Below are 72089 nucleotides of genomic sequence, written 5' to 3' on the forward strand. Positions count from 1 at the left end.
GCGCAAAGGTCAGTGTTTTCGCTTCACACACAGCAGCTCTTCGTTGTGGTCTTCGCAAAGGTCAGTGTGTTTACCCTCACACACAGTCGTGTGTTTCAAAGCTTTCGGGTCTGCGCCCCCCCTTCCACACAGATTGAACGATTCCTTCGCAGCCATTTAACGCAGAAAAAAAAACAAACGAAAATTGCTTTGCTTACCTACGATGCTGCTTGCTGTGTGTGACGGGGAGAGAGAGTGAGAGAGAGAGAGAGAGAGAGAGAGAGAGAGAGAGAGAGAGAGAGAGAGAGAAAGAGTTCTTCCCTTCAAAATCTTGGCCGCCTCCCTCCACACACTCCCTTGTGGAGATAAGGGTGAGAAGATTGTGGATGAAAACCATCGAGTGGGCTCCGGTCCCCCGTTCACGCGCGGACTCTCACGATCCCCTCGAACCACGCTCTGATACCAGTGTTAGATATCCGTAACGCCGCTACGGGCGTTACCACAAGAGGGGACGGCCTCTGGCTCACCACCCAGCCATAGAGGAAGAATGAGGATTGCCCCTCATCCCCCAGGCTATATAGTGTGTGGTCTGCCGTCCACACTAGCCTGGCCACCCATGACTCCGCATGGGCGTCCTCTCCCACTGAACCCCGGACATGGCCATCCGGTCTGCCGTCGGTCACAGGCGTTACAGCCTACGTGACAGGTAGTTATAACTTAATATGCATTGATAGTTGTAAATTAGTTGCAATGTGTATAGTGCTCTTACGCATCTATAAGTGAGTGGAGTGTTCATAACGTGGGGCCTCTAGTTGTTGGGAGATTTCATAGGAGATAAGGACCTTCTTAGGCCTAGGTCCAATGCTAGCCCGAATACATAGATGTTGGGCTACGATGGTAAGCGACACCAGGGTTTTCAGCATCACACAACCATCTATTTATTGACAGATGAGTCTAGCCTTGTGCTTAGGGTTGCTCTAAAGTGAGCTATATCTAGGTGGTGAGATAGCTCTACTGACCTTGGGTCTTGCTTGATGGAAGCTACTTTTGTATGTAAGCAAGACTCGAAGTTGTGAGTGCCTGTTTTTAAAACCCACCAATGGGGAGATGTGCTTTTAAATAGAGAGCTCCACGGTTAGATTAGATAGCAAAAAGAGCAAAGCAAGTAGAGAAGTAGAGGAGGATATATAATGAGAATTAGAATTCATGGATTGGATACGATCCACCTTGCCAAGCGAAGCTCTACTTTAGTGTTAAAAAGTAAAGGGAGAAACAAATAGGGCCTTGTCAAAACACCACTATAATAGTTCCCCGTGTATGTTAATAGTGTTCTTTACCCCCATGAAAGACATTTGTGTACGTGTGACAATCATGTTAACAACCCCTTGCTTGCCTCGTAACACTGGCAATAACATCAATACTACTAGTGATCTACTTTGGGGAGTACCATAAAGTCCATGTAAGAAACAAGACTCAAATAGTAAGACATCCACAACATTAGTAGATACTCGAATCAATGGGAAAGAGAGGAAGATAGATATTCACATAGCATCCAACCTCGATCCTTTTAGACTTAGCTTTTCCCACACTATGAATTTTCCATCAACCAATATGGGAAAGTAATAGACTCCATAGCAAGCCTTAATCCTATCAAGCCTTGAGACTTCTTGCAAATAGTCACCTTGAAAAAACTAATAATAATAGTCACTTTTGATTTTGCAAATCATGCTTGGACTTCCCATTGAGTTGGTCAAATTAGGTCAACATTGTATAAGACCATTGTAATATAATCAAATATTTAGGAGAAAAGTGTCTTTGATTGCTAAAGCTCTCTTATATGAATCATGTAGCATAGTGTCAACAATGATGCTTTATGTGCTTGATCTTGTCCTTCAAAGTGCATGGAATGCCTCATACCTAGTTATCTCATAGCCCACACAAGCTTATCCACAACGAGTACATTTTAAGCAACTTGAAGGAAACTTTTCAGCTATTTCTTCCCCATAATAAGTTCAACAATTGACAAAATAGTTTAAGACTAGGTGCCAATTTTAAGGGTTTAAAACATGGGAAGGAGTAACCTTCTAGAGAAAAAAGCTTGAGATATAATAACTTTGCATTTGGATTTTTGGTGATAATGCACTCTCTTAAGGCACCATTATCACCAAAACACAAAGATAAAGTAAAATTTCTTATGTGGTTGAGCCCACATGCATATGTAACTTAGTGGAACGACTCGTACACAAGTCATGTGATGCCCTTAAGAATTGAAAATTTTTGAGGTTTTCTTTTTTGGATGAGATGTTCCATCACATTTTATTACTGTAGATGGTGTGAGAGATCCTCGGTCAAGAAAAAACCTACTTTAAAATTATGAGGTGGTTTTAAAGCAATAAATTGGTCTTGGTGATCTTTATGTGTGTCATCCACCAAGTGAAGTGGAAGCACATTTTTTTGGCTCTCAAAGATCAAGAATACAAAGGTTATAATTGCCAAGTTGCTTGTGCAATCAACTAGTGGCTTTATTAAGCTCATCTCTAAATCATATCAAATCAAGTCACTGTTATAATATCAACTTTAACCAATAACATATTAAATCAAGTCAATGTTTCGATAGATTCAATTGTCCTTCTATTGTTTAATTGCACCAGCAGTTCAAAACCAATTTAGTGCAACATGATTTTATATGAAGTCTACGTGTCAATATCATTTCGTATCAATACAATGATAAATGGAATAATTCCATGAGTAAAATAAAGAAATACAAAACCATTATAAGGGAGAACACTTGCCATCTCATTAGAAATTTTTATACTACATAAATCTATTTTTCAAAGTTTTCTCATTCAATGAAGATAAACAACACTTCTTTCTAAAATCATTGATTTAAATCAAATAAACTATTATTTATATTCCCTTTGGTGTTGAAAATCCAACTTTGATAAAAGTCGATCAATTGACACGTGCAAAACCTTTCATAAAGATATGAGAGTTGGCTTATAAGTATGCAAGAGTTTCAAATCTACAACTATTGCGTATTCAAAATCTCAAAATACACATGTAAGGGAGTTTTGAATTCTCATGTAGCACACATGCGTTTAGGGTTTCATTGCGATGAAATTTTAGTAGGCTTTTTTTAAACATCAAATGTAATGGAATAACATATAAATATCAAATATAATGTACTAACGTATAAGTATCTGATGTAATGGAATAACATACAAATTCAATTATACCCTGCAAAGTAAAATATGCTCATGTCAGTGTAAATTTATAAACGAGGACATGCATATACACATCCCTGTTGCATTCCTAGGTGATACATTAACACATGTTTGATTGTGATTTGTAGCAAGGCCAATGATTGCAATTATGAGAGTACCCTCACAGAAACTGTGCCATCGTGCAAAGAATTGATCATGTGAGATAGCATACCTCCTCGCGCCAACAAGTTCGGGATGGGCACAAGTTTATGAACAATAATATGGCCACACACACTGCCATTTAGGGAGGTCATCCCGCGTGAGGGTTTACAGGGAAGACTAAGTAGTTTTGCTTGTTAGACACGATAACACAACATGATTCTATTAATTTTATTGGAGACTTGCAATGATAATAAAAGAGTAAGTAAAGCTATCGTGAAATAGCTTAATACTGACCTTTTTCAAATATTTAGTGGGGAAATAGGGTCCCCAAGGTGAGGCAAGAAGATCTAATCATAAGCAATCCGCCCCCTCCTCCCTACTACCATAGTGAGACCTAGTGCAGTGAGCAAGTATCTCAATATATGCCCAAAGTATGAACTTCCTAGTGTATTGAGCAAGTATCTCAATATATATGCCCAAAGTATGAACTTCATATTGTCTTGAGTAGTTATCTCAACATATGCCCAAAGTACGAACTTCTTAGTGTATTGAATAGCTATCTCAACATATGCCCAAAGTATGAGCCGTCCCCATGAATATAGCTTGCCACACCTTAAAAAATGAAGGTGCTAACAATGATTTAGGGGTTTGTGTGGCTATTTGTATGAATCTCTATAGTATAGATATGGTAATAGCTTGCCCAAGGGTAATGCAGGGAGAAGGGGCAAAGAGTAGGAGGTTGCCTTGCATCAAGGAGGAATCATAAGTAAGCATTCTCGCTAGTTAGACATAACAATAGACGCAGAAGAAGCAGGTAAAGCTACGGCTCTGTAGTTTTCAAACCAACAATAACGGAGTAAGCTCCAAATACATATAGAGTATGCTGCAGTATGGGGGGTGAACTCACAAATATAGTAGCTTTGCTATCATCATCGATTTGAGATCTATTTGAATGTGAAAATGTTCAACCGGTGATTTTTACAAGGCAATTTCATGTTTTTACCAAGCAATATTTTAGGTTTTTTCACGTCGATTTTTGGTTTTATGAGACTATTATCTTGCTTTTCCTAGGAATCTTTTCTTCTTATACAAGACAACGATGATAGCTCACCTTTGGAGCTTTCTCACAAATCCATCTTTTTTTAGGGGTTGTTGAAACACTCCAGCACCACTCCTCGGAGCTCGCTCCAAGGTCTTTGTGTGAACTAAGCCTAAGGGTAAAGGGAGTAAGAAAGAAAGATGTCAAGTTTCCCTCCTACATGTCCTCTAAGGGGGGCTTCACACATGTCACATGGATATGGGTGACCCACTAGGCAATAAGCCCCCATTGAGCAAGGTAGTCTGTGACCATCTTCACACGCTAGCTGGATGGCCACCCAAAATTCCATGCTAGCATGCTGAAGATGTGAGGGACCACGGGCCATTAAAATAAGCCCCCATTGAGCAAGGCTGTCTGTGCCCATCTTCACATGCTAGCTAGATGGCGCCCAAAATTCCATGTTGTCATGTTAAATCACAGATGCGTGGGAGCCTTTTTCATCCGATTGGTTGGTTCACCCCACCACGACCCGAGGCAGACATGCTCGCTAAAAGACTTGCAGTGTGAACAACGAGATTCGAACTCTTGACCTCTCTAGAAAATTGTAATAAAGAATATGATCATAAAGAAGTGACCGTCCTCCCTTTGTGAACGGACAACTCCTTGTGGTCTCCAGACGGATGACGTGGAGCTGGCAGCTCGGGGCCTGTCGTCGGAAGCCCCCCTAAAACCTAATCGAGAATCTTCGACAACTGAGAAAATACGTTTACATGTAAGAATGAAATTGCGTGTCCATTGAATACTCCGCTGTATATTAGGGAGGTTTCCCACGCGGCACCAGGGTCAGCGTGCGAGGTAGGCAATGAGCAATTACTTCAGAAATGGCGGGGCGGCGCAGCGGCGGAGCAGCGGCTGTGCAGCACTGCATGATGATTCTCTCATTGACCAGAGGAGGAGGAGGAGCAGGAGGAGGGGGGGCATGCATTTAAGTGCAGAGTTTATGATGCGTCTGTCGCCACGCAAGAGGTGGGCCCCACAAGGGGGGGCCCGGGGGGGTCTGGCCGCAGCAGCCAATGGCCTTGAGTGTTTGAAAACAGCAGCGACAGTACACGCAAGCGACGAGTGGAGGCAGAGCAGCGGGGCCCGCCATTCGAGTGATGGTAATTATTGGAAATTTACTGGGGGGAGGAAGTAACTAGATTTCTAACCAAAAGGCTACCTTTCCGCGGCAGTGCGGCTCTCTTTCAGAAGCGACGGAGATCCACAACTTGTGCTGCTCCTCCCAACCAACAGGAGGGGCCTTCAAATCGGTGGTTGGGGGCTAATATCTTTTTTTCTTAAAAGGAAAAAACAAAAATGACGATACATAGTGACTCTCTCTTCACTGTGTAGCCAGGCTTGACCCCCTCCTCCTCTCATTTATACCCTTGCATCTTGCCCCATCGCCCCTCGGATCGGCAACGCCATCATCTTCATGCCCATAGCTTCCCCTTGTTTCAGCCCCTCCCTTGCCCTAGAGCTTTACATGTCCTGTAGCCCCTTCGCCTAATCCGTATTTCCCCCCATCTTTTAAGCTCCTTCCCAGTTAGGGTTTCCAAATCCATTTATTGCACATGGTTGCCTTTTCTTCTACCTCTCAGGCTCTTTCACTTGGACTCACGACGTTCGAACAGGAAGAGCTGCCAGAGCTAAGCTCTTTGGGGAGTCTCAGGAAGGGTCTTCACAGGTCTAGGAGCAGCACATGGCCTCTGTGAGTGCAGGGACTCTATCTGCGAGAAAAGTTATCAGCTCAAGTGTTGCAGGTGGTCGTGGTGTGGAGCATTTGCCCAAAGAGATGAACGAAATGAAGATCAGGGATGACAGGGGCGGCGACACCAGCGAAGATAAGGTGAAATATGTCTCAAATCATTGCGGTTCTACCCATTATAGCACAGGGTATTGTAGGTCACGATCATACCTAGGGCCATAGCCATAGTTAAAGAGCTCTTTGTTCTGATTATTTGTGCTAATAAAGGGGCTTGCCACCCTTGATCGTAATTAAGGGCATTCAAGTCATGATCTACCACATTTGAATCTATATATATACTTTGATTAAGAGTTCTATCTCCTGATTATCTATGCGTGTGTTTGATTACTTATGCTAATCATGGGACTTGCTACCCGTGATCTGAACTGGGCATCTCAAGCTGTGATCTTAACATAGGGTGCTGCAGGTCATGACCATAACTGATGGTATGTGAAGCTATGAACATAGTTTTATGTCCCGGTTGTCAGTGCTGTCAAGGGTCTTGCCGCTGTTTATCACATTCTTAGTCAAGAATTCTAAGTTTTGCTTCAAAATATTGTGTTAATGCTGTTGGGGACCATATTTTGGCAGCTTTTCTAGCATAATCATAGAGAATAGTGGAATTTCCAGTCTTTTTTTGGAGCAGTGTTAGTCTATCCCTTGTGTCCGGTAAGCTTACTGCGTGTATGAGTGGTGCTTTTTTAAAAATGGGTTGGGTTATGCAGGAAATCGAGGCAGCCGTGGTGGATGGTAATGGAGCTGAGACTGGTCATATCATTGTAACAACTATAGGCGGAAAGAATGGTCAGCCCAAGCAAGTAAGTCTATTGGCTCTATGCACGATCTATCTTACTGCCTGGCTTGGATGCTCCTCCCTCTCCCCCCACCCGGTTCCCCCCCTTCTTTCTCCTAATTCTGAACGCCTACATCATTCTTTTTTGGTTTCAGACGATTAGCTACATGGCGGAGCGTGTTGTGGGCACGGGCTCTTTTGGGGTTGTTTTTCAAGTGAGTGAACCTCCTGTTTGAAATGAGTATACAAATGGCATTGCAATCCTTGAAAAAATGCAGTATTGGGTTCTTATCAATTCTTGGGTTTAACTTGAATTTTTTCTCCTTGTGCCCTCGCATATCATACAGGGGAAATGCTTGGAGACAGGTGAGACTGTTGCCATCAAGAAAGTGCTTCAGGATAAAAGATACAAAAACAGGGAGTTGCAGATTATGCGGCTTCTCGAACATCCCAACATTGTGTCTTTGAAGCATTGCTTTTATTCATCCACGGAGAAAGACGAGGTTTTCCTCAATCTGGTTCTAGAATATGTTCCAGAAACTGTATATCGCATTGCCAAGCATTACAACAGGATGAGCCAAAGAATGCCTCTTATATTTGTGAAGCTTTACACTTATCAGGTGATTCTTGAGAGCCGTTAATATTTCATCATGCCTTGCTTCAAAGATGCTTGGGCTTTGTTTAACTGCACTTAATCAATTGTGCAGATCTGTAGGGCACTTGCTTATATTCATGGAGCAATGGGCGTCTGCCACCGGGACATCAAGCCACAGAACCTTTTGGTGGGTTGAAGCCAACTTTGGAATGATGTATGTGCTAATAGATGCTAGGAAATTAGGCATTTGGGCATGTGTAATTGAGGATTTATTTTTTCAGGCCAATGCAGATTTTCTTATGCATGTAAGAGTTTTGAGATCAGGTACTGATGAGTGTTTCGTGCTCCCCAGGTGAATCCACATACCCACCAGCTAAAGCTATGCGACTTTGGGAGTGCTAAGATCTTGGTAGGCAGGCTGTGTTTGATAATTGATCATCATTGAATGGCTATCCCCTTAATGATATGAACTTGTGGCACTTTTGGCAACTGCAGGTGAAAGGAGAGACAAACATTGCTTACATTTGCTCTCGTTATTACCGGGCTCCTGAGTTGATTTTTGGGGCTGTGGAGTACACTACTGCCATTGACATATGGTCCACGGGCTGTGTCATGGCCGAGCTTATGCTTGGACAGGTGTTTATACTGTTGCTGCTTGTTCTGTGAAAAGGTATCAGTTTTTTTTTTTGATTTGTTTGTTGTTTGATTGACGGCAAGCAGCCTATTTTTCCTGGAGAAAGTGGAGTGGACCAACTGGTGGAGATCATTAAGGTGGGCTTATTCCTTTTCCTTACTGTTATGTGTTGGCTATTTAAGGTTCTGAGTCAGAATCTGAATTACAATCTACTACTATGTAAAAAAAAAAAATCATGTCATGAAGATTATGTTTTTCCTTGTTAACTGCCGCTATTACGTGACAGGTTCTGGGCACTCCTACTCGAGAGGAAATTAAGTGCATGAATCCTAACTACACAGACTTCAAGTTTCCACAAATCAAGGCTCATCCATGGCACAAGGTAAATGATATTTTCGTCAGGACTCATGTGCAAAAGAGTACCATTGATTTTGTCCCCCGCCGCGTAGTTGAATTGGTAAAGAATTGAAGTCCAAAAGTCAAGGTCACAAGTTTGACCTCTGCTTGCTGCAGTTGAGGATGTGTTGTAATAAGTTGAGTTGCCGAACCACTAATGAAAGAGTGTCAATGATTCAGTGTTTCTGTGGGCCTTGCGATATGGCTTCAAAATGAAGGAGCCGCATTACAAATTAAGTGTTGAAATATAGGAAGGTGCTCTTGGCATTGTCATCTAATGCGAGAGCTATTTGGAAAATCTAATCATTGAAATAATTGTGTTTTTTAAAAGATTAGTAATCTATTATTTTCAACTAATCTCATCTAAGGTCATGGTCATGAACCTCTAGACCACTTGGTCTCTCAAGGAAGCTAGCTTTTGTTGTTCAGTTTGATGGGACCAAAACTGTACATCCAACACTTTGCAGGTGGTTGATACTAAGAAGCCAGTAAAACTGGTTGAAATTAATATTACAGGCATAATAATTTTTGGTCTTTAAACCATAGTCATGTCTGGACATAATATAACATTTTTCTATCTCAGACTTATACAGAACATAATATATATAATATAATACAGATGATTGTCATGGGCTAAGAGTAACATTATCAGCTAGTTGGTTTCCTTATATATCACATCAAGCACACATTGTCACATGTATAACAATAAACAATGTTTAGATGTAAGTGATTAAAGGAATGGGTGCTATGTAGCTATCATAGAGTATGCAAAAGAGACTGCTATATGGTAATCATTAATAGCAATAGCCACATGTTTTCAAGATGAACATAATTGGTCTTGCAAGTGGGGTGGATTTGGTGAATAGGATGAGTTCTATATGTGTCACCATTTGGCCACCCAATTGGTCTACCCGTACTTTCTCATCATGTATGTACATTGTCCATGGCAGTTGTATATGTCGGGGATTGATGCCACTCATGTGATACTATGGACTTGGCTTTCCGTTGGGACTTGTGCCTCTGTGTACATGCTCGGAAATGCTTGGTGGATTGGTGTTTCATTGGGTCTAGTACCTCGTGTACTTGCTTGGAGCATGTCTATTTTGATATAGTCTCATGAACGGGGATTGTCCATACCAATGCTGCATTGCATAGCATGTTTATGTGCTTGCAATTGCAATTGAAATTGCATGCTGTTTTCATGCTTGTTTGACCAATGTGTAGTTTCGGGTAAGGGGACGTCCGCCTGCGAACCGTGCGTGTGAAACTGTCTGCTGACATGGTTATGTGGCATGTGACAGGTGGTAAGTATTGGTCATGAACCTAGCCTTAGGAGTTTAACACTAATTTAAAAGTGAGTGTGTATACACTTCGTTAAGTTTTGCGACTAAAACTCACTTATAAATTATGACCAGTCCGGTGTTCACACACATTGATGTCCCGAGGTGGATAAAACCCTATGTCTATTGCCCAGACCTTACCCCCTTTGTACAAAGGGAGTAACCAGCCATGTGTCCACTCTAGCTTTCTCCACAAAGCATCTGCCTACCACCTACATTGGACAACTCACCACCTCACTCCTACTCTCTCTAGAGATTGACACCTCCTTCATGAGGACATTTGGGTTGTATTTTTTGTACTCTATCTTTCCCAACTCCATAAGGTGTTTCTCAAGCTTCCAAGAGTGTTTCCGGGTGCTAATCACTCTCTTACACTCCCCAATGACTGAAATTCAGCAAAATAGCTCTCTTTATTGCTGTAATTTCTTTTTGCTGAAAATCCTAATTTCAGCTCTCCTTTCTCAAGTTGAACTATAGGGGAAGCTTTCCCAGGGTTCCCTTCATCCTCTTGAAGACTTTTGTCGCGAAGAAATGCGGCAAATCGAAGATCTCATCATTCCAAGGACCTCTATCGCGAAGACTTCCGTTGTACTTGCAATTGGTAAGCTTTTATGCTTAAATATGGAAGCAAGTTGTAGGAGGGAGGAACCAGATTACAAGATCACATACCTTGTGTAGTGTTCTCTTGTCCTACGTGCTCTCTTGCAGATTGTTGCTACCATGTGTTGGTGGAACAATAGAGAGCAGATGGTAGGGAACATGGGCACTTGAGAGGGTAGTGTGAGTTGCAAGTCTACATCGACAACCACTTATTTGCAATACTGTATTCATATGCATTGGTATAGAAATTTGGTCAGAAATGCCCATGACACTATGTACTTGATTCTCCCAAGATCAATATACTTTATTTGAGAGAGGGGTCGGCCGTTCCGGCTCATTGTGTGTCTTTTGTCAATTCAACAAATTACTTCTTGTATTGAGCATGTGTCCATTAGTGTATTTAAGTGAATGGATTAGCATTGTGTTCAACCAAGGTACATTGGTATGAGAGCATACGGTTCTCTTTTACTTGTATCGTGAGAGATGATCACCGTGAACACTAGCTATTTCTACACTTAGAACATTATGGATAGCCATACAGTAAATGTTGGAGATGCTAACTCAAGAGGCAGAGACAATGAAATGCATGCCTCCAATGCTTTACAGGATGAGCAAACTCATGTGGTGCACAATAGGGAACATAAATATGTGGGACAATCGTCTCGTGGCAAAGAGAAGATACAGAAAGAAGAGTCCATAGTCTTGAGGGTTGAACTTACTCGTATGCAGACTCTTCTCCATGCACAACAAGAAGAATTGAATCTCTACCGCTGGGAGGATCCATTGGTACATGACCGTTTGAAGGCCAAGAAAGCTGAATCTTATATGGATCATGCAATGGCAATGATTGCTCAAGAGTTGCACATGCAACCGAGGGATGCAACACGTGCACACTTGGCTCGTACCAAGGATGCCTATGCAGAAAAGACAACCATCTCACATGTCTTGGAATCCTCACAGGTGCCTAAACAAGAACTTATGTCTAAGAGGATGAATCTCCATGCTATGGGAGAGGAACAATTAGTGACTTCACACCATGTAGGAATACCTTATGTAGCTTGTGAAGCACACAATGTTTATGGCAGTGGTCAAAATGTATATCAAATACCATTGCCGGCTGAAAATGTGCATGCACAATACGTGCAACATGGGTTGCAATTTTCTGTTGGTGTAGGTATTCCGCGTATCTCTCATGCCACTCATGCCTTCGAGCATGCTCGTGAGGAAGAAACTATGGCTGAAAATGTAACAATGCATGTTGAGGGGTCAGCCATGTCTCATGCTTACAGGGCACATGTATCTATGCCTTTTGCATTACCTTTTGGTCCTAAAATGATGCCAGTCATAGGGGCTGTCCCAATGGACAAACATGGGGTAAAACATGTCAAGATGCAACCACATGCATCAAAGTCTCGTGACTTTAAAGCTAGAGACAAATCTATGAAGTTTGACGCATATCATGGGGAATATGATGCATCAAAGGCACTTGCTTTTATTGCCCAGTTTGATATTGCTTTCAGTGATGAGGATTTCACTTAGAAATCCATGATCCGGCATGTAAGCATGTTCACCGAATCCTGTTCGATCATGGGAAGAGTTCAAGGAGAGGTTCTATGCTCAATTCTTGCCTCTCAATGCATTGAATGAGATAATAATGAAGTGGGGATTGGGTGAGGAGGAAAATGAGGAGAAATCAGTGAATGCATGTATACAAAAGTTTTAGAAAGTGCTTTTGAAGGTGTCTCCATTTATGCATGTCACCGAGGCGAAAAGGAAGAGAAGGTTTCAATCGGGATTGTAACCCTTGTACAAAGTGGAACTACAAATGTATCCTGGTCACACCTTATACCAATTAATCGCAGCCGCCACTGTCACCGAGCAATTGGAACTCAAATTGAGTCGATCCAATAAGGCTAAATCCTCATTTCAAGGCAAAGAGAGGGTTGTCCAAAACCTGCAAAATAATGGACAGTCACCTGAAAAAGATCAAAACCAAGATAAAAATGGTCCAAAGGTTGACGATAACATTACTAAGAAGCGTCCCTTCAAAGTGAGAGACTATGGTCTCACTCTGGAGCAGAAAAAGCAACATATGAGCGAGGGGAAATGCTTTACTTGTGGTAGTACCTTCAAAGTGAGAGACTATGGTCTCACTCTGGAGCAGAAAAAGCAACATATGAGCGAGGGGAAATGCTTTACTTGTGGTAGTACCGAGCATATTGCAAAGGCATGCCCAAACAAGAAGCGTGAAAATGCGAAAGCCTAATGTGCATATGGTTCCGGATGTGCAGGGCAACACTCCACATGATAGTGAAGGCAGGGTTGTATGTAAAGCTTGGGGACAACTTAAGGATCGCTTTGTTCATGTTTGATGATTGTGCATCTGAGAATTTCATATCTACACAGATGGCAGCTACTTTGGGTATTGATGTGGAGGACATGGGTCCTCAAATTGAAGCAGGGGTTGCCTTTGTTGGTAGGGAAGTGCATGTTATGCCTATTATTGGCAAGTTGCGCATACACATTCAAGGCTATGTGGATCATGAGGATATTCTTGTGGCGCCTTGGAATGGTTGTGATGTATTGCTTGGAAAGCCTTGGCATACACGTATTGATTAGTGCAAGGCTTACAAAACCAACAGGATCACCTTCATGCATAAAGACCGAGAGCATGTAATTGATGCTTGTGAAGAGGGTGATACCATTCTCCTTGTATCTCATGTACAAATTAAGAAAGTAATGGAAAGGAGTGTTTTTGCGCACTTGATTTTTGTACAGGATCATGTTGAAGATAATAATGTACATGTAAACACTCTTAGTAATGATAGGCTGAAATTCTTGCAAGAGCACAATGATTGTTTTGTTGATGAGTTACTAAATGAGTTGCCACCAATTAGCCCTTCTCTTATCCATCATGCCTCATGAGAAGCATGAGGCTTTTGATTTGCATTGCCTCAATGTGGAGAAGGGCACCAAGAAGTCCAACTTCCATCATTGGACATGCCGATATTGCGGCAAGTCATACACCAGTGGAACAACAAGGCTTCTCCAGCACCTTTCAAAGATTGGGGGACAAGTTGCCCCATGCAAGGAGATTCCGCAAAGCATTGCCGATGACATTTCGTGGAAGATGAGCGGCGGCTCAAATTCAAGTAGAGGAGCATCATCAACACACGCACCGGCAGCACCACCAGCACCACCATCGGCACATGATGAAGCGGCCACCGGCTCTTTCATTGGTGTATCCTCCACTGCCACTTCCACGGATGCACGGTCCGCCTCCGCACCGGGCAAAAGGCAAAGGGTGGTAGAGCGTGAAGGGGTGCAACCCTCTCTCCACCAAGTCACGGGTAGTGTGAGAGGTTCGGTTGCATTCCTTAGGGAGCGACAACGCCTTGCGGAGATAGAGATTGCTCGCACCATTATTGAATGCAATCTTGCCTTCAATGTACTCCAAAAGGAGCAATGGAAGAAGATGGTGACGGCGATTGCAAATGTGGGCCCATGCGAGGGGTGGACGGGGGTCTCTTACACGGCTATGCGCACGAGGAAGATTGATGAAGAGAAGGAGAGAATTGATCGAGCCCTTGACCCGATTCGAGCCGCATGGACGAAGTATGGATGTTCTATTCTCACAGATGGATGGAGTGATCAAAGGAAGCGTGGCATTATCAACATCCTTGTGTCTTGCCCGCTTGGCACATACTTCTTGTGTGCGGTTGACACCGGGAGAAGGGGGAGAAAGACTACCGGGAGTTTCATCTACCGCCATATTAGGCAAGCGATCATAGAGGTAAGCATTATTTTACTTAAGTGTGGCTGATTTTGTCATTTCAAAGCCCTCAACTCATATGATTTATCTACCATGTAGGTTGGGGCTCAAAACGTGGTGCAAGTCATCACCGACAATGCATCAAATTGTCGACGCATGGGCCGCTTGCTTGAGGAGGAATTCCCCACCATTGTGTGGACTGCATGTGCGAGTCATTGCATTGACTTACTCATGGAGGATGTGGCGAAGCTCGGCTGGGTGAAGAGGATTGTGCAACAAGCTACATCTATTGTCAACTTCTTCATGCTAAAGGTGAAGGTGCTTGCTATGTTTTGTGAGCATAGCAGGCTTGACTTGAAGAAGCCATCGGCCACCGGCTTTGCCTACATGTGGCTGGTTTTGGAGCGTCTATACGATGTGAGGTCCGCCCTTAGCCAGACAGTTGAGCACGTCACTGAAGAGGCCAAAGCCATGCAACGCTTTTGCCTAGAGGAGAGATTTTGGACTAGAGTCCGAGCAATTGTCATTGCTATGACTCCATTCTATAGGCTCTTGCGGATGACAGTTTGCGAGGGGTCCACCATGGGGCTTCTTGTCCACTTCTTTTGAGCTGCCCTTGTGGAGTTGGAGGCTTGCACAGACATTACATCTGAGGAGCGAGCACAAATCATGGAGATTGCACAGAAGAGATGGAGGTGGATGCACAAACCAATCCACGGGTTTGCAGCATTGGTACATCCAGCCTCCAGTAGTTTGCACCGATAGGGAGCTTCGACAAGATCGGGATGCATATATGCTTCGAGCTGTGCCAGTTGATGAGCACAATGCCTTTCTAGAGGAGTTGGGCTGCTATGTTGATCAGAGAGGTCAAACCTCCTTTTCGTCTCCCACTTGCTGGAGGAGGGAGTCACTTGTGAAGCCCCTTTTTTGGTGGGACAATTTTGGGTATAAACTAGAGCATCTCCAACCCATAGCCTTAAGGGTCCTAGCCCAGGATTGTTCTACGGGTGCATGTGAGAGGAACTGGAGTCCCTATTCTCTCATACACACGAGGATACGCAATCGACTGAGCACACGACAGTTGGAGCGGTCGGTCTACTGCCGCACTAACTTGCGCATGATGTAGGGCATTCTTAGTATGGGTAGTCCCAAGCAAGTAAGTGACAAGTCTAGACTAACTTGTCATGACTCATAACTTTTAAGTTTTGTGTACACTGTACAGACTCTAACTTTTGTGCCTTAATGTGTAGGTCAATGTTGACACTTTCACGTTGACGAGTGAAAACTTTGCAAGTGTCAATCAACAACCTGATAAGGAGGAGGAGGCAATCTTCATGGAGCTCTATAGTGAGCTTGTGGCAGCAGATACTCGCAGCACCAGGAGTCAGCATGGACGGGGCCGAGCAGTTGGAGTTCATAGGCCTCCGCCTTCGACATCGGCAAAGGGTGGCCTTCGCACATATGTGAGGCGGGGATCCTCGAGCTCCAATCCCCGCCTTCATGATGATATTCCATTGCCCCCTCATGATGATACCCCACTGCCTAGAGAGCCCTTGTTTGATGATGATGGCAACCTACTTAGTGAGAATGGTCCCCAGAGTGTCTCGTCCACCTTCGAAGAGTCCTCTTCAGAGAACTCTCTTGATGGACACTCTAGTAGTGATCATGTTGATGATCATGCAGATGTTGGTGATGATGTAGACTTTTGATATGTTATAGCTCTCTAGGCATTGGGCATCTATCTCCTTCTAGCCCATCGATGATGTATTGTAGTATGTAGTATCATGTATGTACGCATGTTGGCGGTCGCCCATGCCATGAGTTTTTGGCCTATCCTTTTGTAGCAATTTTGTACTCTAATGGCATGATGACATTATGTTCATGGTTCTACTATTTTGTAACTTCTTGTCTACAATTTTTAAGTTTAGGAAGTAATTTTTTTAAAAAACGTACTAATATCGTACCGTACCTCAAAAAATTTTAAGGTACCAATTAGTACCATATTTTATCGTACCGTACCGTATCGTACCTTTCGTACTAACTAACCATGGCTCTTCCTACCGCAAGTTCATTTGGCACTTTCCATGGATTGCTTCTTCTTTGCATGATTTGACAAAGAAGAAGGTCACATTCAAATAGACTAATGTAGAGAGGGATGCATTCCTCAAATTGAAAGATGCAACTACTCATGGGTCAGTGTTGATCATTCCGGATTTACAAAAGCCTTTTGGTGTGGAATGTGATGCATCTGGAAATTGCATAGGAGCTGTTCTAAATCAAGAGGGGTGTGTTGTGGCTTATGAGAGCTGTAGATTGCATGATGCAGAGCTATCTCTTGGCATTTATGAGAAAGAGCTCTTGGTTGTAATTCATGCACTTACTATATGGAAACATTATCTTCTTGGGACTGATTTCATTGTGAAGATAGATCACCAGAGTTTGAGGTATTTTCTTATCCAAACTAAGTTGTCAAAGAAGCATATGAGGATGGCCAATTTCCTCTCTATGTATCATTTTCAGATCTTGCACACTCCAGGAAAGAAGAATGTAGTGGCAGATGCATTGTCACAAAAGCCGTATGTAGCAGCTATCTCGGTTGCCTCTCATGGAGACTTGTCTGCCATGCATGATTTGTATTATACTGATGTTGATTTTGCCACTATTTGGGCTTATTTGATGACTGGTCATGCACATGTCTCATATGTGATCAAAGAGGGTTATCTCATGAAAGATAATTGCCTATGTGTGGTATTTGACTTGAGGCAGAAAGTTTTGGATGGGTGCCATGCTCCTCCATATGCTGGTCATAGAGGCATAATGCCTACTACGCACATGATTGAGCGGTATTTCTTTTGGCCAGATATGCGGAAGAACATAGAGGCACATGTACGTGCATGTATCACATGTCAAAAGGTAAAATTTGATAGGCAAAAGGCATCAGGTTTGCTTCAGCCATTGTCTATTCCTACGCAGCCATGGGAAAGTATTACAATGGATTTCATTATGGACTTGCCACGGACCCAACAGGGTAATGATGCAATTTGGACAATTGTGGATAGGTTTAGCAAGCAAGCTAGCTCACTTCTTGCCGGTCAAAAAGACCATCAAAGCTGAGCATATGGTTAAAATATATCTTGCACAAGTGTTCAAGCATCATGGAATGCCGAAGTCCATTGTGGGGGATAGAGATCCCAGGACAAGTCTCTTTTGGCAGGCCTTATTTGATAATATGGACACCAAATTGGACTTCTCATCAGCTTATCACCCTCAAACGGATGGGCAAAGTGAGGCTGCAAATCAGTCGTGTTGGATCTCTTGAAATGTTATGTGGTGGATCAGAAGTCTTCTTGGGAGAAGTACTTACCGCTTGTGGAATTTGCATACAACAACACGATGCATGCATCTACGGGAAAGGCCCTGTTTGAGATTGTTTATGATAAGGTGGTTTTGCCACCCATCCTTCGCACAAAGGATGAGATATTTGCAGCTGATGAGTATGTAAGAGACTTGGGTATTACATTTGCTCAGGTGCGGACAGCCATTGCAAGGTCACAAGACAAGCATAAAAAGGCTGTCGACAAGCATAGAAGGCAATTGGATGTTAAAGAGAATGATTGGGTATTGCTGAAATTTGAGAAAGCAAGACTTGCAAAGAGGCCTGGCAAAGAGGGTGCATGTCACCACTTCTTTGGCAGACGTCTGGAATGATTTCATGATTGAATAGGGCCCCATGGAAGGATTGGTATCCTGGTGTGAGTTCCTGGCATGATTTATGAACTCATGGAAGGGTGGTAACCTTGGTGAGTGACTCTGGACTCATGGAAGGGTGAGGATATGAGTTGGGGTGGAGAGTCGGAGCCGAAGAGAGAGGCGGGGAGGGATTGGAGAGGTTGAGAGGAAGAGGAGGGGGGAAGCGTGAGAGGTGGGAAGGGGGAGGGGGAGGGGCTACGAGCTAGAGTGAGGGGCACATGCAAGAGGGAGGGGGACATAGGTGGAGGTAATGCGGAGGCAATGTGAGAGGGGGGGACGCAGGCGGGGGCAGAGTGAAGGGAGGAGAGAGGGGGGAGGGGTAGAGGCGAGAGCAGAGGATAGTACGGAAGGTGGAGAGGGGGCGAAGGCGGGGGCAGCGCTGTTCTAGAGGGGGGGGGCGGGAGGGGCCTCACAGCTCTCGATTCGTTCCCTCGTTGTGTAGCCTCTTCTTTCTCTAGTTTGACCTTGAATGGTCTTGGCAAGGAACACAGTTAGTTTTCAAACCTCTGTTGGAGTCCAAGAAAACTTTCCAGATTATCAGTCTTATCCAAGAGCAGAAAATCTTCGGCGAGGTTCATCCTCCGAGAATTCACACATCATGCCTATTACTTAGATACTGGTAGAGGTAGAGGCAAATCATCATCTAGAGGATGTGGTGGTAATCCAGTAACAACAACAAGAAAATCAGTCTTATGTAGGTGGAAGAGGTCACTCTAGAGGTAGGGAGAGCCAAAGAGGTCGAGGTGGTTGACAAAGAAATCAAAACGCAAATAGCATGGAGTGCTATTATCTTGGCAAACCAAGGCACATTGTAAAGGATTGCTATAAAAAGTAGAATGATACCAAAAGTGGAAAGTTACAGTAAGGCAACTATGCATCATTAAGTAAACATGTTGATGACATAAGTGAGCAGCTGTTTGTGATGAAGCACATGCTCAGTTTCACGATAGGAGATGTGTCAAGATTAGGAGAGATTTGGTATGTGGATTCTGATGCCTCTCTAACGCGTGTTGGTAAAGTGTCATTGTTTATGTAGGATGGCAAAATAAAGTACTTGGCAGATGTACTTTATGTTTCTAATATTATTAAAAACCTTGTTTTTATTGGATAGATGGTTGAGTAGGTTTGCAAGTGATGTTCAATCGTCAATGTGTTTTGTGAAATACTTCAAAAATCATTACTGCTTGGTTGCAAAGGGTAACAAAAATGTTAGGATGTTCACTTTGGATGTTAGCATGCTTGAGGTAAAGGTAGCGATGGGACAAGTACATAGTTGCCAGGCGTTTCGTGAAACACGTTTTATAAACGTTTCAAAAACATTTCTTTCAAATCCCAGACGTTTCAAAAACGTTGCATACAAAACGGGGGGGTTATAGGTTTCAAAGTTTATATATAAGTTTATAATATGTAAAAAATATGTTGACTTCCCTGCAAAGCAGTATTAAACATATATCATTTACACATTAAAACATGTTTTCAAGTTAAAACTAAAGAATCTGGATAAAAAATGCTTAAATTGTATAGTTTCCAGGTGGACACGAATGAAACGCGTTTCATTCGTATGAAACGTTTCGAAACTGAATGAAACACGTTTCATTGCAACTATGGACAAGTGTCATTGCAAATATTGTCATATAGCACAAGCACATTGTTCATGTGAATACTAGGAAATTCTCTTTTCCCATCCAATGATGGAATTCCAAATGTAATGGGAATTCCTCTTTTAACATTTAATTACTTCTCATAGATAAATAAATTTATCTAAAAATTCATCTTTGAAAATTAAATGAATTATCCCATAATTCCAATATGATAAGAAATTATCTTTTCCCATCCAATCATGGAATTTCAATGTAATGAGAATTCCTCTTTTAACATTTAATTACTTCTCATAGATAAATAAATTTATCTAAAATTTTATTTTTGAAATTAAATGAATTATCCCATAATTCCAATCTTGATCCATCGGGTCAAGTGTTAATAGTAGCAATCTGACAGCACAATCCACTAATCTCATAGTGATTTGCTGAAGTCACTATAATCATTCCAGTTACGAATACCATCACAAGGATTCATCCTATTCATCCTCAACGATTGAAGTTTATGTAGCTTTAAGTTGATGGTATGGACAAAATATGTGAAGTGTGCCAGCCTGGTAAAGCAAGCCAAAACATGCTTTTTCGCATGAAGAACATGTCAGTGCAAGGCCATTGGATGTTATGGGGACCGACCAAGATTGCAACCTTGTATAACATTGACCCTATCTAGATTCATAACAAAAAAATCTAGGGACTGGTTATAACTCTGAATAGATATTGGCAACTGAGACACATGCATTGTGAGGGCAAAAGGATGAAAGGACAAGATGTGCGAGAGATTGGAGCAAACACAACACAACATGAAATGGGTGAGTGAGTGTATATATGATGATGAATGAAAACATGTACAAGAGGCCCTCTGATGTGAGGTGACTCTGAGTAGAAGACCAGTGCGGAAGCAAAGATGATGTAGGAGCTGAAGCACGGTCGGTGATGAAGGCTCGCGACGATGTGAGGCGAAGGCACTCCGAGAGGTGGTCGGTGTTCAAGGCTCGTGTCAGTGGATGCAGAGGAACTCCGAGGTCGTAGTGTGCAGTGGAAGGTGAAGTGATGCAGGCTCTGGTGACAAGGGTGCTGCGGTACTTGAAGGGTGATGAAGAGCAGAGAGGGCTGCCGTCCCGAGTGGTGTAGTGGTGCAAGCTCTGGTGACAAGGGTGTTGCAATACGTGAGTGAGAGAGAGGAGTAGAGAGTGTTTCTGTCCCGAGTGGTGTAGATGGTGAAGATAAGCAGAGAGGTTGCCGTCTCGATGATGTGAGATGGTGAGCAGAGAGGGGTGCCATCCTGAGGTGAACTGTAGAAGAAAAACGCTGATGTACTGTAGCAGAGATTGGGCTGCTGTCCCAAGATATGTACTGATGATAAAACGATGATCTGTTGTACTGTAGCAAAGAGTTGGCTGCTGTCCCAAGGTGTGAACTGATGTAAAATGCTGGTGCTCTCTATGTAGCAGAGAGCCGATGATGAAGCAGCTGTAGTGTAGGCCCTGGCAAAAGCAACAGCAGCAAATGTGGTACCTGATGTGGTCTATGAAGTAGTACAAAAGCTGAATGATGAAGCTATGCTATATGTAGTAGGGTGAACTGCTGGTCGGCCCAGTAGAGGTGCTGTCGGCCAGCAGCAAGACCCAAATAAAACTAGAAAAACAAATAAAATCCAGTAAAATCACCTTTTTAGGGTTGGAAAAAATGCCGTTTTCACACATGCATGTCCCAGATTTGTTCATGTCACGCCACGAGGTTCTCTCGATACATGTGAATACTTGGTCGCTTCTTCACTACCAGCTTCTGCACAAGTTTAGCATTAATGGAGTTGTTAGTGCTACTAGGGTCAAAAAGGGTATGCATAGTCTTCCCTAACACCAACCCATACATACGTATTAAGTCGTTAGGTCTGAAGTCTGCCATGTTTAAATGCATTCCATGCAAGCACTTTGACCTAAAAATATAGTATCCAATGAAGAAATTTGAGGGGTACCTGCTACTTCAATCAAATGAGCTGCCTTGCTCTTTGGCTTTGGACAATTCGTGTAGCATGCAATAGGTTGATCATCGTAACATGCAACAAAGCCTTGTTTATACCAGTGAGTTTATGCAATTCCACTTTGAGAGAGAAGAGAAGAGAGAGAAGATAGATAGTCGAAACAATATTGGGTCCCAAGTACCCACGAAAAGCCGCGCCCCCCCCCCCCCATGCGGCAAGTAGGAGTATTTGCTTATATTTTTTTGGAGAACTTTGTACAATGAATATGAATGATGACTAAGGACTGCCAAACGCAAGGACGAAGTAGACGAAACGCAGGCTGATCTAGATGCTGTCCAAGCTCGTTTGAATAGCTCTTCAATGACCACTATGCACGCCCAAAACTAAGTGATGCACATATGCTGGTTGAATGCTGAAGAATCTCTTCGCAGAGGCCTTGGGAACTGTAGCACACTGAGGTGCTGAATGCTGAAAGTATGCATAAGAAAGCTGGAGGCTTTAGGCACACAGAACTGCTTGGAAATTGCTGTAGACTGATTTGCTGTGATGATTTATGCTGAATACTAGGCAACTGCTTTTATATGGACATGTGCTGCTGGTTGGTTCACTACAGGGGCTGTCCTTTAGTTTTGTGGACAAATAAATGCTGTTTTACAGCTTTAAATGCTGTGCATTGTTTCATGAGAGTCCCACAAGCTGGCCGACTGTAGGAGCATACTTGACTACTGCTGCTGCTCTCCTTTGCTGGCCGATTGGAGCATGAAAGATCCTTTATTCTGTTGCTTGGTTCTTTCTGCGGTCGAGGGCTGTAAACAGCCCACACAGGCTGCTGACTGAGGCTTATAGCCATGGGCTGGCCTTTGGCTGGCCCATAGGCATGCCTTACATGCAACTACTCGTCTACGTGCTTGCTAATGCAAAGTCTAAGCTGAGGTTGACCTGTACATGCACCTATCTGATGATTTCTCCGAGTGGGTAAGAGGACTAACACATGTAGACTCTCTGTGGCTGTGGAGACTGACCTTCGTAGCTCATGCTTGACATGTCCCGGATTGGGGATCACAATGGGGTCACGGCATACAACAAATATTCCTAAAAAGGTAAATCCTACTCTATGAATGTTGCATTGATGTAGAGCCAGTGTGTCACATAGCACTCCAGTGTAGGGTGCATGTGACATTCCCTCTTGCTTAGCTTGGCAAGAGGTTCATCGCTTCCAAGTAGTTTGCCAAGAGTTGGTGAAGCTGCGAAAGGAAAGTTTGGGACAATGTTTGTTTGCTTGCTTCAATCTCTGCTTCATTATCCAGAGATATATCCAAGCTCCTTTTTTAAAGTTGGCATCTCATCTTGATTTGTTGCCTTGCCTAGTGTATGCTTCTTGTGCTTTGGCAAGGCGCTCCTTGACAAACTCAATGATCTCTGAAAATGTTTTGGTGGTCTTCAAGGAATGTGATACCATTCTCGTAAGTAGTGACGAGAAACGGCGACCAAATGTTGCCTCGTATGGAGTCCGACCAATGCTAGATGAATGAGTGTTGTTGAGGATGGCTTGAACCAAAGGAAGATAATGCTCCCCCTTTGACTGCCTGTCATGGCAATACGATTTGAGAACATCAAAAGCGAGCTGCTTGTAGATTTTTGTTTGGTTGTTTGTGTACAGATTGAATGCATTGGACAAATGTAACTTGGCTCCAAAGTTGTCGAATAATGCTCTCCAAAAATTTAAAGTTAACTTGGGATCCTTGTCTGATGTTAGTCCTTGGCAATCCTCCAATGGGTACCAATGGCGGATGAACAAACGAGCAATGCCTTCAGCTGTGGTGGTTTGCTTACACGGGATCAACATGCAAAATTTTACTGAATCGGTTCACAATGGTCATGCATTGTGTGTTCCGAGGTTCAAATGCAGCAAGAAGAGGTCCAACAAAGTCCATATATAACATGCACGTTACTAAAAGGTAAATTTGGACATGTTCCTAGATTCATCTAGGTTGAAGCAACCGTGTTTGTTTCGTATGAGGTACCTTCAATTTTTGGCATATTTAGCATGATTGCACATGTTGATAGACATTCCATCTCATCTTTGGTAAATAGAATGATCGCTCAAGTTCTTCCAATGTACTATTGATACCACGATGGCCTCTAAGGAGAGAGTCATGGACATCATGGAGAAGTGCGTGTTACTTTTCCCTGAGAATGCATAGTCGGTTTGTAACTATTTGACCCTCCTAGCTCTATTTCACATGATGGAATCCTTGCTCGAACACCAGATAGGTGTAAGAAGGCATGGGGATAGGGACCATAAGGTTTGCTCAAGAAAAAGCACAAGTCTTGGTCAAAGAGCAGAGAAAAGCAAAATGTCAAATTGGGTTGACCGCAAGCGAGGGGCACCTCTGGGAGACCGAGCTGAACCAAAAAGCTAAAACCCACTTTTTTCAAAAAGCAGATCCAAGGCCAAAAAGCAAGGCCCTGAAGCTGGAAAAAGCTAAGCACAAGAACTTTGAAAAAGTTGGTCAAAAGTTGAGCAATATTTCATTAAAAGTTGCCCTGTATCTCCGGAGATTTGATAGAAACTCAGTACGAAGAGCTTTGTGTGAATATATGCTCTTATGTGTGTGTGTGTGTGTGGAGTGCGTGTGTGAGAGCATATCTTGATACAGAGTTCTGCACTCACTATTGGGCACTGATGACATTAGTGGGGATGTCGTAGTATCTAGTCCGTACTATGCATAATGGAGTTGATAGTTATATGGTCTTGTGGGTTGACTACCATGAGTATATAACATGCACGTTCCTAAAAGGTGAATTTGGGCATGTTCCTGGATTCATCTAGGTATATAATATTTCATTAAAAGAATAAAATGGAAAGCAAATGGAAAAAGGCAAAAGTAAAAGCTTGGTTAAGCTTTTGGCAAAAAGCAGAGCCCTCTTTAAGTATAAAAAGGCTTGAACCTCTCTTGTAGCATCATGAAGGAGATCGTGGAGTGTGTGAAGACCATCTTCATCGGTTATCATCACCATCATTAAGCTTTTGAAAAGCACCACCTTTTTGTGCAGCTGTGCGCACTGCCGGCCTCTGCTAGAACCTTTGCCACCTTTGTGTGCCACTTGGAGCTGCTGTACCAGGTTGATCGCCGCCACCTTTTTTGCTGCTGTTGCCTCAAGAACAGCCCCTTGAGCCAGCTTTAGTCACCTACTGAACAGAGCCACTAGCGTTGTGCCTATCTCAGTCCCTGCCGCTAACCTTTGTGTTACCTGTCTTAGCCTTGGTCCTCTATGTAGCCACCTCAGTAATGCTGCTGTTGCTTGTGCCACCAACCAGCCCGCCAGCCCGCCCAGCCAGCCAGCCAACCTACATCAGTAGTGCTAACTAGCACTTGTGTTGTTACGGGCACTGCTCGCCAGCGCCAGCACTTCCGCCACCTGAGCCACCGCCTACGGACAGCACCGCTAGTCTACTGAGTTGTACCTGCCTCTTGGCTGCTCGCCAATTACTTTTTGGCCTCTTTTATCGCCTATTGGCTACCATTGTTTTCCTGTATGGCGTTCTTAAGGTTTTGTCTCCTTCTCTGTCATGTGCACTGCGTGTGTCTACCGTGTGCTACACGCACACAAGACTAGCTTCGAGGTTTGGGGAAGCTTGGAGCTAGGCAGGTTGATTGGCGAGCTGAGTTAGGGATAGACTAACGGGCGGGCGCCAGTGTGGACGCCCGATGATCGGCCAAGAGCCTATAAAAGGGTGGCCAAGGTTAGTCATTAGTCATAGAGAGTCTCGCGTGATTTGTGAGAGCTCTATGGTCTAGAGCTTGGATCTAGTGCAGACGTGCACCTGCTTCATGCAGCCGAGGCCGGCAGCGGTCTCAAGGCTCGTGAGGGTAGCTTCGTGGCGGTATGGGACATCGCGAGGTAGAGATTAGTCGGTACGTCCATCTAGTTAGCTCAGCTCGTGGCTCGGTGGGGACAGCCAAGTTTGTGGGCTTGCCCACCACGGTTGTCATGGTTGGGTGGTGAGTCAGGCCTGCATCCCCTTCTTGTTTGTTTGGTTTGTTTGCAGGTTTCGAGTCTCGTATCAGGAGCGTTCTACGAGGAGATCGTATGGGGATTTGATAGTGGTATCAGAGCGTGTCTCGTGAACGAGCAAGTCGGTAGGTAGAAAAGATGAGGTCGAAGAAAGGTATGTGTTCCAGAAGCTTGCTATTTTGTTTATGCATGCTACTGTTTTTTCAGATAGTATGTTGTTTTTTTTCATCAAAGAAACCCATGATGAGGGAGTAGGTGGTTTAGCAGGGTTGTTTTGCTTTGCAAGAAGAAGGCTGGATGAGTTAGTGCAGTCGTATGAACAGCTGTGAGAGAGAAAAAAAAAGCATGTTCGCTTTTGTTTGAACGAGAGAGAGAGAGAGAGAGAGCGAGAAGTGATCGTTGGCGGTGCTGGTCGCGGGCTACCGGCTATTGGTGGTGCAAGTGTACAGATGGCCAAGCGTAAAGGTGGCCAGGCGTACGCTGGCGGGCGGCCAGGCTTGCGTAGGCGGCCAAGCCCAGGCGTACACTGGCGTAAGCAGCCACGGTCACCTGAGCAAAGGCGACGTCGACAGAAACGCAGGCATCGGCAGTACGGTAGGTGACAGCAGCAGTGCAGGTGACGGCAGCAAGGCAAGTTCGGCAGCGCTAAATCTACGAGGGGAGAAGGAAAAAAAAACAGTAAAAGCATTCACGCCGATTTGGGTTGCTTTTGTTTTTTTTGGATTAAACTTTTTTTTAAAAAGAGTTTAAAGACTTCCCCTACGGTGTAAAGGTGTTTTTTTAAAAAGAAAACAGAATATATATATATATATATATATATATATATATATAGAAAACACGAAAGCAAAAGCTCAAGTTGCTTTTGGGGAAGATTATATAACTTAAGTGGGCTTCTTGCCACACATCTCTCAAGTTTTCAAGCTCTCAAGCTCTCAAGTTCTCTCGCACTTTTCTTGTGCAAGATCGAATTTTCTCTCCACTTACCCTCTTCACGATGTCAACCCAAGAATCCGAGTTGGAGCTCCTTATCGATCGTGAAGGCTTGCCGGCTACGGAAGATACCGATGTCGATCTTTTTGACGATTATGTGTCCAAATCAGATTTTCAAGAGTTTAAAGTGGCTCTTGAAGCTACTTCTACGGAACGTGAGGCACAAAAGCGCCGCGCACATGCAGGCTTTGCAGAACTCTATCTCTCTTTTGACCACTACCCTATCTAGTCTTTTGGGTATGGATACCTTGGTCTCTGCTTTAGGCCCCAACATTACTCCGGAACAGTTCGGAGGCGAGCAAAAGCAACTTACCAAGGAGATCGTGGACACTTGGCTACATAAGTGGCAAGTCCATTTTCAGTTTCATCCATATTATGATGGAAAAAAGATCCAGTTAGCAGCAGGTTTCCTCTCAGGCAAAGCTTTGCTTTGGTGGAAGGAACTCAACCCTAAGCCAACGACTTGGGCACAATTCGAAGACGTCTTCAAGAAGGAATTCCTCAAGAAAGAGGATGATTATGATGTTGTTGTCTGGTTTATTGCTTTGACCATGACCTTGCAGCATCTCACTTATGAGGTCTACCTCCAGAAGTTTCGGAACTTGCAGATGAAAGCTACAAAGATGAATCCCACAACTCTTTTGGGGTTCTTCGTAGCCGGTTTACCCGACTCATACCGTTTACAGGTTAAAAATAACAAATGCAAAACTTTGGACGAGGCCATTCATTCAGCTCGTATCTATGATGATACAATGGTCTCTTCCAAGTCTAAACTCGTTACCGAGCAGGGGAACAAGCATAAAAGAAAGTTCTCCGCACCAATGGCTATCACGACTGAAGGAAAGTCTTTGGACCAACCTTCGTAGAATTCAAGTTCGACACCAGCAAAGAAGAAACGACTCCTTAAGGCTTTGAAGCTCAAGAAGGAGGGACGTTGTTTCATTTGCGAAGAAAAAGGGCACATGCATAACGAGTGCCCGAAGCAAAAGAGTGCAAAGACCAACGCAGGTTTCAAGCCAAAGGCAGCTAAACAGTTATCTTTGACAGGTACGTCAGTTACTGTACTTTCTCGCCCTAGTACATGTTCTGATTGTCTGTTCAACTCTAAAGTTTTTGGCTTGCATGATCTTCTCCGAGTTTATGGAGAAGTAAACGGCTAGAGAATCCACATTCTTCTGACCCTGGCAGCTCACACAACTTTGTTAACTACAAACTTGTGCAGAAATTGAGTCTTGATACTACACTCAACGATCATACCTATGAGGTATGCCTACCTGCGGGTTGGTAAGTATGGGATTGAAAGGTGGAGATGCTACCAATCCGGATTCAGGACTACAAAGATAATTTGGAATGCTATATTATGCACCTAGAATATGTAGACTTGTTATTAGGGATTGAGTGGTTTAAGACTCTTCAAGTCCAGATAGATTGGTCTAGTCATATTTTTTCTTTTCAACATTGGAACACCGAGAATAGTATTTTAGGTGATTGTATACATCCCTCTCAGGGACTTCTTGTAAATACAGTTGATTTTGGAAATATAATGGATTCTTCTTTGTTTACTGCTTTCCATTGTGTATTGATTTCACTTTCTTCATTTCTCATAGCTTCTATGGATGTCAATGAATTAAGTGTATTTAAAAGCAAAGAATTACAGAAGATACTTGATTCGTTTCAAGATGTATTTTCTAAGGAACTGTCATCGGGTTTACCACCTGAAAGGGCAATAGATCATCATATTGGCTTGGTTCTCGATGCTCATCCTGTTAGTATTCCACCTTATAGGATGAGCCAAGATGAGAAAGATGAGTTGGCTAAACAACTCGAAGATTATTTGAGGATGGGCGAGATCCGTCCAAGTAAATCACCTTGGGGTGCACCTGTGTTGCTTAGGAGAAAGAAGGACAACACTTGGAGAATGTCTATAGATTACAAGAGATTGAACAAGCTGACAATTTAGAACTGTTATCCTCTCCCTAGATCAGATGACTTGATTGACCGGTTAACAGGAGCGAAATATTTCACGAAGATAGATTTACGTACTGGCTATCACCAGATACGTATTCATGAAAGGCATGTTGAAAGAACCGCCTTTCGGACTAGGTATGGTCATTACGAGTTTCTCGTATTATCTTTTGGGTTAATCAATGCTCATGCCACTTTCCAACAAATGATGAACGATCTTTTTCGTGAACATTTGGGGAAATTTGTGGTGGTGTTCCTGGATGATACTCTGATATATAGTCGTACTCTTGAGGATCATGTTAGACACCTCACGATTGTCTTATCTATTTTAAGACAGAATCGACTATATGCTAAGTTAAGTAAATGTGAGTTTTTAATGATAGACATCATTTACTTGGGACACAAGATTACTAGAGATGGATTGAGCATTGACTATGACCGAGTTCAGAAGGTTCTGGACTGGTCTATACCAAGAGCAGTGAAACAACTTCGTTCTTTTCTTGGTTTTGTTGTTTTTCTTCGGAAATCTGTGCGGGAGTACTCTCAGCTCACACTACCGATGACCGACTTCTTGAAAGGTCGTGGACGTAAGTCAAATCATCCTATCACTTAGAATAACGATTTGGATATGGCCTTCAGACTTTTGAAAGATAAAGTCAAGGAAGCACCTATCTTAGCATTACCCGATCCTAGTCGGCCTTATGTTCTTGAAACTGATGCCAGTGACTATGCCATCGGGGTTGCTCTATTTCAAAATGATAGATCTGTTGCTTTTGAAAGTAAAAAGCTAGACGACACTCAATTTGGTTGGCCAATCCTTGAGAAGGAGCTTAATACTGCGATTCATGCTCTCAAGGTTTGGAGACATCATTTATATGGCTCCAAGTTTGTGGTATTGACTGATCATCAGTCAATCAAGTATATGTGATGTGGATGATTTGAGAGGAAGGAAAGCTCGTTGGGCTGAGTTAATGCAAGTTTTTGATTTTGAGATTCGTTATTGGAAAGGATCCATGAATAGTGTTGCAGATGCGCTTAGTCGAATTAGAGAGGTGAATACTTTGTCGTTCATCGAGATTTCTACTGACTTATTTCAGTCATTGAGAGGGCTTTGCAGGATTGATCGTTATTTTGGTCCATTTTGGCAGAAGATCCAGGACGGGAGCTCATTGAGGATTGACCAAGACTCGATGACTGAACAGCCTACCATTCGGGCTGCAGGAGGCCAGTGGATGATTCGGAATGGTTTACTATTCCGTAATGACAAAATTTGTGTACCACAAATCCCGGACATTAGGTCCAAGATTCTTAAGGAGTGTCACGACGCCCCTTCTGCTGGACACCCTGGGGCACACAGGACATTATCGTTAGTGAAACACACTTTTTATTGGCCAAAGATGAAAGGATACGTAGAAGATTATGTTCTCAAGTGTCAAGTTTGTCAAGCAAATAAAGCTGAAGGCTTTAGACAGGCTGGATTGTTGCATCCTTTGCAAATCCCAAGTAATAAATGGGAAAGTATTTCCATGGATTTTATTATCGGATTGCCAAGAACGCATCAAGGCCACGATTCTATTTGGGTTGTGATAGATCGCTTGACAAAAATGGCTAGATTTTTACCGACCCGGAAGACTATTACAGCTACGCAATTAGCACGGCAGTTTATCGAGCAATTGTTTAGATTGTACGGGTTACCGCAGGACATAGTCAGTTTACGAGTGATTTTTGAAAACTTGTTTTTTAGAAGTTGAAAACAACTTTGAATTTGAGTTCCTTAGATTATCCTCAATCTGATGGCCAGACTGAAAGAGTGAATCAGATTTTGGAGGATATGCTTCGAGCATATGTATCCAAAAGACAGAGTTCATGGGAGGATTATGTTCCTATGTTAGAATTTGCATATAACAGTACTAAGCATACGAGTGTAGGTTTTAGTCCTTTCATGCTTATGTATGGTTTTCAACCTAGATCACATGTTACAGTGGGATTCTCAGGACTTCAGCATGATGCAGCACGTAATTTTTTGCAAGATATGCAAGACATGTTACAAGTTGCAAAGGAATCTATTCGAAGTGCTCAAGATCGAGATAGATTTTATTCTAATAGACATCGTTCACCCAAAGAGTTCTCTGAAGGAACGATGGTGTACTTGCGAGTAAATTATCCCCTAGATACTGTGGACCATTTCGTATTACACGACGAATTGGTTCAGTTGCATATGAATTGGATTTGTCTTCTCATGTGAAAGTTCATCCTGTATTTCATGTCCTTAGACTTAAGGAAGTACTGGGTGGAACACACCAGTTAGTTACTCCTCAAGAAATCATAGATGTCGAGGACATGACATTTGTTCCACTCGAACTTGAAAAGATTCTTGGATTTCGTGAAAGAAGATTGCGTAATACGCTTATCACGGAATACAAGATCAAGTGGAAGGATCGTGTTGAGGAGGATGCTACATGGGAGACATTGACTACTCTTTAGAGAGATTACCCTAGCTTTTTAGTGAGCTCAGGAGTGAGCTCTTAGAGGAAGGGGAGTATGTCATGTGCACAGTGTGTCTACCGTGTGCTACACGCACATAAGACTAGCTTCGAGGTTTGGGGAAGCTTGGAGCCAGGCAAGCTGATTGGCGAGCTGAATTAGGGATAGACTAGCAAGCGGGCGCCCAAGTGTGGACGCCGGATGACCGGCAAAGAGCCTATAAAAGGGTGGCCAAGGTTAGTCATATTCGGACTTGGACTCGGACTTGGCTTCGGATTTGGATTTGGATATTGGATCTGGTACTAGCTCGATGAGAGATTCTTGTGGGTCATCCTCGTGGTGTGCTCAACATCAGATATCTCGTGCCTCGACACTGTCTTTGACCTGGGATTCTACAACGGCATATTTGTTTGCTTTGTATTCATTGTTGTATTGATCTTGGCTAGCGTGCCCGTGGATTAAGGAATTCCTGAAAGGGGGCGGGGCTTGTTCCTTGCTTAGTGTGTACTATGCAAAGTTCCTTGAACTCTTCTCTCTTTCTTCCTCTCTATCTTCTCTCTCTATATTTATATCTCTTGGACATGTGGTAGAATCTATCACGGCATGCCCTGTTGGACTTACACGGTTCTTGTAAAATAACCAGCCATATATTGTCGAGATCTTTTCCCTATATTTCAAGCACAATGGACTCCTGTATTTCAAGCATAGTGGAGTACGACTTAGAGCATCGGCAACGGGTTATTTAAGCCAGGAATGTATTCAATCATACCTCCGAGCTTTTGGAAGATCCGACTCCATTTGGCTTGTCTGTCACTCCATTGGGCACTAGGCATGGTTTGCATCCATTTAAGTGCTTGATGATCTGTCTTAACTATGAAATCTCTCCTGTAAAGGAAATGTTTCCAATGCTTAAGCTCTTTGTTGTACTCAAAATAGTTCCTTAATTTCCGGCTGTAATAAGCCATTGGGCTCCCTTCCTGCTTGAAGATAGCTCCTAGCAATGCACACATGCACGTCCTTGTGGTTGATTTCAGTTGTACTTGGACATTACACCGGTGTTTTAAAAACGAAATAAACTTTGCTGCAAACTGATGCACACATTAGACGACATTATCTTTCACCATCAAGACAGAGAATGCAATTCACAAGTTGCATTGAAGTCTCCCTTTGTCATAAGCTTTGTACATCGACCTCAGGCATGGGTACCAAACTCCTGAGTGCCTCACAAAACTCATCCTGCGCACTCAGGAGTCACACAAATGCAAGGAGTCATGGGGATTACGTCCAGCTGGTGACACCCGATGGTGATACACATTGGGGTCTATTTGGGCTGATGCATGTGCATTGCACCTCCAGGAGGCAGAGGCAAATATCTGCACAGAAATGATAATTTTGGCTATTGACCTCATAACAGTCTATTGGCCTTGGCTCAAGTCCCCAATTTAATCGTCGGGGCGCATCGCAATACCTTTTTCACATTGTAGCAGGATGAGCTAATTTGTACGTACATGATAGATGTGGGTCTTTCATGGACACTTCATATTTCCTTTTGAGACTTTCCTGACGATGGCATGAAAAACTATCACAATCATGATTTAAGTAAATGAGACTTGCATGTGCAGATGTTTCACAAGAGGATGCCTCCAGAAGCGGTGGATTTGGTATCTAGGCTTCTGCAGTACTCTCCCAGTCTTCGTTTTTCAGCGGTAAGGCCTTAGTCATTGGTCATATTTTGTTAGCCAGGAATTTTTTAGGAAAGTGAAGATGGCCTTAACTCTTGACGCTTTTATGCAGCTGGAAGCCTGTGTCCATCCTTTTTTTGATGAATTACGTGACCCTAATACTCGACTGCCAAATGGCCGCCCTCTCCCACCACTCTTCAACTTCAAGCCACCAGGTGCGTACTGCAATCATCATGGTATCATGTATCTTAGTTTTAAGGTGGGACTAAAGAGGTTCAAAGGGGGGTCAATGACAGTCATAGATGTAAACCTGCCCATTGCAGGGCCCTATCTCAACTGTCCTATCCCCTTGGTTGCAAGATCTCCCCTCTCCACACCCTGCTCATGAGATTGGGGGGTTGTGTAAAGAGTTTGCAACTATTTACTTAAAAGGATTGTTTATGTTTGCAGAGTTAAAAGGTGCTACTCTTGAAATGATTCAAAAGCTCATTCCTGAACATTTCCGAAGGCAAAATCCGTTTTTGGGGTTCCAGTAGCCCAAAGTTCATGGGCTATAATCTCTTGCAAGGAACAAGTTCACTCTAAGCTGTTGTGTACAGGTTTCACAGTGCACATGTTGAAAACGCTGCATTCAAGTGTAACTATGTTCAACCTTTCCTCCTGTTGTTACTTAAAACTTTTTCAACACGTTCTAAACAAAGGATCATATCATTGGTGGAGAGTTTGGAATGTCTGGAAGCCACATGAACTGACAGTTTGTGGAAACCAGGAGAGCTAAATCGTTGGGGGAATAGTATGTATTTTGTGAGGCTGTTTAAGCAAACTACCACCCCTTGTGGGCAATATTCGGTAATTTATTTTGAATGGTGATACTATGAAGGGGTTAAGGTTCAACTAAAGACGCCCTTCTTTCTTGTTTTCAGTGTATTTTATGGTGGGATATGTGATTATATCGTTTGTAATTGGCAAGAGTTAGAATCTAGTGGAAAGGTTGTTCCATTAGACCACAATGTCTTTGGATTAGGTTAATATGCCATGCTGTCTGCCCGAGTTTAGGGGTCCCTTAGGGGGAGAACATAACCAATGCTTGCCTCTGCTTTAGGCTTGCTCATCCTCGTAACAGGGACAAGGTTGAAGTCCAGAAGATCTTGTTTGTATGAGCTTCAGTGCAGAGGCCTCCTTCAGGCTTCCTCATTCTCGTAACAGAAGATCTTGTTTGTATGAGCTTTAGTGCAGAAGCACCCAGTCATATGAATGAAACATTGTTAGAGCCCCATCTTTGTTGTCCTGTTCGTCTGAAGGTACATTTGCCAGTGTCCAAAGGCCTAGTGGCTGCCTTGAGGCAAAGGCTTTTTTGTTGGACTAGTTATATTATATATGCAAGGGTTCGAACTCTGGACGTGCATGTTAGCAAGCCAGATCATTACTCCATACGTATAGCTCATTTATGTAGAAATAAATTCTTTTTTGTAAAAGTTTTACTCCATTATTTAATTTCTATTAAATATGAAAACGACCAAAACTTGATAAATAGAGTAGTTAATAAAGCATTTGCAATTTCAAAGTAGCTTTTTAAATAGGATGTGCAGGCATTCTCTCAAAAAGTGAATACCGATGCTAAATAGGATTGAGATGAGTTACAAGTTTCTAGTTTGGACTTTTAAATGTTTTTTTTTGGGAGCATGAGTTTTTCTATGCGGTAGATGGGCCACAAAAGAGAGATCAAAGAGAGTTGATCAAGTGTATTATTAACACTTCCAAGGGAGTAATAAGTGTGACATTCAGGGAATGAAGTTCGTGTATTGTTTAAACCATTGTAATGATAGATGAATATATCTACCTAAAATGTTAGTGAGTTCAAACGTGGATCCTTCTTGAAAGAATGTCAATGTCCAAGAGGAGCCAATTTAACAATATTAAAAGAGTGCTTCCTGTGTTCTAAAAGAGAATTTATATTTTCAAAGTTACATCCTCTACCAAAAGTTTGAATGCTCAAAGGGAATATGAAAATTTCAAACCTTACATGATAAGCTTAATGTCAAATAGGGAAAGCTTAAGAATTTCAAGTACATACCTCCTTGACACTAGCAATAGGGATGAGATCATTTTTAAGTTTGGTTGGCCTAGTGTGAAAACTAATCACTAGTATATAAGTCAATTTTGACACTGAGCAATACACAATCATTCTCTTGCAATAGAATACCTGTGAGCTTCCCATGTTATTTACTCTTGTTTGCTAGATGCTTGGTGGATGCTTGCTAGATGCTTGGTGGATGCTCGCTACATGGGATTGTTTGTAGGTTTTTTTCTTTTGCTTCTTCCTTTACTTTTTGTAAGAGAGAACCATTGTGAAGATCATCTCCGTTCATCTTCATCTCGGTGAAGAGAGCTCTCCCTTCGCCCATTGGCCAGAAGGATTTTCTAGTGTGACAATGGAGTAAGGGCACAACGCACAAGGTAACACATCCACATCGGAAAGTTACAATGTCTAATGACATGACTTGGCTAGACTAAGGTAAGATGTTGACTTAAAACATAATCTCAATAGGAAAACCCACCCCTCGCACTTGTTCGTAGTAACCATTACTGTGGTAAATAATTCACAATCCACGGTCCTTGGTTGTCTTGGAGTTGAATTTTATATTGGAAGATATAGAGGCACATGTTATCAGTGTGGATTTGAACATGCCCTCAAGGATTGTCTTAACAGAGTGATAATCATTGTAGTAGCAGGAGCATTAGCCACTTTGACAGGCCTTGACATTTTAATTACATGAGGAATTATTAATAAATTCTCTCTTTAATGCCAGAAGGCTCTAAACCAAGTTAAAGGAAGCTACCAAGGAAACATCCAAGGCAATGACAAGGAAGCAAAAAGCTTAAGCTTTGACCTCAAAGCCAGCAGCCCAAGAGCCTACTATAGTGTAAACCCAAAAGGTTACAATAGTCCCTAAAAAGACTAAAGGATCAGAATTAGAAGTCTAAAAGAAGAAAATCTCAAGGGGCATATATAAAAATGCAATGCTCAATTAATTGTCAAGGGTAATAACTTGTGACCATTAAAGTGATTCAGATAATAGCTCCGAAGATGCCTCCCTTGCGGGAGACAACAAGCAATCTCCCATTTAAAACATCTCTTCCCAAAGAAAAGAAACACATCGACTATATAAACCTTCATAGAAACTCAAAGAGTACACCAATAAAACAAGTCCAAGAGCTTGTAAGGAAGATGCAAGTTGAACTAGAGCTAATACTTAAGCAAGGTTGAGTACAAGTGACCTCGCCTGAGCACATTCTTGATCCCATTCCAGAGCCAATCATAAGACCAATAAGGGGACCTCAATACTTTCCAAAGGCCTTGAACAAAATCGTAAGCATTCTTAAGAGGCTATAAAAAGAGCAACCTCCAGAGCCTTTGCCTCTAGAAATAATCCGACCAAATTTTACATTGCTAGATGTAGTGAAAGAGAACTTAGTGGGAGGTGAAAGTTGGCGTTCCATGAGTCATCATAGTCACCACGATATTTTCTTTGATGTGATAGGTGACAGTTTATTTCATCCCATCAAAGGAACTACCTCCTAGAGGAGGATCAGTGCACATCCCCTATACATTGTAGGTTCAAGTCAATCTCCGAGTGAGTATGAGCCAAGTGAGCATGAATATCGCATACGAGGCACACAGCAAGCGTCACGATCTTATTACCTTGGAAGTGCGAGGCGACTGTTTACTAAAAACATAGGTCTCTGCAAAGTCGTAAGACCATGAGTCTTGATAAGTTCTCTTTTACAAGGAAATTCTAAACTTTGGAGAGACTTATCTGATGGGAATTTAAGAGCATATCACACAATTGAACCTAAACTTGAAGAGGAGAACGATGAGCTATGCCACAATGTGCACTCCTCTTCCATACCCAAGATAAAAGGAGACTACTTTAAAAGTGATGAAATGAATATCATGTTACGTGTCATTTATAAAGGCTTGACGATCTCTACAATCTTGGATGGTGGTGCTATTGTCAACATAACCAACAAGGATTGCTAAGAGGCTTGGGGACGCCTACCACTTGCAGGCACAAGCATCATAGGGCATCTTACCCATGGGAACACAACCAAACCCTTAGGCATCTTGCAATAAGTGAAAATCAAGACCTTAAGATTAAGCTTCCACCACACATTTGTGGTGATGGACTTTCATACAAGAGAGTCATACAGCATGACCTTACACGAGAGCTGTAAGGCTACTCTCACTAGAGCAATGAAGTGTACACTCAAATGTGCTCACAAAGGAATGATGATAATGACCCAGCTCACACATGAAAAGTATGAGGTTATCATGCAGCCCATAAAGAAGATGTACCTTGAAAGGATTAAATGATGCCACAAAAGAACAAGGCTCCATCTCACACAAGAGATCTAAGAACCCTTGTGTGAGTGTCTAGAAAGATGAGTGTCACATAAGACTTCCATACACAATGGAGCTTTACACAAGCCTAATCTCAAAAGATAATTTGATTTACACACAAAGGGATTGTCCAATTAACATTATATCAACCAAAAGAGGGTACACCACACGGTACGTTCTACTAGTGAGTGAGAGCTAATTGAATTTATAGGCCTCCATGAGCTAGCTGCCTAGATCCACTTTCCTCTCCACCTTACCTAAATCTACTTCACCTCTCCTACATTTTCTCCAACACTCCTACATAATAGGGAGGCGATAAGTGGAGATTCATGCCACCTAGGAGTGCCACCCAACCCCCCTAATGTGTCACCACTCTAGCCTAATGCTAGAACCTTAGACCAACACCTTTATCTAATAATACACTAAGGACACTAATGTGACCTTACACCATAAGGTATAGATGTAGATCACCTAAACTAAGAAAAAACAAGGTTAATTCCAAATGTCTGTAGCCCCCATAGAAGCAAAGAAAGAATTGGAACCAAGAGAAAAGAGTAGCCTTGATGTGACTATGGAGTCATGTGTGCTTATGACAATATGAAAACCATAGAGTTGCATCTTTTTCACACACTTATCAAGCCTATGTTTCACATTCTTGGTCACTTTTTCATAAATGCTTACAATATGTACCCAAATGTGACCGCATTTAAAGACATGTATTCCTAAATGGTTACATGCTTCCTCATCATGACCATGATATGCATACCCAATAGTAGAGGTGTAGGCCTCAAGACCGCACCTCAACGTAGCAACTTATTTAACACATCATGCAACTTTGTAAAGAATCCACACTTTTCATATATACGATGTTACGTATTATGTTACCAACAAAAAGATATCTTCTCCCTATGGAGCTCTCTTCCCATCTCTATGGTTTGCAACCAATCTACACTTTTTGTACATGATGTCAAGTAGCATGTTACCAAAAACGAAAGGATCTATATACGATGTTACGTATTATGTTACCAACAAAAGGATATCTTCTCCCTATGGAGCTCTCTTCCCATCTCTATGGTTTGCAACCAATCTACACTTTTTGTACATGATGTCAAGTAGCATGTTACCAAAAACGAAAGGATCTATATACGATGTTACGTATTATGTTACCAACAAAAGGATATCTTCTCCCTATGGAGCTCTCTTCCCATCTCTATGGTTTGCAACCAATCTACACTTTTTGTACATGATGTCAAGTAGCATGTTACCAAAAACGAAAGGATCTATTTCCAAATTCCTTATCCCCGTGGAACTCTCTGCCTCTCTCTATGGATCCTTTGCTCTTGAAAGACTTCAAGTATCAACAAGCATACATGGCAACCTTCAAAGAAACGCCCTGAAGCTACATCTCTTACATCTCTTCAAAATATATCAATGCTTCTTGATAAAGTCCATACTCATCTTACCCTAAGATAAAAAAAGTCTACGATAATATCTGTTTAGAAAGACTTGCTTTTCCCTTCCAAGTGAGCCACATTTGGCATACATGTTGCCCAAGATACTGTTAACAAGCTGCTACCAAGACTCTATTGGCCAAGCTACTACCAACAAACTACTACCAAGACATACACATTTTTCGAATCCATTGTGTGCACTATTCTTATATGTATCTCTAGGCTTCTATACCTATAGATCCTATGCGTATACAAGCTTTCACATGAGATGTAAAGGTCAAGTTACCTGGAAGAACACTCTATGATTGCATCTTCTATACCTATGGATCCTATGCTTATACAAGCTCTCACATGAGATGCAAAGGTTATTGGGTGGAACAATCTATGATTGCATATTCTCAAAACATTCCAAACACACTCTCAAGAGGTCCACGCTTAACATATCCAATAACTAGTACTACTCCTCTTCCAAGAATTTGACTTTAATATGTTCGCGATCATGGTGCCATGTTTTGGCAGACCACCTATCATCAAGGATTCCAAGTGGAGAGCCATCTTCATAAGGGCCTACATGATGACCTCCTTGACAACATATTGGTGGTGGATGCCAGACAAAACTTGGTGTATGAGAATATTTTCATGTTATTGAGTACTGTGAATTCCCTTCTTCTATAGATGCCAGGATAAGAGGAGGTTGTTACTAAGAGTAGACCATGTAAGTAGCATGTGATGTTTGCCAAAGGGGATGAGGCCCAAATCAACTAGCAAGAATGATCTTCCCCTACCTTGAGAGCCCTTTGAGCATTGAGGCATCGATTTCATGGGCCCCATTGCACCTAAGCCACATCCAGGAACTGCGAGTGGCAATAGATTATGCAACAAAGTGGACAGAATATAGGGCTACTTGCTGTGCTCACAATCACCAAGTTCTTATACAAGCACTTTGGCTGCTCTATCAAGTTAGTCAGTGATAGGGGTAAGCACTTTGTCAATTAGGTAATTGACACCCAAGTATCATGCAAGCTATTACTCAGAGTGGCTAATGAGTAATCTCACCCTTCGGCCTAATCCACCTTGTTTGGGTGCTTTGGGTATACTCCATGGCTGACAAGGCCATGACACACCACACCCCTTTTTAGCATGGAGGCCATGTTGGCTTTTGAATTCAAACACACCCCCTTTCATTTGCTGCATGGAGTCCGTGTTACGTTTTGAACTTAACCACACCTCCTTTCACTTTCGGCATGGAGGCCGTATTACATTTTGAATTTATCTAGAGTGGGAAAGCCTAAAGATCTAAGCTTTGGAGAGGCCTATATGGCAAGACGCATGTGACTAGAGGTATTGGAAGAAACTCAAAAGCTCACGTGAATGGCTACCGAGGGAGAGTAGCATCACCACCACCATAGAGACCTAGCATGCAATCTCTTCACCACACCACAATTCAAAGAAGGTGACATACCTATGATTTTATAATTCTAAGTACTTAAAAAACCCAATAAATTGGTTTATGCATGGTAGGGACCCTTGGCAATCCTTCCCATGGGCATGGTCCCTTCAAGGTGGTGGAAATCCTTCATGGTAGGGACCCTTCAAGGTGGTGGCAATAATTCCCATGGGCATGGCCCCTTCAAGGTGGTGGTAATCCTTCCCATGGGCATGGCCCCTTCAAGGTTGTGGCAATCCTTCCCATGGGCGTGGTCCAATTAGCTACTCTACAAGAGGCATTGTTACCATTGGTCATATCAACAAGTCCTGCATGAAGAAATATTTGCCCCTCGAGTGGAGTAGAGAGCAAGTTGGAATTGGTTTTATGTGTGTAGCTCTTTATTTTAAATTTCTCTTTTTTTAAAAAAATTTCTTAAATTTTATTATTTTATTATTTTACATTTTTTCTTTAGCATTTTTCTCACCTCTCCTAGCCACTACCGCGCCATCGATAGGCTAGGAGCCCCATAGCCCTAGACGCGGAGGCTTGGGGTCCTATCTATTCCCCTAAGTGTCTAATTTTTATTTTTGTCTCCTTTTCTAATTTCCTTACCTCCTTTCCATGATCACCAAGAGAGCTTTGAAGAGCTAGCGGCCTCAGAATGCTTGAGGGGGTGAAGCCCTTGATGGCTCTGATGCATTGAACAACTTGGATCCTTACTCCCCCTTTGATCTTGCTTTGGGTTTGTATATAAATGTATATATATACACATGGCACACATATATACACACATTTATATATGTACACACACACACACACACACACACACACACACACACACACACACACACACACACACACACACACACACACACACACACACACACACACACATACATATACATACATTTACACACGCACACACACACATAAATCTACATATCCAATCTTAAAATTTTCTCTTTGTGTGTGTGTGTGTGTGTCACATAGAGAAAATTTTAAGATTAGATCTAAGGATATGTAGAGAATATATACGAATAATGTGTGTCACTGTGTGTGCGTATGTGTGGAAAATTTTAAGGTTAGATCTAAGGATATAGAAATGAAACTTTTAAGATCAGATCAATATATCCTTAGATCTAATCTTAAAATTTTCATTTGTACACATCCTTAGATTTAATCTTAAAATTTTCATTATGTGTGTGTGTGTGTGTGTGCGCGCATGTGTATCTAATGTATCCTTAGATCTAATCATAAAATTTTCTTTAAGATTAGATCTAAGGATACATAGATAATATATTACAAAACTACATGATTATTAAAAGTAATAGGAATATATATGAATAATATGTGTGTGTGTGTGTGAGAGAGAGAGAGAGAGAGAGAGAGAGAGAGAGAGAGAGAGAGAGGTGACATTGATAATGAGTGTTTTAAAATGAGATAACAAATTCACATGCTTGAGACCTTTAGTTTTATGAATTTTGTCTTCTAAAATGAAAGCTTATAACATGTTGCTTTTCTCACTCTTTTTTTTTTCTCAAGGGAAATGGCTATTTATATTAAGAAATCAGAGAAAAGTTACATTAGATAAAGAGCTTTCACCAACAAAATGTCCTTGGAGATAACTCTCTCTCTTAACCTCATTCGATCTTGAATTGCACAACTTGTCATCTTGTTTGATCTTTGCTCTCATGTTCTTTTGAGCTATCTTGCCTTCCAAGTCCTTCATGGATGAATCTTTCACCTGCATGTATCAAATGAAATTTCAGCCATATTTGCTGAGTAGATTACTGTTGAAGATGAAGTCAAGTCTGTTTAACCACAACACCCAAAGCATTTTAGTCCTCAACATAGACCATAGCTCCATAGAACAACCAATACTTTCTCCCAAAAATTAGGGTTTTCCATCCTAAGGCCAGGCCATTCCAAGACTGGATACAACTTGCAGGAGAGTCAAAACATCTTTTGGCTGGAGGGCAATGGATGAAGATGTGCAAGTCATCCTTTATCTCTTGGTACCTGTGACATTTTCCATCCCCAATGTTCAATCTGAATGCTTTCTATTGGGTCCAAATGGCTCTGTGCATTAATAGCTAGGCTAGGACAAAGTTTCTTAGGTTCTACATATTTGCTCCACAATTTGTCAAAGAGGAGATACCAGTGTGTTCTATCCCACAACAACCCCCACGTCTTATTGAGTTTATAATGTACAAGGGGAGCCCCTTTCTTGGCTGGGATGGGCAGGAGGTAGGGCTGTGTACACCACTGAAAAGCTTTAGGGTGAGGCAAGTCTCTGATAGAGAGTAGCCAATAGTCAATGTGACACCATAACCTAATCCTGTCACTAATGAGCTCTAGTTCAGCATTTGAGACATTGTACAATCTTATCAGCTTTGCTCTGGATAGCCATGTGTTGTCCACTTTATCCCACAGATCCCACCAATGTAGATTCCCAACTTATGCAGCCTAAGAGCAACCTCAACCTTGTTCTCATCCACTGGGGGAAAGGGGAGCGTAGGCCACCAAATTGAATCTCTACCATGGAGTCCCCAAGTGTTACTAGGTTTTAATGAAAGGATTAGGTCCCCTTTCAGTGCTTTCCAAGCTGACCAGAGGGATATGACTAAAGGGCTACTAGCAGGTTTAATAAGATAATTGCTCACCATAATTGTGAGGGGCAATAGGTTTTTCCATTTGGGGTGTTCTTTAAGTTTAAACTGGTTAGTGTTCCTATTGATCAACCATTCCCAGTCTTTTGTTGGGTTGAGGAAGCTTCTCAGGATCCACTTAGTAGCCATTCTATCAGCAGCCAAGTTTGTAGCATCAAGGATACCTAGACCACCTTTCCTAGTTCCAATACAGCACTAGTCCCATTTGACCTTGGGTATTTTCTTTAACCAAAGGTCCCCCCCCAAAGAAACTTCCTGCATAGCCTGATGAATTTATTTAAGTCTTCTTCTTGAGGTCTCCAGCAGCTCAGAAAATAGATGACATAGGGGATTATGAAGTGGTTGACAACCATTTTCCTGCCTGCAAGATTGAGTTGCCTTTTTTGCCACTTGATGAGTTTACTTTCTACTCTGTTGAGAACCCATTGCCATCTCTGTTTCAGAGTGACTTTGAAACCCATGGGAATACCTAGAAGCCTAAAAATCACACCATCTTCCAAGGTGTTGCAACTTGCATGCATTAGCCAATCTTGGGGCTTGTCAATTAGTGACCTAATACCTTTTTTCGGAATGGTTAATCACTGAGCCTGAATTACCACACTAAATGTCTAGGCAAGAATAGAATCATTTGATACTCTGCTCAGTGTTAGCAACCATTGCATTGGTGTCATCTGCAAACATCTAGGTGCATAGCTGTTCACCATTGGGGAGGGTGATACCCTGCATCTCCCCTTTGTCCATCTTGTCTTTGATTAGCCAGTTTAGTCCATCTGCAACAATAGCATAAAGCAAGGGGGCCAGAGGGTAGCCTTGCCTTATGGATTTGGTTAGTGGGAAGGCCTTAGAGAGCACCCCATTTATATTGACTCTTGCTGATGCATTCCCAAACAGGGTCCCAACCATTAGGATAAAGTGTTTGCCTGCACCCATGTGTTTAAGAGACTCCAAAACATAGTGCTAGCTTAGTCTATCATAGGCTTTATCAAAATCAATTTTAAAAAGGATATAGTCTTGATCAGATTCTTCAGCAAATTCCATTCCCTCCCATAGAGTGATAATAGAATTGGAGAGATGGAAGACTCCCTCACTTGTAGCATGAGTAGTATGATCCGTGTGTAGCTCAATCCAATGGGATTTGCATCCCTTTCGGAGCTAGGGATTCAACCCGTACCGGTGCACGGAAACTTATCCACAAATGGAGAGAATGCTATGAACACCACTACCTTGACATAGACTTTACACACACAAGCTCAATCTTGCCATAACTCATTCACTCATCATCCCACTCATTCATGCATCCAATACAAGAAGAAAGCTAAGCTAATGCATACACAACCTCAAAGCATACTTCATTCTCAAGCACTTACTTCCCTAGCATACACACAAACCTTGAAGCTTAATGGAACTTGAAGTAAACATGCATTCTCATTCACTACTCAAGCAATGCCTTGCCCATGGATAAGCTATAAACTATGGAGAAGCTTAAGCTTGAATCCACTACCACACAAAGCCTAATAGAGAATCCACAAGCATCAACAAGAAGCATGCACACTAGAGAATAGAGATGAGAAGAGAGAAAAACATCATCTCATTGCATTGAATTGGAAGAGCATTGCTCATACAATAGTGTAGATGGGGAGAGAGAAGAGCTTACACCTCTATGAACAAGAGGGAGAGCTAGTCTCAAGAGAGCTCAAGCATAAGTTTAGCCCAATGTGTCCATAAGTTCTCAAATGAGCCACTTTTTATACTAAAACTCCTAAAACTCCCAAAACTTCCCATGTGGGATTATTCTCAAGCCCACTCCTACACTTACCTACAACTTGGAACTTTTTACAAGAGCCCTAAATAAGAATGTCAAGTCTCTTGTTTTCCTACTTGCATCTTTGTGTTGCATCCTTGCATTGATCACCACTCGTCACACAACATTCCCCCTTCTTATTTTGCGCACGTCCTCGAGTGCGTAGATGCCAAGGAAGAGTAGCATCTCCAGTGTGTACCTGCAAGCAAAACGATAGGTGGTTTGTGTGTTCTTTTTTTTTGAAAGCAAAAGTACTGACAGACAATAACGAAACAAGCAATTTTACTGAATAAGACATGGCAATAAACGTCCAATTAGCTAGAGGAAGGAAACATTGAAGCAGTGTAGAGATTGAATAGGTTTGTTCAAGCCTTAATAATTACTACTTGCAGCAGCAGCTAACTAAAGTAAAGAATGTTTTATGCCAAATGTATTATTCTTTTCCTAGAAGGCAAAAGACAACAGTTAATCGAGGGACTATCAAGTAGTATACCTAGCCTATGCTAAGTCAAAGATGTCGGTTCAACATTAATAAATCTAACATAATTATGTAGTGGCAGACTCTTGATATGTTAAGGTTTAATATTTTAAGCACAACGGCGACCATCCTGGATTAGACAAGCATTTCTCTTGGTGCCTTTCTGTCCTTTTTTTCTTTCTTTCTTTCTTTCTTTCTTTTTGGACAGGGCTTTCTTCAAGAGTATGCTTGCGCACCCGCAGTATGGCTATTCCTTGCTACACAAGGCATTGGTCTGGGAAAGGTATAGACCTCCCTTGCCTACCATGAATAACAAGGCAATAGGCCACAAACATATACACTTTTCTTTTATTTTTGTCATGCCAATTTTTTGTTATGGAAGGTTTATTAGATTGTCCCTAAGCAATGTCCTAGTAGTAAGGGCAAGATATCCACTGACGGTCCTATGATTAATTTAGTCTCTTTGTCCTAGGTCTGGAACTCTACCTTTAGCACAAAACACTAATTACTTTGTATTGCTAAATAGGTAAAAACAATTACGATCAAACTTACACTATCAAGTCTAAAGCTACTAAAATGCTATCCCTACTCTAGACCAAAGGAGATGCATATTGCCATGCTTAGTAAAGTGAAATTTATAAACAATCAAGCAATCAAGAAAAATATAGAAAACACTAGAGATTGGCATGAGTTCACCTGTTTCTGTTAAAGCGCTGGTTAGTAAAGAATTGTTTGCACTTGATTGTATGACTGTCAGTTGCGGTACTGAAGTGAAAGATGTAGTTTGGTGCTTGTATCTGTTTTATTCCGACAAAACAAACTAAACAGAAAGAAAATTAAAAAGAATAAAAATAAAAAACATTGGTGCTAAACACCGGATTTGGCCGAGGGGAAAACCCCAATGGGAAAAAGTGCCCTGGCTTCTAGTTCTTATTAAGAGAGTACCAGTGCTAGTCTTGCACTACTGGGGGTGGAATTTGATTAGGGAAGAGTAGAATGCCGACGACATTCCAAATAGTTGGAGTTGTAGGAAGAACGCTCTTTCCTTGATAGTCAGGGAGTCTACTTGTGTAGGAGCCTGATTGAAAGTTGTCGGCTTTGTAAGACAAACTTTGACATTGCTTGTGTTTTGAGGAATAGACTCTGAACTTGATTCGGTTGCAATATCCTCCTTCTGATGTGTTGCCTCTGAGATAGAAGTGAGTAAAGGTACCCACTTGCCTTTTTCTTCCCATGTCAGTTTGGAGTATCCCTTCCTGTTCGAGACCTTCTGATGATGTCTGATTGACGCGTCAGCTTGTGTTTCCACCTGGACTCTTTCAGGCTTGGTAAGGCGTGGTTTCCAGTATTGATTTGGTTTCTGTAAGTGAGGTGGTATTGACTGCTTTTGTTCTTGAGTAGATTCAGGAACATAATTATGTTTTGCTGCAGTAGTCCCTGCATTCTTTTTTGTTGGTAGCCACAAGGTAGTAGCACCCTCGTAGTAGCCTTGTGCTTGCAGAACCTTCTTTGGGATCCACCGTTGTTGAGTGGTCTTGTTGGAGGTGAAACTGTTGGCTTTGGTGAACCTCCTCTTTAGCTTTGTATTCCTTGGATGTTCCTTGGCAGCATTGGGTCTTGCCTTGCGAGCTGCTTTAGGTAACCAGATTTGAATTCTAAGTGCTTCCCCCCTTCCGTAGCCTTGTGCATATAAGAGAGATGTTGGCACATGCCATCCTTGTGTATTGTCATTGTCATTATGCACCCAAATCATTGGATCTTTTGAGGATGTCTCTATCACAGTAGGGATGGTTTCCACCTTTTGAAAAGATGGGAGTGCCGAAGCACTTGATCCTGTAAGGTGAGTAGAATTTACCAACAAGGTGTATTGTTGTGAGTTCCAGTCTATACTGCATCTGGTGGTTCTAATCCATAATCTGCCTAGAACAACATCCACCACTGCTTGGCTCTTGTTAGCAACATAAAAAGTCACGTGCATAGATTGATCCTGAATAGACATATTAATACAGCACTTGCCTAGGGCTGGGGTTTCATCACCAGAGAAACTCTGGAAGTTCAATGATGCATTGGTGAGCAAAGGTTGGCCTAATGATGTCCACGCTTCATAAGACAAAACATTGCAATCGGCTCCCGAATCTATAAGTGCAGACGCTGCAAAGATTGCTCTTTGAGTAGGGATCCTTACATCAATATGAAAGGGATCTACAAAGTCTTCATCATCATTCAAGTGGATGGCCATGATAGCTGCCTTGCGGCGCTCTCGTGCTAGTGCTACTCTAGCCTTAGCTTCTTCTTTTGCTTGACTTTGTAACAAAGCTTGTTGTCTCTTTTCCTTGACTTTCTGTTTGCGAAACTTCCGGTGACTCTTGCAAAACTTACGTTTCGGTTTGTCACTAGGAATACTCAGCAAGACCTCTTTGTCCTTTAACAACAATCTTATCTTCTCTAACTCTGATTCAGGGACTATGGCATCATCATCAGAATCCTTCCCATCAGAGGATTCTAAGCATCTATCCTCATCTCCTTCATTAGCTGAGCTGTACTCAAGAGGGGATACTTCCTCTACAGATACCATATCTCCTAGCAATAATGATTTGTTTGCTTCATACCTAGGGGCTTCTTGAGGTTCCTCTGCATAGATCGGTCTTAGCATTCTTACGGGAATAATGTCATACCCATCTGGATCATAGAACTGTGTTTGCCTTGGCAATGCACAAGTGTCTATGGTAGCTAAAACATGGTTCCATTCTAAGGGATCTATCAAGTTCTCAGGAAAAGGTATAGGGATATATGCCTCATCTGTCACACTTCTGTCTATGGTAACATTTCCAGGTTATAAGTCTCGACAAGATGCTCCACAGATCCATAGATCAGCTCTTCCTTCAGATATAGTTGCTCTCGATGCTTCTGAAGAAGCGGAATCAAACTCATCCACAGGAGAATGCATCACATCTCGATAAGCATGGTTTTTCAGATTCACCCTCGAGGTTACATTCTCATGTCTGAGGTATAAGTAATTGTAACCCCAGTCTTGAATCATTTTGAATTGGCGCATGAATGGCCTTCCTAGGATCACTTCGTAATTTGTGTTCTTGCCAAAGTCTACAATAGCAAAGGTATATCCGTACTCAATGCCACATGACTTGACTCTAACGTTCTCAAGCAATCCTATGGGACTCTCTAGATTTCTGTCTGCCAATTGCAAACTCATCCTTGTACTTCTAATTACAGGTTTTCCCCACATTTCCCATACAGGTTTTTGTTGCTATACTCACCCCTGCTCCGCTATCTAGAATAGCTATAGATTCAATCTTGTTGATCTCCACAGGAAGCGTAGTATTTCCTTCATCATCCTCACAATGCTTGCCAACTTTGTTCACATGAACCGGAATTGTTTGCTTAAGCATTAGCTTAGAAGCCTTTGTCTTCAACAACTCCTTAACCTGGATGTTCTGGTTCCACAATCCTTGCTCAGTTAATTGTGTACCCACTTCTCCCCACAATCTTGGCCTAAGCTTTAAGAACTCTGCGAGTGGAATGGTGCACGTAACTGGTGCCGACATTAAAGCTTGCAAGCTCCCTATGTCTCGTTCCTAATGAGGTTATCGTGTCATTGATGGTATTCACATGATTTGGCTGTGTGCTTCGTACAGTCCTAAATATGAGGGCAGCGTCTTGCATGTGACCTTGTTGCTTCGAGCTGAGACAACAGGCTGAGCATCATCTGGTAGAGATAAAGCATCTAATTCTTGAACCCTTTGATTCGAGAATTCTACTATAGAGAATGGTGGTGACTTGTCAGAAGATGCTAGATCCTCAACTTGTTTTTGCACTACTTCCCACATCTCCCTTGCTACTGATTCGAGAATTCTACTATAGAGAACGGTGGTGACTTGTCAGAAGATGCTAGATCCTCAACTTGTTTTTGCACTACTTCCCACATCTCCCTTGCTACTGCTTCTTCTATTTCAGGAATTTCATTTCCAAAATCATTGGTAGTTAATGGTTTTGACTCGTCTGCATTGGTATGAGGTAAATCATTTCCTTCAGGCATTTCTGGGAAATGTACAGATACAACTTCACTTCCCTTTTCCATGCTTGGCGTGGCTTCTGGTATCGTCTCTAAGTTAGGCTTCAGAGAAGCAAGTCCTCTTGCGTACATAGGTGGTGGGCCGTCTATTAGAGTTTGAGTATCCCTAATCAATTGCTTATGGATAGCCAAGTTGATTGTCTCTTCACGAGGGTTGGGATATTCTTGCAGCTTCTTAGGCAGCTCGGTCAGAGCTGTGATCCTACTATTATTCTTGCAGCTTCTTAGGCAGCTCGGTCAAAGCTATGATCCTACTATTATACGCTTAAAGGGCTGCATCTAAAGGCTCGTACACCTTGTCCACAAGGACTGATCCTCCTGAGCTTTCCTCAGAGACTCAGATGCTTTTCCCTTTTTCTCATTTTAAGTTTTCTCTCCTATTTGTTTTGTTTTCAACATTCCTTCTAGCTCTTTTGGGATAGAATTTCCTCCATCAGAGCTCTTCTGCTCCTTCGACTTCTTACTCCCCTTGCTGCGTGGTTTACGTCGAGTTGATTTCTTTCTCTCTTTTCCATCTTTGGATAGAGCCTTAATCTCAGAGGGTTTCTCAACAACCTCTTTGACATTCTTTTGCGCTTGGGCTCTAGTCACTACTCTTAGCGACACTAGTTCGTTCTCCTCCTCAGATGTTGTGGGTGATGGAATCACTTCAACATAGTTGAGGGGCGCTTTAGCTTTTTGTGCTGCCGGATCCACAGGCTTCAACAAGAAATCCTTTGGTAGATGGTCAATGCTACACCCTTGGCAAAACCTCTCTATAGGTGGAAACGTAGATGTTGTGCCTATGTTAGCTAAGAGGGGTCATTTCTTGTTTGGACATTCTCTCACCCAATGTGGTCCACCACATTCGTAGCATGGTCCTGTTTGTTGCGTGGGGTATAGTCTCTTTGTAGGATATGGTCCTGGATAACCTTGAGTCTTGGTCGGCTGAGATCCTATAAGCATCAAAGAGCTTGGGTCTCCATTAAAGTCATGAACTAGGCTTGGTCCAGTTGGGTTCTCAAAGTAGGGTTCGACAAGAGGATGCTCCACTTTGATGTAGCATGGTTGAGAGCTAACCATCTCCATACCTAATTCAGGATTCTCATATTCCACATATCTAAAGGAAGCTGTGCCAGGTGGAGGAGGTTGAGCTCCTAGCACCGGCCGTGCTTGCTCTTGAGCAACTAAGGTTCTCTCATGGTTCACAACTTGCTGTCTAGGTGCAGAGTTGGCTGCTTGTTCCCTTTGTATCCTTTTTGAAAATGTAGCTATAAAGCTCTTTTCCAGCCCATCGAAAGATCGCTTTGCCTCAGGCTCTAAAGTCTGAAACCATGATAAAGACTTACTCTCTAGCGTCAAGCCAAATCCTTCGATTTACGTATGCGTATCCGTGACTTGCTCTGCATGTCTGGCTTGCTTAAAAGCTACTATATGGTCATATGGGTCTCCGGATCCGTCATACTTCTTGACAAGCTTTTGCAGTGCAGATGGTCTCACTTTTCTAGAATATTCATCGTCATGTCTCCTATATGTGTCTCGGCCTCTAAATCTAGGCTCTTCAAATGTCAGTTCACTTGGTCTATGGGGTTCTCTTGGAGGTACATATCCACTTGCTCATGGTCTTTCTTCTCCCCTAGATTCTCTAATAGCCCCGGGTCTCCTTGTAGGATCAATCATTGGAAAGACTGGTCCTTTAGCAGTTGTTCGCATGGAAGGTGCTGGTCGAGCCACACTTGGGGTTCTAGCCCATGGTGGTGCTAGTGTTTCTCCTCGAAAGGCAGATTCATCTTGATGTGCCGTGTCTAAGGTAGACACCTCTAGATTTTAACTACTACTGGAATTTCTTTTACTTTGTCCCATGGGTTTTTCTTGGTCTCTTTTTCTTTTCCCATTTTTCTATCCTCCCAATTCCTGTCGGAAAACAATTCTTCAAGTAAAGAATTAGGCGTACCAGGTCTGCGCGATGTTCCTGGCACATTTGGGTCCGATGGAAGCTCCTTTTTCTGCTTTGCTTGTGCGCTAGGTTGAAGTACACCCAAAGCATCCACTTGTTCAGGATTTTTAGTGACCTCATAGCGTACTCCATTTCTACCCATGTACATATCCTCTTGGTAGTTTACCCATGGTGTTGGTTCAAATGCAGAATGAATGTCTGTAATTTTAACAACAAACCGGCTCATTGGATCTTTGTAGATCTCACCACCATGCGCGTTTGTATACAAAAAATGGAGTCTCATGTTGTCAATCAACTCCCCATCTGGGATTTCAAATGGATTAGTAGAATCTGCCATACCAATGGGTGTGGATGGTCTATTCATGCCAAATGGCTCGTTTACGTCCATTGAAATATCACTCTCGGTTCTTGAGAGGCTCTTTGTTTGAGACTCCGAAGATGTCTCGAGAATGCTCTCCAAGTTGCCAATAACCGATTGAGTGCCGCTCCCTTGAGTGGTTACCCTATGGTGCACTAGTGTTACGTCCCCCTAGTATTGTTCCTGAGCGTAGATGCATACGCTATTTTTAGCTGGTTGCCGTGTCCAATTTTTTATTTTTTTATTTTTTTATTTTTATTTTTTTAAATATATATATATATTTTAAACCCCACCTAACCACTAAATGCGTCTAACATGAATATGTGTGTAAATACTTTTTTTATTTTTTAATTTTTATTTTTTAATTTTTTACTAATTACACAAAAATACTAATTATGCTAAAAAATACTACTTATGCAAATTACACTAATTATGCAAAAAATTATAGAAATTTAAAAAAATACAAAATATACAAAAAATGTGGACTCAAAATAAAACACATAATTTACAGAATTTTTTTTCTTTTCTTTTCTTTTCTCTTTTTTTTTTAAAATTATTTTTATTTATTTTTATTGTTTTATTGTTTTATTCTTTTTCTTATTATTATTTTTTTTAAAAAATGCAAAGAACATGAAAATTAACAAAAAATAAAAATAAAAAATAAAAAATAAAAAATAAAAACTAACTTTATTCAACCTTATCTTCGCGAATCGTGCGGCCACCCTTCTGCTTCCCCTTCGCCGACGTGTTCGCCTCCTCTCGCGGTGGTCACCAGCTGGCTTCGCCTTCACTGCACTCTTTGCTCTGCGGGTGAGGCAGAGACGGCCAGCCGCCTTCGCTTCTTCTCTTCTCTTCCGCAGCACCTCACCCGCACCTCACCTTCACCTCCTTCAGCTTAATAAAGCTCTCCTTCAGCGCACCTCCTTGCCTGCTGTGGCTGCTTGTGCCGCTCCTTCGCCTCCTCTGCCACCTTCAGGCGGCCCTTCAACTTCTAAACGGCCTTCTCTCTCTGCTGACGTTGACTCTCTGTTGCCTTCAGCCACACGGCCTCCGGCTTCTTCGGCCACCTCTTCGCCGGCCACTCCTCACCTTCGCCGGCCACTCCTCAGCTGCTCTGTAGCCGCCTCTTTCGGCCACTTCGCGGCCCCTTCACCTTCTTCTCCCCGCACTCTCTTCAGCCTTCGCCGGCCACAACTTCTGCCTCCTTGCTCTCTACATTGGCTACTGTAGTTGAACTGCTAGTTGGCCTTCTTTATCTTTCTTTTGTACTTCTTTGAATGGACAATCATGTGCCGATTGAGATTAAAATAGACAAAACAAAAAATAAAAGCCCCCTGCGGCCTTATCCGGCCCCTCCTCTCTTTGTAATCTACTTTTTTTCCTCTAATCACTAGCTCCGAGATTCCACACTCGTGCTAACCCTAAACCTAAAAACAAAAAGAATTAGTGGTAGTAATGCAAGCTTCTCAACCGGTTTTAGCGGTGCCAATGGAGAGACGGAAGACTCTCTCACTTGTAGCATGAGCAGTATGATCTGTGTGTAGCTCAATCCAATGGGATTTGCATCCCTTTCGAAGCTAGGGATTCAACCCATACCGGTGCACGGAAGCTTATCCACAAATGGAGAGAATGCTATGAACACCACTACCTTGACATAGGCTTTACACACACAAGCTCAATCTTGCCATAACTCATTCACTCATCATCCCACTCATTCATGCATCCAATACAAGAAGAAAGCTAAGCTAATGCATACACAAGCTCAAAGCATACTTCATTCTCAAGCACTTACTTCCCTAGCATACACACAAACCTTGAAGCTTAATGGAACTTGAAGTAAACATGCATTCTCATTCACTACTCAAGCAATGCCTTGCCCATGGATAAGCTACAAGCTATGGAGAAGCTTAAGCTTGAATCCACTACCACACAAAGCCTAATAGAGAATCCACAAGCATCAACAAGAAGCATGCACACTAGAGAATAGAGATGAGAAGAGAGAAAAACATCATCTCATTGCATTGAATTGGAAGAGCATTGCTCATACAATAGTGTAGATGGGGAGAGAGAAGAGCTTGCACCTCTATGAACAAGAGGGAGAGCTAGTCTCAAGAGAGCTCAAGCATAAGTTTAGCCCAATGTGTCCATAAGCTCTCAAATGAGCCACTTTTTATACTAAAACTCCTAAAATTCCCAAAACTTCCCATGTGGGATTATTCTCAAGCCCACTCCCACACTCACCTACAACTTGGAACTTTTTAACAAGAGCCTTAAATAAGAATGTCAAGTCTCTTGTTTTCCTACTTGCATCTTTGTGTTGCATCCTTGCATTGATCACGCAACAAGAATCAAGGATATACCTGCCCTTTATGAACCCCTTTTGTTCTTGTCTAATCCAATATTTTCGCTGACTGGAAAGTCTCAAAGCCAAGGCTTTTGCATAGATTTTTTAAGCACATGTTAGCATAGTAATTGGTTTTGCTAGTTACCCAAGTTGTTCAAGCCAACCCTTATTAATTGAGAGGGGGAGAGCCCCATAGGATAGAGCCTCTTGCCAGACAGCTAGTGTAATATGCGGAAGCTTCGGAGAAGGATCGGTACTTCAAAACTCAGAAATCAGCACTTTTTTTCGCGCGACTGAATTAACGCACAAACTGAAAAGTGATGTGCAGAAAATAGAGAGAGAAGGGGGAGATGGAGAGGACACAGTATTGGGTCCCAATTACCCTATGTAGGGCCCCCACCACCGATGGTGTATTTGCTTTATTAGAATGACGTAAATATGAAAACAAATATAGAAAACTTGACATTTTCTTGGCTGGAAAATCCTGCCCTTGACCTGAATCCTTCACCCCTTTGCGTTAGCAAGCCCTTGGCTGTCTTGGCCCCTTGGTTTGCTTGAGCACTTGGTGAAAAATGAGATGAATGATGGGATTATGGCCTCCACTATTTATACTCCTCCTCAGGGGCAGTCGGCTAGCTGAAAAACAGGCAATGTCCCACGACTAGTGAAAATTCAGCAATAAATGCTGAATTAAATCCCAAAAAATACTGTCTTTTTTTCCTAACATGCTGAAAGTGATGCACCTGCTTTTGATTGACTGGACACAACTTTTGTCTACAATCCCAGGGCTGGGCAGCCTGTATGGGCTGCCCCATACATGCCCTACAGCCATATAAAGGCAGTAATCTCCTGGAGATTGCCTTATATGTGCCCTAGGGCTATCCTACAGCCCCTCCATGGCTGGTGGGTTCAGCTTGGGCCTTCCTGGCCCACATGGGGATGGTTTCACACCATTCCCATGCCCATACTAAGCTCTGGGGTAGCCCTATGGGCTGGCCCCTTGTCTCATAAACATAGTCCATTCAGTGATCTGGCATCCGGTACCATACGAGATACACAGAACCACTGACATCATTCTAGAGGGATACTCACAGCGTGGACTGGCACTGTTTCATGTGCAGGACAGTGCACACCTGACCTCAGAGACTCATGTGCAGGACAATGTACACCTGACCTCGGACGACTGAGATGGATCCCTGGCTGACTCGTCCCCGGACTGGGTTCACATGGGACCAGTTCACTATCCCAGGTCCTGCACCTTCTGTACAGAAATGTCTACGTGGCATCCAAGTGCGGGATGCACGTGACATCCCCTTCTGCTTAACTTGACGGAAGCTCCATAGCCTCCAAATAATTCGTCAATAATGACGGATAGTCTTCGAAAAATTCTTTGTCGAGCCATACCGCTTCATGAGTTCTTAGGTCTTGAAACTTTGTGAGGAACTGTCGTAATCTTTGGCCTGAGCCATGCTTGAAACGGTGCAGAAAGATCTGTTCTGGAACCATTACTTCTACTTCATCAACAATGTTTGGTTCCACTTCATCTTTGACCTCTGAAGGGGGTGGACCTACATATGGCATTAGCCAACTGACATGAAATACATCGTGCATAGTCCAACTCGGAGGTAGCTTTAACTGCATAGACATCTCATTAATCTTTTTTCGGATGGGAAATGGTCCGAAGCTCCTGAAAGACAACTTTGGGCATCGCTTGCCCACCTGCTTCAATCTTTGCTTCATAATCCGAAGATACACCCTTCGGTCTTTATTGGCCTGTCGAGTGTAGGCCTCTTGTGCTTTAGCCAATCTATCTTTTACTGACTCTAGGATCTCCTGGTAAGACTCCGTCACTCTGTTCGCCTCCGGTACTGAAGAAGACGAAGTCCTGGTTAACAACGACTGGAAAGGTCTTCCAAACGCTGCCTCATATGGAGTCCTACCAATAGCTAAAGAAAAAGAGTCATTAAAAACAGCTTGAACTAAAGGCAAAAACGATTCCCACTTACCTTGCTGATCATGGACATAACACTTCAGCACATCAAAGGCCAACTGGTTGTATATCTCTGTCTGGCCATCTGTCTGTGGGTGGAATGCACTGGAAAAATTCAACTTAGTACCAAAATTATCAAACAATACCCTCCAAAAATGACTGGTAAACTTGGCTTCTCGGTCTGACACTATGGTTCTAGGAATCCCGCCAATCGAGTACCCATGCCGAATGAATAACTGGGCAACATCCTCAGCGGTCACATTGGCCCTGCACACGGAATAAGCATAACAAATTTGCTAAACCTATCAACAATAGTTAAGCATTGCGTATTACGCTTACTCAGACTGGAAGGCATATTTGTGACAAAGTCCATCGAAATGTATTGGAAAGGACCCTCAAGAATTGGCAAAGGTTGTAACAACCCTATCTTCTTTCCACGAGGAGCTTTCACCTTTTGACAAATGTCATAGCGTTGTACATATGTAAACACATCACGCCTCATCTTGGGCCAATAGTATTGTTGTTCTAATTTCTCCAGAGTCGAATTCATGCCCCTATGACCACCTATAATGGCGTCATGGGCATCATGGAGACGTACTGCCCGGAATGACTTCATGACACATAGTCAGCCTTTGTAGAAATCCAACCATCGCGTATCAGAAAATGGCATGGTCCTATGGCATCCAATGCCTGTTCCCACTGTGTATCAAATTCCTCGAAATTCGCGTACATGTGCTTCATGTCTTCTAGTCCTGTACAACAAGGTCAAGTCTAGTGGCTGAATCGTAGATACTTGTCCCTTCCTGCTCAAAGCATCAGTCTCACTGGATTGGCCTTTCCTGGAAGGTACTCAATCATACCACCGAATTGCTGGAATATCTGACTCCCCAGCGGTGTTGTCGATCACTCCACTGTGCACTTGGCATTGTCTGAATCCAGCGCAATGCCTGATGGTTAGTGCGAACCTCGAAGTCACGGCCATACAGAAAATGTTTCCAATGTTTCAAGGCCTGTATAACTGCTAGGAGTTCACGATCATAGACTGAGTAGTTCTTTTCAGCGGGCAGTAACTTCATGACATGTAAGCTATTGGATGACCATTCTGTTGCAATACACCTCCAATTGCGATGTTACTCGCATCGGTGATCACTTGAAATGGTTCATCCCACGAGGCAAGGGCTAAACAAGGCACTTTTGACAAAGCCACCTTGAGGTTCTGGAATGCCTCCAATGCTCGTGGAGTCATCCGAATCTTTTGCCTTCTTGTTTTCACTCCCTTTAGCAGATCGGTGAGATCTGTCTCGTCGAGAGATCAGAAAACTTGCCAATGTGGGTGGAATATGCCTGGCATATACCCACAAATGATCTAATGTCATAAGCTGTCTGTGGTACTTCCCAGTTAACAATCTCGGCCACTTTAGCCGGATCCAATCGAATGCCTTCAGCACTAATTATATATCCCAAGTAATGTACCTGGAACAGATAAAATTCTGACTTCTTTTCATTGACGTAGAACTCGTTGCTTTCCAGCAACTTAAGGACTTTCTCCACATCAATGTCATGCTGCTCAACTGTGGTTGAAAATATGAGTATGTCATCCAAAAATACGAGCACACACTCTCCAATCAACTCCCAGAAAACACGCATCATCATGCGGTTAAATGTAGCTGGGGCGTTCGTCAAACCAAATGGCATAACCACAAATTCATAGTGGGCCCGTTCTGTATGGAAGGCTGTCTTGGGGATGTCCCCCTCTACCTGGTGGTACCCACTTTTTAAATCCAATTTTGAGAACACCTTTGCTCCATTTAGCCTCTCGAGAATATAGTCAATTCGAGGCATCGGGAATCTGCTCTTGATAGTTAGCTTGTTGAGTGCACAATAATCGACACACAACCGGGAAGACCCATCCTTTTTCTTGACAAATAAGATCGGTGCTGCAAATGGCGACACGCTGGGGCGGATGCAGCCAGCTTGCAACAATTCTTGGAGTTGGCGGTCCAACTCCGATTCCATTGTCTTAGAAAGGCGATACGGAAACTTGCTCGGGGGTTCCGAGCCTGGGAGGAGGTCAATCTTGTGATCCTCCAGTCTGGACGGGGGGAGCTGGGGAGGGAGATTGTCCCAAAGAAAAATCTTCTGGAACTTTTCATGGAGAACCGAGTACTTCTCGGAAGCACTGGCCACCGTCTAGGCTGTCTGGATGTAAATCATCGCACTGTGCACCTTTCCTCACTGCTCGCTTAGCCTGCAAGTGGCTTATGAGCGGAAAGTTTGGAATACCAGGCTCACACTTAATGGTCACGAGGTGTTTGACACATTCCGATTGATTTGGAACGTGTGCTTGTCCCACTTGACATCAGGAAGAAACTTGTGAAACCACTAGATACCCAAAATTATGCCTGCTCCTACAAGAGGGGCAACCATAAAGTCACGCACAAACTCTATGCCCTGAATCACTAACTTAGCACCTAGAGCTTCATACTTGACGCTCGTTGTCATACCTGTGCTAAAACCCTCAAATTGTTTGTCCACTGTTCCGTGACCACATCCTCCGTGTTGTTGTTGCGGTTGAACAAGACAACGACTCTCTGGCCACCTATGTAGCCAAAGGACTTGAGTAATTTGTTGCGCTCATACTCCTGGTCATGGGCGCCCTTCTGCTTATCTTCGAGATCCCGGCTAATAATTGCTTCAACTTAAGCACTGGGAGCTGAAGAACTAGGGTTAGCCACTGGGGTCTGTGTGGAAGCTGAGCTCACCATGGAAGCTGTGGAGGCGGCGGCGGCCTTTGGAGGCTTCTTTGAACAATCCCGAGAAGTATGTCCTTTTGTATGACAAAAGAAACATCTACCCTCCTTCTTGTACTGAGAAAGCTCCTCAGCACCTGTCTTGCCTGCCTCTGCTTTTTGGTCTGGAGTAAGCTTAGACGCATTGTTCGAGTTCTTGGAGCTAGAGGCTCCCGGGCTCTGTCCTGGGGAAGACCTCGTCTGGTTCTGGCTTTTGTCCCCCGAGGTGTTAGCCCTGGGAGAAGCCGACTGGGAAGTCTTGGGCTTGCCACCATTGTGTTTCATTTCTGCACTCTGCGCAAGCGAGAGTGCGTCCTCAAAGGTGGGTAGCCCTATGGGCTGGCCCCTTGTCATAAACATAGTCTATTCAGTGATCTGGCATCCAGTACCATACCAGATACATAGAACCACTGACATCATTCTAGAGGGAGACTCACAGCGCGGACTGGCACTATTTCATGTGCAAGACAATGCACACCTGCTGACCTCAGACTCATGTGTAGGACAATGCACACCTGACCTCGGACGACTGAGATGGATCCCTGGCTGACTCGTCCCGGACTGGGCTCACATGGGACCAGTTCACCATCCCAAGTCCTGCACCTGTACAGAAATGTCTACGTGGAATCCAAGTGTGGGATGCACGTGATAGCCTAGTAAGGGACCTATCATAATCTCTTTTAAAGATTTGAAGAATTATGAGGGCAATCTATCCACTCCTAGACTTTTCTTACCCGTAAGGTTGTCTATTGCCTTGCTAATTTCTTCTTGACATATTAGCTTCCAAGGTTTTAGAGATACCTACTGGGATGATAGGTTTCCTGGCTTCCCCTATGATTGCAATACATTTGGTGATCTCACCCCCTTTGTTGAAGATACTATTGAAATGTTAGAAAATAATCCTCTTGTTCCCTTCCTGATCCTTGGTGATCTCACCCCCTTTGTTGAAGATACTATTGAAATGTTAGAAAATAATCCTCTTGTTCCCTTCCTTAGAACTACTATTGAGGCCATTGTTATCCTTGAGGGGGGGGGGGCAGTTTGTCCTTACTTTGTTTCACCTTCAACATTTTGAACATTTTAGGAGTGGGTAGATCACTCTTCCTTGCCCACCAGTCTCTAAAAAGAGGTTGGCTTGCTGGAGAGCAATCCCTTCCTCCTTCCTAATTTCTACTCTGGTTCTACACACCTCATCTTGGATAGAGATATCATCCTTGTTTCCATGTTCCTCCAGCTCCTTCAGCCTAATGTAGAGTAGGTCTTTCCTTTGTTTTCTAATTTTGGTCACTTCCTTTCTGATGCAAATTAGAAGGGATTGGGTAGATCTAATGGCCATACTCCAAGCCTTGGCTAGAGTGAGCCCCTCACAAAGAACTCTTCTCATATTTTTTAACTTCCTCCTGCATAATGAACAACTTAAACAGGCCAGGGTCGGTGTGAAACCATTGATTACTCACCTTTTTGTCATAGTTGTCAAGTAAAAGGATAATGGGATAATGGTTTGAGAGACATGTGGAGAAGTCAGTTTTGCATTCACATCTCACAAAGGTATTACGAATGGTTCTGCTAACATAACCTCTGACCAACCTTGCCTTCTTGGCTAGGTCACCCAAAGAATAGTTTTGCCAAGTGAAATCACCAGTGTTACCCATGTCACACAACCGAAAGTGTTTTGTAGTACTTTGCCAGGACTGCAACTTTGAACCTTTGAGGACTTGGCCAAGACCTCTGAACCTATCCTCCCTGAACTGAACCATGTTGAAGTCTCCCATTAGGATAATGGGGTATGGAACCAATCTTAGGGTTCTCCAAGTTTTGTTCATGTTAACCTAACGGCCTGCATCATATAAGCCAATGAAGGAGTATGTGGACATCTCAAAGGCAGCCCATTGGTCAAACACATCCAATCGAATGTCTTTCAAGTCATCCTGGTGGTCAATGTGCATCCCTATTGCCACTGCACCTGAGCCTTGAGTGTGGGCAGTGTAGATCCATACATGATCTTTGGAGATGGACTGGAGCCTTTTGTCCAGTTCCAACCCACTGACCTTGATTTCCGTTAGAGCAATAAAGTCAAGTTTACCTTGCTTTTTACACCACTGTCTAACCATCTGAACCTTGGAAGGGTCAGTAAGACCCTTGACATTTAGTGTAGAGCACTTCATTTAACTTTTCTCTAGGCATTAACCTTCTTGGGACCACCTTTGGATGTTGATAGTGGACCCCGCCAAAGCGTGTACCCTTTTTAGTTCCTTAACCACATCCATTTCATTGGAGATACCAAATTCAGTATCTGACTGGGCCATGTCCACCCTATTAGATTCTTCATTCTGGTGCTCCTCCTCTAAGGGTTGATAAAAGAGTTGATAAGGTCGTAGTCCATCTGGTTGATTTTTGCATTGATCCTAGTTCTGTCCAGGGGTGTGGGATGATTGAAATCTTAAGTGTCCTCCAAATCCTCTGGGTCAGAGGGGGTATCTAATAGGGCATAAGAGTTACCAAAAGCTCTCTGATGCCCTGGTCTGTTTTTTCTAAAAGTTTTCCTCCTGTTGGGGAGAGAGAAACCATCACTCTTCTCCTTTGCAGAACCAAGGCCATCGGCGGGGGGGTGCTTGGGGGTTAGGACCACTATTTTGATGGCTTTTGCTAGTTGTAGATTGAGGGGAAGGGAGACTAGGAGTTCTTATGTTAGGGTGCTAAATAGGGCAGTTTTTGATGACATGTCCCTGCACTCCACAGTGGAAGCAGAGTGGAAGCAAGAATTGGGAAGATGTTTGAATAGGAATTTTTGTTAAATGTTATACTCCCCACAATTGACTTCTATTTCATTAATTAGAGCTTTATCAAGATCAACTTCTACAAGGATTTGGGGATTCCAGGCTAGGTTGTAATCATTCTTGGGTCTCAAGCTAGGACTTTACCTATGGGGGAAACTATCTTCTTAACCCAGGGGTATAAAAAGAAGGGGAGATTGGGTAGTTCCACCCACACTAGGCAGGCAGAGGGTTTTGGGCCAGTAGGATTGAAGTCTTTAGACCATTTGAAGAAGAAGAAGGGAGGGTTCCTATACATCCATTAGCCAAAGCCCAGAGCCTTTAGGGCCATGTCAGAGTCCTTCATGAGATAGATATAGTATCCATTGGGGAGAGCTTGAATAACCTCAACTTCTAAGCCTATGCTAATCCAATTATCCCTTACCCAACTCCTTAAATACTAAACTGGGGGTCTTGGACCAAACAGTAAACCGACTCAGTGCTGAGTAATCCCTTTCCAGAGAAAGCACCATGTCTGGGAGCAAACAGACTTGTGGTATAATGGAAGAGGCATTACCCGGTTACGGAGTAGAGGAGTCCTTCAGGGGCACCTTGCTTCAAGCCTCTTCCTTCTCTTCCATTTGTTTCTGAAGTAGTAGCAGGTTCAACTCTTCGATTCTAGCTCTTGAATCATCCCGGTGCTTCTTGGTTTCAAGGAAGTCTTCGACCACCCTGTCGTATCTCATCACAAATTCTCTGTTAGGATCCATAGTAGGGGGACAAGGTGGAAAAGTGATGCTGAGAAGGAAGCGGTTTGCCTCTGGGGGCCTAGGGGCTTTGTGCTGCCTAGGCCTAGAGCCGCCACCTTGAGCCCTTAGTAGGGTCAGGGAAAGTGATGCTGAGAAGGAAGCAGTCGCCTTTTGGGGCCTGGGGACTCTATGCTGCCCCAACGTTGGAGCCGGTGCCTTGAGTCCTTAGCAGGGTCGAGGTACCCCTCAACTCGGTGCTCATGCACCCAAGGGGAGGCAGGGGTTGCTGTGTAGCCAGCTGGGATCTTAATGATAGAGGGCAAGAAGAGAAGGGGCTCGTAACTATCAAAACAAAGGAGAGCATAAAAATAGCCGTCGCCGTTTTTGATCGCCATCGTTGCTACTTTGTTCGCTTGCTTTTCTCATCCTTTGCAAGAAATACTATGTCCCTCAATCATGTCATTGGTTCTCTTTCACTTATGTAACTAATGAATACTCTCTCTATTTACTTATCTAGTGATTAATATGATCAAAGGTAAATCAAACCTCTACTTGCACCTCTTGATAATTACAAAACCTGACATTGCATTGTCAATTATCACTTAAAGTGACACTTTTAGGTAATGGGCGTAATAGACAGAGCCGTCCTTCATGTTCTTGAAAAACTGATGTACTACCTTTCAAAATGGGCAAGACGTGCATCACAGTGCGTGTAAAGACATTTAGGGTGATCTTGAAAATTGCTAGCTACATTGAAGATATGTGAATAAAAGATTTACTCTTTATGTAGATTTATAATAATTGTAATGGAGTACAGCTCGGATTGAAGCTTCACACGTGCAAAATAAATAATGGATCAAAACAATGTCTACGCAGGGGTCTATGACTTATGTGCTCTCTCCTGCCACATGCTCTCTCTTCTGCTAGGAGAGCATGCCTTAATATACAAAACAAGCTCTCTACATTGGAGAAAGCTCTTGTTCTCAACTCCTAGTACAACATGGATTTCAGAAGGAGTTCCAAAGATCAAGGTCCTCGGGTGTTATTCTTATTAAATCTGATTTCTATGCATAGAAAGATGCATAATGGAAATATTTTTATTATAAAAGTGTTATTTTTATTAAATCTGATTTCTATGCATAGAAAGATGCGTAATGGATTTTTTTAAATTACAAAAGTGTTATTCTTATTAAATCTGATTTCTATGCATAGAAAGATGCATAAAGGAAAATTTTTTATTACAAAAGTGTTATTCTTATTAAATCTAATTTTTATGCATAGAAAGATGCATAAAGGAAATTTTTTTATTATAAAAGCGTTATTCTTATAAAAAATGTTTTTTATGCATAAATAGATGCATAAAAGGATTTTTTAAATATAAAAGTATTATTCCCATTGAAGTTGATTTTTATGCATAAATAGATGCATAAAGAAATTCTTTTTATTTCAAAAGTGTTATTCCTATTAAAATTGATTTTATGCATAAAAGGATTTTTTTAATAAAAGTGTTATTCTCATTGAAGTTGATTTTTATGCATAAAAAGATGCATAAATAATTTTTATATCAAAATTAGAATTCTCTTGAACTCTATGTTTAAATTCTATGAGTATTTGATAAATGAATAATTAAATACTCTAAGAGAGAAATTTCTATCGTTTTATATTCACACGGATTGTAAAAAGAAAATTTAAAAAATCTATCAAGATCGAAATATTCAGATAAATGATTAGTTTATTCCTCATTGGAATTCGTAACTAATTTAGAAATCAGTTAAGAGAATATTCAAAGAAAGAAATTTAGTAAAATAGTAATTGAATTAACAAACCTTTTCGAGAAAGATAGTTCAAGAAAAATCTTATCCGACTCGAACCTTGAATCAGATTATGACCAACATCAAACTCTTTCGTCAGTTTTTCGAGGAAAGAAGGTGTGACCAATTTAGAAAAATACCCTCAAAACTCCCGCCAAATCTGAAACTAAGTTTGAGACCCTTCGAATTGATCTATGGATCAAGGTTATAGAATTCGAGGAATTCTAGTACGAAGTTCAGAATTCTGATCAAGAAGTTTTAAGGATACTGATTCAAGAAATACTCCTTGTATTCAAAAGAAAATCAAACTGAAAACTTGCATAGAAATGTGATGAGATGTAATGTGAATGGATGTGAATGTGTATGTGAAGAATGGATGTGGATATGTATGTGAAATAATGGATGTGGATGTATGTGAAAGAATGGATGTGGATGTGTATGTGAAGAATGCATGTGGATGTGTATGTGAAAGAATGGATGTGGATGTGTATGTGAAGAATGGATGTGGATGTGTATGTGAAAGAATGGATGTGGATGTGTATGTGAGAATGGATGTGGATATGTATGTGAAAGAATGGATGTGGATATGTGTGTGAAAGAATGGATGTGGATATGTATGCGACAGAATGGATGTGGATGTGTATGTGTGTGAAAGAATGGATGTGTATGTGTATGTGAAGAATGGATGTGGATGAATGAGATGAGATGTGTATGAATGAGATATGATGTGGATAGATGTGATGTGATGTTATGTGGATAGAATGTATGTGATGGGATGGTGATGAGAATGAATGTGATGGATATGAATGAATGTGATGTGATGTGATGGATGTGAATGGATGGAGGTGATGTGATGTAAAATGGATAGATGTGAGTGAATGTGATGTGATGGATGTGAATGGATGGAGGTGATGTGATGTGAAATGGATGGAGGTGATGTGATGTAAAATGGATAGATGTGAGTGAATGTGATGTGATGGATGTGAATGGATGGAGGTGATGTGATGTGAAATGGATAGATGTGAGTGAATGAGATGTGATGTTAATCGGGATGTGAATGAATGTGATGTGATGGATGTGAATGGATGGAGGTGATGTGATGTGAAATGGATAGATGTGAGTGAATGAGATGTGATGTTAATCGAGATGTGAATGAATGTGATGTAATGGATGTGAATGGATGGAGGTGATGTGATGTGAAATGGATAGATGTGAGTGAATCATCGGGATGTGAATGAATGATATGGGATGTGAATGAATGTGATGTCATGTGAATCGGGATGTGAATGAATGTGATGTGATGAGATGTGGATATGGGTAGATGCGAGTGGATGAGATCTGATGAGGATAAATGAGGAAAGATGTGATGAGATGAAAATGATATGGGTAGATGCGAGTGGATGAGATCTAATGAAGGATAAATGAGGAAAGATGTGATGAGATGAAAATGATATGGGTAGATGCGAGTGGATGAGATCTGATGAAGGATAAATGAGGAAAGATGTGATGAGATAAAAATGATGTGATTGGATGAGAATGGTAAGACATATGAAATGGATGTGATGAGATAAAAATGATGTGATTGGATGAGAATGGGAAGACATATGAAATGGATGTGGATTAAATAATGTGGATTGATGTGGAACAATGTTGAAAGATGAGAGTTCATTATAGAAACTGTATTTATGACTTGTTTCTAAATGATTGTTTTATGTCAAGAATGCTAGGGAAGCATTTTGACCGTCTTGTGAATGAGGTCGTGGTGGAGACCTAACTGATAAAGTTGCAACAATTGACGGAGAGTCAACGAAGGACGTCTCGCGTAGCACGGTCGACCGAGGTCTTCACCAGCCTCGGTTTGATTTAAATGGTGAGCTTCCGGTACGGTGAATGGGCATGCTTTACTTTAGCCTCTGGGTTAGCGACATGGATCAGCCTAGTGCATGTTAAGATGTCAAGCTCAACATGAGTTGACACTCACAAGGCATGTGTGTGACCGTTCGACATTTACATCATTGGCGGGTTTGTAGCTGACACTGACATATCTTCGTTAGAGATTCTACAACTGGACTACACTAACTAGTCCACACCTACCCACTCCACTTTAGCATGTTCACATTATGGATTGCTTGTATATACTCTAGTATGTGTGTGTTAGTCACTTTATCTCTTTTGTAGACCTCTTTTGTTGAAGAAGAAGAACAAGCATGGGATGCACTTGCTGCATTATACCAAGTGCACAACGAAGCATGTGTTGCATATCTGCGCAAATAGTTGAAGTCTGAGCACATGAATGAGGGAGACTCAATGGAGAGCTTCTTGACCAAGATCAAAGATTTTAAGGAGCAGCTCTCTAATGTGAATGAGATACATCCTGATAGTACATTGGTGCCCATAGTTCTCAATGCATTGCCAGATTCTTATTAGAGTTTTGCCTCTACCCTTAGACTAATGAAGGGAAATCCAAATGCCCTTACATTTGATAAGCTGGTTTTAGCACTCTTGCAAGAAGAGCAGTCTAGGCAAAATAGATCTATTATGCGAGTTGGTGATCAAGCTTTTATTGCCATTTAGAAAGGCAAAGGTAAAGCTTCTTTGCATGGTGGCTATAAGCCAAAATTAGAATCCTCAGGTAAGGATGCAAAGAAAGAACGTGATAAGCCTAAAAAGAAGGGCAAGTGTCACTATTGTAGGGAAACCAGGGCACTACATAAATGAGTGCAAGAAAAGGCTAGAGAAGGAGAAATTTAAAGAATCATGCATGGCTATGGCTGATGCATCTGTACCAAGTGCAGAGAAGAAAGAATCTGCAAGTTTTGCTCAAGATGATTGGGCAAGGACTGTACATTGCAGGTATGACCCTTTTGTTCATGATGTATGCATGTCAGTGGTAGAATTAGATGCTTGGTACTTTGATAGTGGTGCTAGTAAGCATATTACTTCAACAAAAAATTTGTTCTCATCTCTAGAATATGTCCCAAGTGCAAGAACCGTCACATGTGCAAATGGTTTCTCATACCCTGTCAAAGGATTTGGTAGAGTTGTGCTCATTGTTTGCAAATGGGGGCATATTTACTCTTTCTAAAGTTATATATGTTCTAGGTATTAAGAAGAACTTCCTGTCAATTTCAGCCTTAGCCTTGTTAGGCTTTATGGTGAAATTTGTGGATGATAGATGTACAGTTCAGGATAGAAGTGATGGTTATTCTATCATTACCTTAGGTACCTTGTTTCATGGCCTATACAAGATGGATGTATTTGAGAAGTTGTAGCATGATGCTTGGTGTGAGTCTCTACGACTCGTGCTATGAGTGATGTAGAATTATGGCATGCACGATTTGGCGATCTGAATTATGGTAGTTTGTTATGCCTTCAAAGGCATGATATGGTGTCTGAGTTGCCAACTCTTGAGACCCCTACTAGACATGTATGTGAGGGTGTATTCTTGGTCAAATGCATCGGGCATCATTTCCAAAGGATGGATTTGTAAGAGCTATTAAGAAATTACAGCTTATACATAGTGATATATGTGGTCCTATGAGGACACCATCTATTGGGGGATATCTCTACTTCGTCATTTTTTTGATGATTACTCCAAATATAGCTGGGTGTATCCATTAAAGCAGAAGTCAGAGGTTTTTATGTACTTAGGAACTTTGTATCCATGGCTGAAAATGCATGTGAATGTAAAGTTTGCACCCTTCGTTCAGATCAAGGGGGGGAGTATATGTCCAAGGAATTTCATGCATATATGGTTGAAAAAGGCATAAGGCATCAATGTATAGTGCCATATACACCTCAGCAAAATGGTGTGGGTGAGAGGAAGAACACGTCTCTCATGGAGATGGCATGATGTATGGTGAAAGCCCAAGATTTACCTTATGGTTTTTGGCTAGAGAGGCAACTATGTGTTGAACAAATGTCCTACCAAGGCCTTGTAGTCTAAAACTCCTTATGAATCTTGGCATTGCAGGAAGCCTTCTGTGCCTCATTTGCGTGTTTTTGGTTGGCTTGTTTATGCATTTGTGTCTGAGCAACAATGCAATAAGCTTGATGATAAGGCAGTTAAATGCATATTTGTGGGATGTTCAGAAAGCAAGGGATATAAACTCTACCATCTGGCCTCAAAGCGGATTTTGGTAAGTAGAGATGTTTTTGTCAAAAACTCAGTTCAGCCCATGCTTTCATGCAAAAAATAGCAAAATGTATGCTCACAAGACATGTTTGATTCACTCCTACCTTTGTTTAATGGAGGGAAGCTATATGTAGAGCAATTGAATGCTCAACCAAGTGCTGAACTTCAGCCTTTGCAGGTACAAAATCAGCTTGCAAATCAGCCTTTTAATGAGGCAATTATTGAGGATGTAGTGGATGAGGAGAGAGTAGCCATAGAAGAACTAGGCATATGCCAAAATGGCTTGTGTAGACATTGAGGAGAGAGTAGCCATAGAAGAACTAGGCATATGCCAAAATGGCTTGTGTAGACATTGAGGGATAGCAAGTTGGCAGCTCCTTTACCTAGCAGAACTCATGCAGGCTCGCTCCTACCTTTGTTTAAGGGAGGGCAGCCATATGTAGAGCAATTGAATGCTCAACCAAGTGCTAAAATTCAACCTTTGCAGGTGTAAAATCAGCTTGCAAATCAGCCTTTTGATGATGCAATTATTGAGGATGTAGTGGAGGGTGGTTGCAAGATCAGGGTGCCTAGTTTTGTCCACTCATTCACCCTGTAAACAGTAAAAAAACAGGCATTTGTTTACCTTTAGTGGCTAATCTCTTCTAGTAAATGAAGGAATTTCATTTCAAGTTCTTTTGTTGGAACATCATATTCAAAGTTGGAAATATAGTTGCATAATTTGATAAAGCATTAGATAGTCAAAAGTCCTCATTTTCTTAGGTACAAAGTCAATGTATACACCCTGTCCCAAATTTGAACTGATTCCATAAAATGCTAATATCTTTTACATACAAACTCATATGAGATTCCCACTTTGTACCTTAGATCTTCACATAATATGGAGCTTAACTTGATTTTTGGAGAAAATTTTAAGATATATGTCTATTTTCTTTAAATATTTCAAGGTCGTTAAAGTGTTATAATATACGCCACTTTTTGTACCCACAATAGCTACCACTTAAAATCCTCAATCTTGTAGATCAAAAGAGTGGGTAGATACTGAGACATTAGTAGAATGTGGTGGCTAGTAAAAATTACAAATCCAATGGTTGGATTTTTAATGATCTCTTTTTCAAAATTCTTCCAGACTATCAGAAGGCCTGTAAATATTAATAATCTAATTAGTAAAATTAAATTTTTGATGTGAATCATCTAAAACCTATAGGGACTAGTGTACTTGTAATGGTGCATCTATGTAAAAATAAATTAGATCACTCTAAGTATGGAAAGATCATTTGTTTATCATTTCATCATATTTTTTATTAATTTTAAATAATTTAACTAATTTATATTAATTTAAGTTATATTGGGTTAATTTCAGGGCAAGCGTATTTACTATTATTTTTTTGATCTCATTTTAAGTACCTTGCCCTCCAAAATTTGCTCTCCAAGCATTGTCCCAATCCAGCATAAACTGGATAAAACAGGACACCCTGATCTTGCAACAACCCTGGATGAGAAGAGAGTAGCCATAGAAGAATCTAGGCGTATGCCAAAATGGCTTGTGCAGACATTGAGGGATAGCAAGTTGGCAGCTCCTTTACTTAGCAGAACTCGTGCAGGTTTTCATCATGCAGATTATTCTCATGTGGATCATGTTCTCATTTCTACTTTATGTAAGGAGGAGGATCTTGTTTCCTTTGAGAAAGCGCATGACGATGATCATTGGATGCATGCTATGTAGGATGAGTATAACTCTATACACAAGAATGACACCTGGTATTTGACAGATCTACCTCATGGCAAGAAGTCCATTGGTACTAAGTGGGTTTACAAGTTAAAACAAAAGTAGATGGTAGCATTGATCGCTACAAGGCCAGACTTGTTGTAAAGGGGTATGCCCAGCAAAAGGGCATCAATACCCAGCAAAAGGGCATTGATTATGATGAGACCTTTGCACCCACATCTCGTATGACTACCATTAGGTGTCTCATTGATTTGGTAGCACATCATGGGTGGAATGTACATCAGTTGGACATTAAGATTGTATTCTTAAATGATAATTTACATGAGGAGGTGTATGTATCGCAGCCTCCTGGTTTTGCTACTATGAAAGGAGAAGGGTCTAAAGTATGTAGGTTGAAAAGGACTCTTTATGGCCTTACACAGGCTCCTAGAGCATGGTATGAGAAGATTCATGCATACTTGGTTGCAAATGATTTTTGCAACAGTCCAAAAGAGAGTACCCTCTATGTGAAGAGGAGTAAGGACACATTTTGTGTCATTGTTCTGTACGTTGATGACATGCTGCTCACAGGACCCGATATAGATCAGATTTCAGTCTTTAAGGTTAATTTGTAGTCATCGTTTGAGATGTCAGATTTGGGACCCTTGCATTACTATTTGTTGGGGATTCAGTTTATGCAGCGCAATGATCGCATTGCTATGCTACAGTCTAAATATATACAGAAGCTATTGAAGAGGTTTAATCTTGAAGATTGTAAACCTGTGGCTACACCTATGGAGACAGGTACTTGACTTAGTCTTCAAGATGTGGAGACTCTTTTGATGCTAGTTTATATCAACAGGCTATTGGATCCCTTCTTTATGTGTGCAACACGAGGCTAAATATACACTATGTGGTCTCACAGTTGAGCAGATTTATGCATAGCCTAGGTAAGAAGCATTGGCAGGCTATTAAGCAGGTTTTCTGATATTTACAAGGCACTTAGTATTTTGGATTATTTTATCCAAAGGGGGGTGAGTCACAGCTGCATGCTTTCAGTGATTCAGATTGGGCTGGATGTTATGACACACGAGTCTCCACTAGTGGGTTTTGCTTTTGCCTTGGTGATTCATATATATCATGGCTCAACAAGAAGCACCCTACATAGGGTTGTGAGGCATTCTGTTTGAATCATTCGGCTGCCCTAGCCTTTGGCACATGCCACACTCTTTTGCAAATGTGTGGGAATCTTTCAATGTTGTTAGCTACCATAGTCCTTCTTGGAACACTTTTCTTCCCATGATTTGTCCGAAAAAGTGGCCTCACTAATTCCTTGATGTGCCTTTGCCAGCACAGCTTGCTGTTCATGTTTAGGAACACACCTTCTTAGGATTTAATCTATGCCCATTTTGTATAACTATCCTGCCACCACCATGAATGACTTGCTCTAGAGAGTCAGCTTTTTCCTCTGATCTCTTGACATGTACTTTTGAAAAGACAAGTTGGAAAGAAATTGCAGCATTTTATAATACCAACTTGGTCTTTCTCCATCTCTGATGAAGAGATGTGCATCTAGAAATTCATCCTCCATCCCATCTGGAGCTTCTCCTGACTCCAGTCTGGACATGAAATCTGCCACTGCATGTTTATTTCTTGGGGTATGTTTAATCGTGAACTCAAAGTCCCGTAGAAGCAACAATAGCATCCATCTAGCTAGCTTTCCAACTAAGTCTGGCTTGTTTACCAGATACAAGAGTGCCTTATGGTCCACATGAAATTCGAAAACATTTCCCAATAGATAGTGCCTGAATTTCTTGATTGAGTAAATCATTCCCAGTGATTCCTTCTCAGTGGTGGAATAATTCCTCTTTGGTTTTGATAGTCTTCTGCTTGCATAAAACACTAGTCGAAGCCATCCTTCATGTGATTCCTACATTAAAAAACTTCCTATGGCTAAGTCAGAGGCATCCACAAAAACATGGAACACTAACACAAAGTTTGGTTTGTTGGAGAATTGGTGTTGAAGATAGCATTCGTTTCAGAATTTAGAATGCTTTCTAACATGCTCCTGACCAAACATATTCCACATCCTTCAACAGTTAGATTGTATAGAGGTATTGCTATATTTTCTAGAAATCTCATGAACCTACTATGCCACTTGATTAATCCCAAGAATTTGGCTAACTCCTTGTTATTCCTAGGTGGTTGCAACTTCACTATGATCTCAACTTTCACCGGGTCCACTACCAGTCCTTCTGTGGAAACTATGTGTCGTCTCACAACCAGGATCCACTTGTGACTGCAAAGGCATACTTAGCTGGGTTAAGACTCACTCTAGCTAGTCTGCATTTTTCCAGACACATCCTTAAGTGCTTTATGTGGTCTTGTTTTTTCCCAAACACACTGAAGCCATCTACAAAAACTCTC

General features: G+C 42.1%; 1 protein-coding gene across 1 annotated transcript; it reads left to right on the forward strand.

Moving 5' to 3' along the window:
- Positions 1-5580: 5580 nt before the first annotated feature.
- LOC147622310 (shaggy-related protein kinase epsilon-like) lies at positions 5581-33668 on the forward strand. The gene is made up of 12 exons (XM_086823412.1): positions 5581-6271; positions 6895-6987; positions 7118-7177; positions 7310-7582; positions 7670-7744; positions 7910-7966; positions 8053-8193; positions 8278-8328; positions 8478-8573; positions 32710-32793; positions 32882-32984; positions 33220-33668. Exons 1-12 carry the CDS (start codon positions 6125-6127, stop codon positions 33303-33305), a joined length of 1266 nt encoding a protein of 421 aa, XP_086679538.1. The 5' UTR covers positions 5581-6124; the 3' UTR covers positions 33306-33668.
- The last annotated feature ends 38421 nt before the right edge of the window (positions 33669-72089 follow it).

The sequence above is a fragment of the Cibotium barometz genome, chromosome 29 (genome assembly GCF_041138505.1).
Source record: "Cibotium barometz isolate CiBa-2024 chromosome 29, ASM4113850v1, whole genome shotgun sequence".
NCBI classification, from domain to species: domain Eukaryota; kingdom Viridiplantae; phylum Streptophyta; class Polypodiopsida; order Cyatheales; family Cibotiaceae; genus Cibotium; species Cibotium barometz.

Coding starts and splice junctions, on each gene's coding strand:
- LOC147622310 (XM_086823412.1), top strand. CDS start 6,125: ATGGCCTCTGTGAGTGCAGGGACTCTATCTGCGAGAAAAGTTATCAGC. Junction 8,194..8,277: donor CCGAGCTTATGCTTGGACAG/GTGTTTATACTG, acceptor GACGGCAAGCAG/CCTATTTTTCCTGGAGAAAG. Junction 32,985..33,219: donor CTTCAACTTCAAGCCACCAG/GTGCGTACTGCA, acceptor TTATGTTTGCAG/AGTTAAAAGGTGCTACTCTT.